The 72,089-nt window shown below is 34.9% G+C and overlaps 4 protein-coding genes and 1 pseudogene across 5 annotated transcripts; all 5 read left to right on the top strand.

The window, feature by feature from the left end:
* The first annotated feature begins 7,475 nt into the window (after positions 1–7,475).
* LOC100789930 (putative 3-ketoacyl-CoA thiolase 2) lies at positions 7,476–13,500 on the top strand. The gene is made up of 14 exons (NM_001255639.3): positions 7,476–7,662; positions 8,110–8,183; positions 9,251–9,335; positions 9,535–9,661; positions 9,830–9,928; positions 10,010–10,077; positions 10,156–10,263; positions 10,347–10,424; positions 10,499–10,631; positions 10,729–10,825; positions 11,458–11,581; positions 11,961–12,069; positions 12,332–12,415; positions 13,249–13,500. Exons 1-14 carry the CDS (start codon positions 7,558–7,560, stop codon positions 13,293–13,295), a joined length of 1,338 nt encoding a protein of 445 aa, NP_001242568.2. The 5' UTR covers positions 7,476–7,557; the 3' UTR covers positions 13,296–13,500.
* Positions 13,501–32,788: 19,288 nt separating this feature from the next.
* Positions 32,789–39,251, top strand: LOC100789403 (uncharacterized). The gene is made up of 9 exons (XM_003529206.5): positions 32,789–33,200; positions 33,968–34,159; positions 34,623–34,720; positions 36,411–36,498; positions 36,587–36,790; positions 37,306–37,562; positions 38,264–38,354; positions 38,454–38,667; positions 38,803–39,251. Exons 1-9 carry the CDS (start codon positions 33,027–33,029, stop codon positions 39,012–39,014), a joined length of 1,530 nt encoding a protein of 509 aa, XP_003529254.1. The 5' UTR covers positions 32,789–33,026; the 3' UTR covers positions 39,015–39,251.
* Positions 39,252–40,348: 1,097 nt separating this feature from the next.
* Positions 40,349–52,600, top strand: LOC100788874 (protein DMR6-LIKE OXYGENASE 2). 2 transcript variants are annotated; one of them, XM_014778095.3, is made up of 3 exons: positions 40,349–40,903; positions 41,681–42,008; positions 51,768–52,600. In XM_014778095.3, the coding sequence occupies exons 1-3, from the start codon at positions 40,461–40,463 to the stop codon at positions 51,804–51,806; spliced, it is 810 nt and encodes a 269-aa protein (XP_014633581.1). In that variant the 5' UTR covers positions 40,349–40,460; the 3' UTR covers positions 51,807–52,600. The 2 variants fall into 2 exon arrangements, with proteins under 2 accessions (XP_014633581.1, XP_003529253.1); XM_003529205.5 differs by having other exon boundaries at positions 40,351–40,903; positions 51,793–52,567.
* A 1,030-nt stretch (positions 52,601–53,630) lies between these two features.
* LOC100806540 (protein DMR6-LIKE OXYGENASE 2-like) lies at positions 53,631–57,524 on the top strand (annotated as a pseudogene).
* Positions 57,525–62,776: 5,252 nt separating this feature from the next.
* Positions 62,777–68,233, top strand: LOC100788347 (probable N-acetyl-gamma-glutamyl-phosphate reductase, chloroplastic). Its single transcript, XM_003529204.5, has 14 exons — positions 62,777–62,983; positions 63,095–63,165; positions 63,379–63,513; positions 63,962–64,069; positions 64,332–64,418; positions 64,546–64,596; positions 64,708–64,779; positions 65,110–65,229; positions 66,111–66,171; positions 66,282–66,362; positions 66,945–67,024; positions 67,121–67,210; positions 67,558–67,686; positions 67,790–68,233. Exons 2-14 carry the CDS (start codon positions 63,112–63,114, stop codon positions 67,895–67,897), a joined length of 1,176 nt encoding a protein of 391 aa, XP_003529252.1. The 5' UTR covers positions 62,777–62,983; positions 63,095–63,111; the 3' UTR covers positions 67,898–68,233.
* Positions 68,234–72,089: the final 3,856 nt, after the last annotated feature.

Below are 72,089 nucleotides of genomic sequence, written 5' to 3'. Positions count from 1 at the left end.
CTAAGTAATAATAGTATATATATTAATTATGAGATTTATCAATTACAAGTCTAAGGAGGAGTGGGAAGAGTTGCAGATTCTAAACTACTTGTGCCCAGACATGCAGCATGGAAATATCACACTCCAAGAACATATATTAATTCTCGACCTTCGCTCTCGTTGGGGCAACATGTATGGTATAAAAATATTCCTCTCTCTCTCTCTCTCTCTCTCTCTCTCTATATATATATATATATATATATATATATATATATATTTGTTTTATAAGGTTGGATGTACACATATATAACATGGTATGAATGAATGAATGAGTGTTTTTTGATAGGTGGTCAAAGATTGCTCAACAACTACTACGAAGAACAACCAACAAAATAAAGAACTATTGAAGGACCGAGTGATAAAACAAGCGAAGCAGCTAAAGTGTGATGTGAATAGCAAACAATTCACAGACATGTTGCATTACGTGTGGATGTCGCGCTTGTTGGAGCGGCTTTAGCCCACATCACAGACTGCACATGAGGTATGTTTGGTTGTGCATTTGTTCTGCTTTTAAATTTTTATTGTAGCATAAATTATTTGCTCTATAATTTATATAAATTTGTTTGACCCTATATTGTAGCTTGCTGAATTCTTTTTTATGTTGGAAATTATTTAATTTTTTACTTTCTAATTTCTTGTTTTCTTTTATTGTTTTGATTTGAAAGGAAATTGAATATGATATTCATAGATAACATATTATTTTTATTATTTTTATTTTTTTAAAAAACACATTATAAGACGGTTCTTTAAAAAATCATCTAAGAATGATACTATTCTAAGATGATTCTTTGTGAAACCGTCTTAGAAGGGTATTATTCTAAGACAGTTGTTATATAAGAACCGTCTTAGAAAGATACCATTTTAAGATGGTTCTTAAATAAGAATCATCTTAGAATGATATCCTTCTAAGACAATTCTTATATAACAATCATCTTAGAATAGTACCCTTCTAAGACAGTTCTTTGTAAAACCGTTTTAGAAGAGTATCATTCTAAGACGACTTTTAACTAAGAACCATCTTAGAATGATACCCTTCTAAGACGGTTCTTATATAACAACCGTCTTAGAATGATATTTTTCTAAGATGGTTTTTTAGATAACTGTTTAAGAAAGGTAGTCTTCTAAGACAAATTTTAACTAAAAATTATCTTAGAAAGATATTCTTTTCTAAGACAGTTTTTGTTGGAACCATCATCAAAAGTCTCAACTTTAAATGATGTTAGTTACAAAAATGGTTCAAAATTGTCTTTGAATGTCTTATACAACCGTCATTGTATGTGTCTTTTGTAGTAGCGGTAGTTGTTAGTTTCCTATTGCCTCTTATGTTCAATTGTGTTGTTTTAGCATGTTTTGTTCTTACCATTTTGTGGCTTTGTTGGATCATTATAACTTAGATTATGCGTTTTTCAATTATTGATTTGTTATTTTAGTCATTGTCTTTGTTATTTTCAAGTTTTCTCTCTATCACCTTTATGGTCCACTAAGAATTTTATGGTTGGGCGAGCATGTCTGAACCACTTCAATGTTATTTTGTTTGTCCCTGGCCTAGCCCCAACTTGTGCTCGTTGGGCTAGCCATAAAGCTACAACATTTGAAGTTTCTGCATAATTTCTAGCCTAACAAGAAAATTCTTGCCTGGGCATGAGGTCCCTTGAAACAAATTTTAGACTCTGTTTGTCTACGACCCAGTCATAAAATGTGCTAGTTGGGCGAGAACACCTTTGGAACCAACTTTGCTCTCTGTTTGTTTTTAGCCTGACTAGAGAAAATGCTAGTTGGGCTAGCACCTTTGCACCTTATAAGTCAAAACTCTTTGTTTTTCTTTTGCTCTAAAAGTAAAACTCTTTTTTTTAGTCTAGTGAGTGGTAAAAAAAACTAACAAAAAATAACTTCAAAAAAACAAAAAAAAATTGTGAGTGCTCTAGCTCAGCGAGCACACACTTGGCTTGTTGGGCTTGGTTTCAAATTTTAGTCACAGACTCACCCTCCTTAATTCTCATCGTCCCATTAATATTCCTTCTCCACCCTTCCACATAAACCCATACTTTACCAAATCTCAAAGTTCCATCTCTATAGTTTCCAAGCACAAAAAACCTTATCTCTTCTTTGATTCACTCTCACTTGGGCAAACCTAAGCCCTTCTTCTCTCTCGTGCTTCTATGATCTCAATCGCGTGTGTGGCTTGGGTGCTATTGTTGCATCTTTGTCCGCAACACAATGCCCAAAAAGGCTCCTCCAACCCTATAACCATGCCTCCTAAACCTCAAAACCTAAGAACTAGAGGCAAAGTTCCTTTTGCATATTTGAGCTCTAAATCCAAATTCAAAGCTTCAATCGCATAACCAAAATCGAAATCTCCAGCCACCAAAAAGAAGAAACAGGCCTCTCCTCCGCCTTCTAAATTTTTTTCTTATGAAGAGGAATGTTCCCCTTATGTTGTAGGTAAGCTCACCTCACCTTTTAACAGAGCAAGGTTCCATAGTCCAAGCCATCAAAAACAATTTCAAGTCATGTAAATGACTACATTGAATGCCGAGAGGAAAATGGAATTGGAAGCAGATGAATACCCCAATTTCCAAAAAATCACGAAGACAGAAAGTGGGACACTAAACTAGCCAACCTAAATCCCTTCATCATGTATTGGTGAAGGAGTTCTATGCCAATGCCTTTAAGGAGGATAAAGACCGCAAGATCCCAAGGAAATCTTTTGTCAAGACTAAGTTGGTTTCGTTTGATGGTGCCACTATCAATCAAATGTTGGGCACCTCTTTGGACCTACCAGAGGAAGTAATTTCTACCTATTTTGAATGGAAGAGCAGTGATATAGGCATTGATAACTTTGAGGTGGCTGCCAGGATTAGCATCCTCGGTGGTAAAGTTTCTTCAAATCATGCAAGGGTGGCCAAAAGGTTTATAGGGAGTGATTTGAACACTAAGGCTTAAATCTAGCATAGCTCCTAACACTCACCACTTCTCCATCACACTTGACTGAGAACACTTCATTTATGTTGTTTTGCAGAACATGAGTGTTGATATTGGTGAATATCTTTCTCATGAGATTTGTGTGATCACTTGAGGTGAGACAAATACGCAATTAGGTTTCCCCTCTCTTGTCACTTCTCTAATTGCAATTGTTGATGTAAATGTTAAAGGCTAGTAGTTGATTGATCTCAACACTCTTATTAATGTTGCATACATAGAGAAGAACTTCCTCAACCTTGCTAGTCAACCATGTCCACACCCCAGATCGCAACCTTGAGGTAGGGCTCCTATTTATGTTACATGGGTGGAGTTCAATGCTGCCATGGCGGAGAGAGCAAAGAGTGAGGATGCACTACACCATGGCCAGAGATTGCTGATGAAAGGGATGCACCATCTTTTTTGTTGCTTGCCTGGTGTTTTAGAAGGCATCCTTATGATTGTTGAGGATTTCTTTGTTGTTGTTGCATGGCCTAGGGACTAGGCCAAACCTTAAGGAGGGGTGGGACATTCTAGAAATGCTACTTTTGAGGCTAGTGGTCAAAATGACGAGGGTGATAACATGAAGGAATATAGTGGATATTTTGTGCATTTTGATGTTACCAAGACCATTTTATGTTTCAATTCTTTTTTTTTCCCAGTAGTTAGATTTAAATTTATGATTTCAGTTGTTTAGTTTTAGTTTATATCTTTGAATTTAGTACACTGCTGTTAGTATTGTGGGTTTTGTGGTTCTGGTACTGTGTTGTTGACTTAGTTATGTATGCTTATGGTGTTTGTTTCAATTTTGGTTAATTTGTGAAAATTTTGCACTGTTGCACTTCTCTAAGCTCATTTCCATGAATTGTGCGAAAAACCTTGTGAACTATGTGTTTTTGTTGTGATTTTTCACTTGTGGTTGTCTGCTTGGTCGTTTAGGTGGATGCAAGCAATGTCATTGTGATTAAAAAGTTTGGCATGTTTGTTGGTTGAAGACCTTTGAATGCCTTGCATTACCATGTAAGTTGGAGTGTAAAGTGTTGGGATATTCATGATGAGAGTTGCTACTGATTGTTGTGCACATGATTTTGCTTGATTATCATGATTCAGAATGAATTTTCTTTTCCCTTGTAGCCCCTTTGAGCTAAAATATTAAATTCTTTGTTGCTTTGAAACCTTGAGGCAAAAAGAAAAACAAAGTGTCTCCCACACCTTAGGGATAGGAGAACAACTAATTATGATAGGTTTCACATAAGTTTGGGGGAGTTTGTTATCAATAGAAAAAAATTATCAAGGGTGCAAATGTCGCTTGTAGTTGTAAGAGGGTTTTTGTGTTTGTTCACCAAACTTCATTGTGTTTGTTAACAAATGAAATGAAAGTGAAAAATAAATATGAAAATTGAAAAAGAACACAAAAATAAGTGTCGTTTATATTGTTCAGCCCTTTCACTGATGTTCTAAAGGAGTTGGGTTCTCCTTTGGTTTTGAATAGTTAAGAGAAAAAGGCAATGTGGAAAAGTTGTTTGATCTTTAAAGGTTGGTCTCTTATTTTCTTGGTGTGAATTTGTTTATCTAGAAAAACCAAGATCTTCTTGTAAGCCTGACCAAGTTACAACAAATAAAGTCCTTAGTGATTCTTGCATGTTTGTGTGGTTATGTGATTTGCATTGAGATGATGAGCAAAGTTAATGTGCATGCTTTCAATAGGTGACTTAGAGAGGAACTTCACTTTCACAGTGTTATATGAGTGATACACATTTCTCTTGAGGAGCAAGGTGTTCTCTGGTCTCTGAAGATTTTTGTGCCATCTTTTTCAATATCTTTTTGCTCATGTGTTTGGCTAAATTTTTTTTGTGGACACGATAGTGTGAAGTTAAGCATTAATTGCATGTTTTGTTTTGTTAGGAATGCACTATCATAAAAAAGTGAGGGTGTAAATTTTTTCATTTGTTAGTCAATGTGTTGTTAGTCTTTTTAGTTGTAGTTAGAATTATCTTTTGCTCGAGAACAAGCAAAGCTTTAAAATTGGGGAAGTTGATAATTACATTATTTGCTTACCTTTTTGGTACACATAATTGCATTTATCGTACCTTGTCCTTAATTAAAGTCTTGTTTCTCTCCTCTTGTAGTTAGAATTTAGCTTTTTAGGAATCCTTCAAGTATGTTTAGGTTTTAAAATAATTTTTTATGTTTTCTTATATTTTAAATGAAGGTTTGGAAGCTTTATGTTGAAGGAGGATGAATCAAAATCAAAAAGAAAATATTTTCAATTTTGGCCTAGCCAGGTCAAAGTGTTGCACGCCCGACCAAAAGAGTTAGTAGCCATCTAGATTCTGAGATGTTCCTAGCCCAGCGAGCTACTGTCTCGCCCAATCAGAATTCTTCTTGAGAGCAACTCATTTTGAAGACATTTCTAGCCCATCCAACACAAGGGTATCTTGTCCAGCCATGTAGTTCCAGTATTCATTATTGGAGCTTTAGCCAAACAAGAATATTGGCTCGCTATGCCAGAAATGTTGTGCTATCACTTAATGAGAAAAAGTCAAAGCCATTAAAGGGACTTTTTGGAAAGAGATCAAAACATTTTCTTCTTCGAAAAAGCTGGGTTCCGGATGTATGCAGTTGCATGAGACTTTCTTTTTCCTCCATTTTCCACCTTCTTATTATTCTCTTCACCATTTTTGAAGCTCTTCTCACCCATGAGTAACTGAGCTTCCCTTTGATTGGGGTTTGATGTAACTAAACCCAAATTCACGTATATCTTTTGAGTTATTAATAGATGTTTATTGTTCAACGTTAAGTGTTTTCTTCTTTGCTTAATACTTGCTTTGGCTTGATCACCCATTTCCTTGATTTTATGGTTTAAATGCGATTGAAAAATGTATTTGAACTACAAACTAGAGAAGAACATCTAATGGGTATTGTTTTCAGGAATAGAGTAAGACCCATTAGTTACCTTTGACTCATTTTCTTAAAGCAAGTAACTTGGCTAAGCTATGCAAGAGATTGGTAGTTTAGTCATGGTACTTAGGCTCTTCTTGTAAAAGGAATTAGGGATTAGGCATTTTTATAAGTTGGTGATATCAAAGGAAGGGTAAACATATATTAATAGCTTGCTTATGCATGAGAGAGTGGTTTAGTGAAATGGAACCCCAATCGTTTTCTTTTATTGTGTTTCGTGTAACTCTTGTTCGTAACCTAGATCTTGGAGCATCAAAAACCCCTTATATTAGTTTTATTTCAAGTCTTCGCCTTAAACTTCAAATCTTAATCATTGTTAAGTTAAATTCTCTATATTTGTCTAGTAAGTAAACAATGTATAAGTTGCCAAATATAGTGGAAGTCCTTTGGAAAAATGATACTTGGATTTTTCATTTTAAGCTACTTGTGATTGATATATCAAAGAAGTAATAGACGATCATAACAATTGTGGCAAAAATGAACATGACAGTGGTGGTGGATATGTTTGATATATTTTAGAATGTTATAAATTAAATCTTTAAGATATTTAATTTTTTGTTTGATAAATCTTGTAAAGATTTTATGGTTAAATGAGATTTTAATTGAATTTAAGATATTTTTATTTTTATCTTTCATTTTAATGGAACACTTAAGATTAATAATTTTCATTCTCACTCTCACACAGCTGACCATTTTCATTTGAATTTTTCATATTAAAAATCTTTATAAGCTAATTTTTAAATTTTTAAAAATTAAATAACAAAATTATATCATATATTTTGATACCCTAATACTTTGAAATATAATTTTCTTATATATATGTTTGATTTTTTCTTATTCAAATTTTTTATAATCTAATTCAATTAAATAATGCAATTACATCATATCATAAATTTTATTATACTACAATTTTTTCAATTTAAAATATTTTAATTTTAATCTCATTATTTATTTTCACTTTTATATTATATATATATATATATATATATATATATATATATATATATATATATATATATATATATATAGATGTGTTTGGTGGCCAACCCCCCAACTTTCGTCTTTTCTCGATCACTATTTATTCTGATTGGTGGGGTCATTAATCACGTTTTGGACGGAGGTCTCGTTTTTCACGTTCTTCGAGGAACTTTGCTGGTGCATTTTCTCAGTGACTGACGCATGTTTCCACCACAATATATTTATTTATTATTTATTATTCATTTATAATTTATAAATGAATAAATAAAACTAGCGTGCTTTGCATGGTCGTAGCAGACAAAGTGAAAACAAAACAAAGAAAAACCAACCCAAATTTTATTTTTATTCTCTTTTTAAGTGTTTATGAATAAATTAAGATAACATTTTTTAAAGATTAACAAGTTTATTCAAAGAAGACAGGACCCTTGAAGTCAATTTGAATTTGTCCCTTTCCTATGTTTATACATAGAAAAGAGTTTAACTTGTATAATTTCCTATGTTACTTCGTATACATAGAAAGAGTTTAATTACATAATAATAATAACAATGGTTTCTATTCGCTAAAACTCAGCGTCACATTCACCCGCACAACAAAGTACAACACAGTGCAGGGGCTCAATTATGGAGAAAGCAATTCAAAGACAGAGAGTTCTGCTTGAACATCTTCAACCCATTTCTTCAAGTTCAAATTTTTCCTCTCAAACCCATCAATCTACGGATCTCTCAGTAAGTGGGTGTTTCATTGTTTTACTTTTAAGTTTCTGTGTTTTCAAATTTGTGCTTTTCTGCCTCTGCCATGATTGATTTCTAGTCTTCAAGAGCTTGTGTTGTCAAGTTTATGTGAGTGCATAAATTTGATCCCTTGCTAACTAGTTTCATTAAATAACACATCGAACCTACAATTTTTTTGTTTTTTTTGTTATAAATTTCCTCAAAAGAGAGTGTATGCAAAGTATTGTAAATTTTGTGATTTGTAATAAATTTGAACAGATAAAAGAGAGAGTGTATTCAAAAGAGTATGTTCGAGTTTGAGAGTGTGTTACTAGCATTTCTCAATTTGATGATTATGTTTATTCATATTATTCTGAATCTGTTGAACCATCCTTCACTTTCTGAAAGCATATGTGGAAATGTTTTACCCCTTTTTTAAGGCCTTTTCCCACTTCTTGTTAGGCTTCATTATGTTTTGCTGGGAATTCTTCGCATGGTCAAACAGGTGGATCAGATGATGACGTGGTGATTGTAGCGTAAGTTTGCCTATATAAATGATCGTATTGTGTGATTTCTAATTCGTTGTTTTGCGGTAATAATCCAATTAGTCCTTGAAATATGCGTGTCGGTGTTGTTAGTCCTTAGAAGTAGGGATGCTCATAAAGTATTTTTTGACGTGTTTGAGTTAAAAAAGTTAAATCTTATGCATTTTGAAGACAAATTTTTGTATTTTGGGTTGAGATTATACTTCCGGTTGTCTCAACCTTCAATGTCATATACAACAACAACGCCTTATCCCACTAGGTGGGGTCGGCTACATCAACCTTCAATGTCATATATTCTTTAAAAAAGTGTATTTTTTAAATAATTATGTTTTACTAATATAATTTATTGACTTAATAGATAATATTTTGAATAACATAATATTATTATAGGTACTATGGTAAGTTTATTAACTTTTACAATAATTACCTTGAAAAAAGATAGCAATGATTTGGTTGACATGGTAGAAGTTTTTATACTTCTCATTAAACTCTATTTTATATTGATATTATCTATCTTGAGATATATATCTTATAATACACCTCAATTATACTTGTATATTTCTTCAATTTTATGATTTAACAATAAGTAATGTTAAGATTTGCATATTGTGTCAACAAATTGGGTTAACGATCATGTTTCATATATTGCGTGTCTTAATTGGGTCGAGTTTGGATTTAAATAATGATCCTATCAAAATTTTGGATCAGGTAAAGACATGTAAATCCATGCCGTGAACACCCTTACTTAGAAGATGAGAAATATTACATCCACGGTCCCTGAATATACATATGATCCTCATGTTACTGAATGTGTGTTTTGTCAAATTAGTCCCTAAGGTCAGAGATTAGTTTAACAGAGGAAATACACATTCATGGATAATTGGATATTCAAAGACTTGGTCTAGTTTGACTGACGCTATAATTTTTCTACTATCATTCAAAGACTTGGACTAGTTTGATGAATGCTATATCATTCAGGGACAAATTAGACTATTTACTCTATGATTTTGTTAATGACATTATTGAACCTATAGCTATAATTTCTCTTCAATAACCAGTGCATATCGTACTGCCATCTGCAAAGCAAAGCGTGGGGGCTTTAAGGATACCCTTCCAGATGACCTTCTTGCCACAGTTCTGAAGGTAATTCTTAATTAATTAGTTAATAAAAGAAGATTGGAAAGAAAGTTATCAAGTATAAAAAATATTTTAGTGAATATTTGTGATGGTTTATGCTTGGAACATGTCAGCCTTGAAATGTTTTGAGCTACTTTTGTTGATCAGTAGTTTATTTCTTTCTTCTTCTTTTTTTCTTTAGTTTCTAAACTGAGTTTTCCTATAGGCTGTAATAGAGAAAACAAATGTGGACCCTGCGGAAGTTGGAGATATTGTCGTGGGCACAGTACTGGCACCTGGATCAGATAGAGGAATTGAGTGCAGAATGGCTGCCTTTTATGCAGGTTTCCCAGGTACATTTTGTAGTCTTCATTGAGCATGATTTATAGGAAATTGCAGATTGTCTTTACTTTACTGAATGTAGAAGTACTCATGAGGTGACTTCATATGATTAAACGAGAAGTTAGTATGTATTTTAGCGCAATTTCTAATATGGTGGATCTTCTTCATTTTTCAACCAGAGACTGTGCCTCTTCGAACTGTCAATCGGCAGTGTTCATCTGGACTTCAGGCGGTTTCTGACGTAGCTGCCTATATAAAAGCCGGGTTCTATGACATTGGTCAGAATGAATCTAGATTGTATATTAAAATGCCATGGCATTGTTATTTCTTTGGCCTAATCTTCCTAATATTCAATGCAGGTATTGGGGCTGGACTGGAGTCTATGACAGTAGATCGTGTGAATAGGCTTCCCAACATTAACCCAAAGGTATGGTGAAGTTGTATATTTTGATGTCCACATTTTCCTTTGAGACATATTCGGCTTGACTTTTCATTATATTCACAGGTAGAGACCTTTGCAGAAGCCCGGGATTGTCTTCTTCCAATGGGAATCACTTCTGAGAATGTAGCACAACGTTATGGTGTGACAAGGCTAGAGCAAGATCAGGCTGCTGTGAGTATGACAAAAGTATTTAGTGTGCTAAGTATGTATGAAAAGATTATCAGGAAGCATGAACTTTTAATTTGTATGATTAGGTTGAGTCTCACAAGCGAGCTGCAGCTGCAACAGCAGCTGGCAAGTTCAAAGAAGAAATCATTCCAGTTTCTACAAAGGTAAGTGCCAACTACCAAAATGAATTTCCCTGTAGTATTAATAATGTTATCCTGCTAATGATTTGTTTACAAAGTTTGTGGACCCTAAAACTGGAGTGGAGAAGAAAATTATTGTTTCTGTCGATGATGGTATCCGGCCAAACACAAATTTAGCAGATTTGGCAAAGCTGAAGCCTGCATTCCAGAAAGATGGAACCACGACAGCAGGTACTAAAGAAATCTTTTTCATTAATTTTGTTACTCTGGGTGACAATCTTCTACCTTGTGAATATGTATGTTTTTTATCTTTCTTTTTTAATTTCAGGGAATGCTAGCCAAATTAGTGATGGTGCAGCAGCTGTGCTCCTCATGAAGAGAAGAGTGGCTGTGCAAAAGGGGCTTCCTATTCTTGGAATCTTCAGGTACACAATAACGATGCATCATCAAAGAAATTATTTTTAAATACAAGTCACATCAAATTTGAATCTAGACACAAACCTGCATCTATCCTATAATGTGCACACCACCTGCATTTAGCCCTGAAGTACATGTTTTCTTGTAGTCCAACTCAATGTATATAGAAGCTGCACTTTCAATTAGTAATTTGATTAATTTTACACCAAATTACAAGAAAGTTTTAGAAGTCAATTCAATTCCTGAAAGTATGTTTTAGATAAATATAACTAACAAAACAGGCATGCAGATATAGGGCTACTGTACAAAAAATACGTCCATTTGGGGAAAGTTATTTAAATCGAGAAATGTTCCTAGTTATATAAATGGGGTACTTATTAGCTAATTTGTCTGGAAAAAGTTGCTGTAATAAAGGATAATCAAAGCTTGAAGCCATGTGCTTCACATTTTCAATATTAGAATATTATATGCTGAAAGGATATTTGAAATCAGTAACTCATAAATATTACTTGGAAATCTATTCAAACATGGACCTAAATCAAATTTAAGCTTCTAATAGAACCTTATTCATTGTTTTTTTGTTTTTATATTTTTAATTTGAAAATTTGAATTAATCTCACAAGTGAATTCAATTTTTCAGGAGTTTTGCTGCTGTTGGAGTAGATCCTGCAGTCATGGGTGTTGGCCCTGCTGTTGCTATCCCAGCTGCAGTGAAATCTGCTGGTCTTGAACTTGGCAACATTGACTTATTTGAAATCAATGAGGTAAAGGTTTTAACAGCTGTCATTATAGGTCATATTTGGATAAACTTCTCCATAAACACTTATAGTTATAGGAGAAGAAATTAAGAAGGTAAAATGCGTTGAGCTTCTCTCATAAGCTAAAATCAACTTATTCACCTTAACTTTTAGAGAAGTTAAATGATAGAGCTTCTATAGAAGTTAAGTGCACAAGTTTATTTTAGCTTATAAAAGAAACTCAATTTATTTTACCTTCTTATTTTATTTTCCTACTATTGCTCAGGGAGAAGTTTATTCAAACAAGACTTTAAATAATAACTACTTTTTATTGCATATTTTCACAGCCAAGTCTAACTTCAAGTAATCTTGTACTGAGCATTTAGAATATAATGGTCTTGTGTAGGCATTTGCATCGCAGTATGTTTATTGCCTCAAGAAATTGGGACTTGATCCCAGAAAGGTCAATGTCAATGGTGGTGCCATTGCTCTTGGACATCCTTTGGGCGTTACAGGTGATGTTGAGATGTTTACAGTCAGAAAATTAACTTACTTTCGCCTTATTATTTTCTTATTAAATGGAAGAGGTAATGCTAAAATCTTCAGAGACACCTGCAACTGAAATCTTTATATTTCAGTGACATGTTTTACTTGTGTATATTTCATCTTACGATGGGGACAAGCCATCTTACACTTCCAAATTGACAGATTAATTCTGTTCATCTATCATGAACCTAATGCTGACTTTGTTGGTGAATTTACATGCTGCCATTTCAGGTGCACGTTGTGTTGCAACTTTGTTGAATGAGATGAAACGCGGTGGCAAGGATTGTCGCTTTGGTGTAATCTCAATGTGCATAGGTGATTTCTTCTTTTGGTCTCTCTCCATCTCACATATACCAGTAAAAAGTTGAATATTCGAGAAAAAGTAACACATAAAGTATATATAATCTATTTTTATATTTAAATTGAAGTCAAAATTAGTTTTGTAACAAATGCACATCACTCAAAAGCTGGATGATAAATTTTAAGAATACTTTCTAGGTTTGTAGGGCAAGATAGCAAATTTTATTACTGATGTTCTTGTAAGTTGACACTAGTAGCCTGGTAGATGTATAGCTAGCTTACACAGAAGATGGCTAGGCTAGGGCCTTGTTTGGGTAAACTTTTTCATAAGCACTTATAGTAGGGGGGGGGGGAAAGAAGGTAAAATGAAATAAACTTATTCCATAAGCCAAAGTTAACTTATGCAAAACTTAAAATCAGTTTTTGGAGAAGCTCAATAAAATAAGTTTCTTACATAAACTACAATTAACTTATGCATAAGTTAAAATTAGCTTATGAGAGAAATTTATTTCATTTTTTCTTCTTACTTTTTCTACTTTAAGTGCTTATAGAGAATTTTATCCAAATAGGACCCTGATAGTTAAAGTACCTCGCGGAATAAGTTAGTGTATTTATTTCCGGAGAATGTGTTGTCTCAGAATAGGAAAAAGAAAAGAAGCACAAGAAGAGAAGTTCTTACCTATAAAATTAAAAATGGAATGGAAATGAGAGTAGTGAGTAAAACTACTAGAAACATTAAAATTAGCGATGAAATTAAGGACAAAATAAACAGAGTAAGAGTTCATGCATGTGAGAGTTTAGAGTGTTATTCCCTTCCTTTAACATTATTGAAATGTGCATTATTTCAGGGTCAGGTATGGGAGCTGCTGCTGTATTTGAAAGGGGGGACTTTTAAAGATTTGTGCAAGTTTAGAATAGTTCATAAAAATAACGATCTTTTGTCACCGGATGCTTGATATTAGACATAATTTGAAGTGTTTCTATTTTGAATTCAGTTTTGGTTGAAATGTTACAAAAAATTGGAAGTGTAAACAAGATTTATTTTAACCATGATTATGACTCAGATGGAGAATAGAAACTATAGCACTGAGTTTGCTTACTCAATTTTGCCCTCGTTGTAAGATAATCTCTTTCAAACAAAAAAGATAAGAAAATGAAACAAGGAAGATACAAAAATGTTAGTGAACCCAAAATGCATTTCTCGCTACTTAAAGAGTTGATACTTTGGCCAAAACTTAGATAACCTTGGCTGCATAGCCTAAGTAATTTGTGGGTGAAGTAAGTATAAAAATTGTCTGATGTGGAAGTAGGTCAACATTTCTATTGGCAAATAGGAAATTTCTAAGTACATGCCCAAGTATTTGTTACTTCTTGGGTTGAAAACATATTTCTGGCTACTTAAGAGTTGATACTTTGGTCAAGACTTAGATTCTTAGACAAGTGGCCTCAATAACTTAAGAGGGGGGATGAATACAGTTTCACAATTTTTCTACTAATAAACTTTAACCTCCCTCTAAATATAGGCTCAAAATGCAGAAGAAGAAGTAATAATCAATTTAATCGATGTTCTTTAAACATGCAAGACAAAATTAATTGTAATAACATAAATGAGATAAGGGAAGAGAGAAATGCAAACTTGATTTATATTGGTTCGATCACTTCTCGTGCTTACGTCCAGTCCTCAAGCAACCCACTTGAGATTTTTCATTATCTCTGTAAATTATTTACAGACTTTGAACACACCTTGGGATCTCTCACCCTTGTGTTCAAGATTCTCCAAGAGACAACCCGTCTCTTGATTACAATTCTCACAATCCAAGAGACAAATAAGTCTCTTGATTACAACTGATTTTCTGAGATGAACAGAAAGATTTCTCTCCTTTAGAGTGGATGATACAAATTAAAGATCTTAGAGAAATTTCTCTCTTTTAGAGATGATAATACAATTTGAAGTTCATAGATGAATTCTCAATAGATTTGCAAGTGTTTGTCCAAGAGTTGTTGAGAGAGCATTTGACAATTAAGTTCTCTTAGAATATTTCTCTCTTGCTTTTTGAAGTCAGACACACACATATATAGGCCCATCATGCCTTTTCAAAATGGTTTGAAGAAATGTGTATTTTCAAAAAGCTTTTTCTGAAATTCTTCACTGGTAATTGATTACAGGTTTTTGGTAATCGATTACATAGTTATATTTTGAAGGGTCATGACTTTTCAAATTGAATTTCAGGAGTTTCGTTATTGATAATCAATTACACACCAATGGTAATCGATTACAGCCTTTAAATTCAAATTTCAAAACCCTTTTCAAAAGCTAATTAGTAAACTTGTCTTCTAGTAATCGATTACACTGCTTGGTAATCGATTACCAGAGCCTTTGATCTCTTGGAAATAATTTGTTTGAGGCCTTATCTTTTTCTTGATCTTTGTTTGCTTGACCTTGAATTAATCTTGAAGCAATGCTTAACCTTTGAATGTTTGTTGAAGTAACCTTGTAAGCAACCTTGTTTGATTCTACTTTGGCATCGTCAAAACCTTGTATTCATACTCAGAGAAGCTACAAAAGGAACGATTGGGGGATTTTCTCCGCCGCATCCTTGAGGAGGATTCTGAGGATTACGCTCCAATTACAACGTTCTTCTTGGTGTGGAGGTTCGGCGGCAAGCAACGACAGCTCGTGGTGGCCACCAGAGGTTGTGGGTGGTGGAAAAGGAGGTGTTAGGGTTTAGGTGGCGTTTGGAGAGGAGGAGAGGGGGAAAATCGTGTTTTTCACGCTGAGGAATGTATTTATAATCTATAGATCTCACTTAGAGAGCTCATCTCGCTAAGAGGGAGTCCACTTTTTGCGTTTTGTGCAACTTCCTCTGCACTAAGTCTCGCTCAGCGCAATTTCCTCTCGGGTTGGAATTGCGCTTAGCGCACTCTTCGCGCTTAGCGAGACATAAAAAGTTGTAATTTTCAAAATCCCAAAGGTCAGACTGTGTAGAATTGTCTTAGGAAGCTTCAGCCAAAATTTGAATATGATCCAACGGTTAACCAATCCGGGATGACGATTTTACTGAAATAGGTTTAGGTAAAATTTGAAATCTCATAATTTTAACTTAGTTCAACAAAACTGCACATAACTCAACATCCACATCAAGAAATTCACACATGACTAATTCAAGCCATACCTCAACTCATTCAAGTCAACCATATAGTCAAATAACACGATAAATACAATTAAGCATCAATTTATAATTAGTAATATTTCAAGGTGTTACAATCAATGTATCAACTTTGCTTCAAGGAGTCCATCATTCATATAATCATATTTTGATATTGGTATCCAAATTTACTTGGGTCCTTGGATGTTAGTTTTGAGTAAGGATCCTTTTGGAACCCATACCCTTTTTCCAATGGTACTACCATTCTTTCTAATATAACAAGTTGATGCACTATGATCATTCTTACCACACTAAAAGCATGTTAACAAGGGAGAACTAGCCTTTTGAGTGGAGGCAAAAAAAATTTTATGCATCTTTTGTTGATTTTCAAGATTATATCCTAATCCTAGCTTTATCAAAAACACATCTTTGTTTGCCAAATATAATATCTAAATTATTTTTACCAACAATAAATTTGGCAAGAACAATTTTAAAATCTTCAATTTCTTCTTTGAATTTATCACAACATTCACATGAATGAGATGCTTTATTGTTTTCTTGTATTAAACATTTTGTAGAAGATTGATTTTTTTTATCTAGTGATTTTAAAATTTTAACTTCAGATTTAAGATTTTCTAACTCTATTTAATTTCAAAATTTCCTTTTCTAAACTTGAAATAGTTTTCTTAGAATATGAAACTAATTTGGCAAGTTTGACAGATTCTTTATGCAAATCATTGAATGCATCTTGGAGTTTATCAAAAGAAATAGATAAGTCATAGTTAGAAGACATTACCTCTTCTCCACTTTCATAGTCTTTGGCCATGGGAGCTAGATTTATGATTTCATTTTCTGAATCATTTGAAGAATCCATGTCATTATCTTCCCAAGTGATGTATGTTTTCTTTTCTTTGAAATTTCTCTTGTCAGATTTTTCCATTCTTCTTTTAAAGATAGGACAAACGAATCTCAAGTGCCCAGGTTGATCGCATTCATATCATTTTGGGGCTAAGGAGGAATTTTCTCTTCTTTGGATTGATATTTGATCTCCTTTGATTTCCTTTTTCTCATAAATTTATTGAATCTCTTCACAAAAAATTTGAAATCATCATCTTCTTCTATTTCATTCAAGTATTTTTTGTCACTTTCTTCTTGAATAGAAGATGATGAGGCTCTGAGTGCAATTCCTTTATTCTTGTTGTCATTCTCTTCATGTTGATGGAGTCTCATAAGTTCCATTTCATGTTCCTGAAGCTTTCCAAAAAGAGTTGTAAGGGACATGTTAGTAAGATCTTTTTTGCATATCTTATATGATCTCATTTTGATTCATTCTAAACAGTTCATATTCATGTGTGAGAGTGTTTATTCTAGATCTCTTGACATCAGTTGTGCCTTCATGGGTTACTTGTAATGTATCCCACATTTCTTTTGCATTTTTACAATTTGAGACTCTAAAATATTCATCCATGCCTAATGCAAAAGTGATTATATTTTTGGCCTTTAAATTGTATTGAACCATTCTTCTTTCATCATCATCCCATTCTTTTCTATGTTTTTCTATAGTTGCATTTCCCACTACCATTGTAGGAATGAAGAGACCAATTTCAATGGCTTCCCATATATTTAAATCTATGACTTCTATAAAGATTTGCATTCAGGTTTTCCAATAGTGATAACCCTCGCCATTGAAAACAAGAGGCTTATTAATAGAATTTCCCTCAGGAAATGGAAAGTTAGATGAGGCCATAATTATTCTTGAAGTTTTTAAACTTTAGACAAAAATCCTGCTCTGAACCACTTGTTGGACAAATGGTCTCAATAACTTAAGAGGGGGGGGGTGAATTAAGTTTCACAATTTTTCCACTAACAAACTTTAACCCCCTTTTAAAGATAGGCTCAGAATGTAGAAGAAGAAGCAACAATTAATTTAATCGATGTTCTTTAAATGTGCAAGACAAAATTAATTACAATAACATAAATGAGATAAGAGAAGAGTAAAATGCAAACTTGATTTATACTGATTCGACCACTTCTCGTGCCTACGTCCAGTCTTCAAGCAACCCACTTGAGATTTCCTACTATCTTTGTAAATCCTTCACAGACTTTGAACACACCTTGGGATCCCTCACCCTTGTGTTCAAGATTCTTCAAGAGACAACCCGTCTCTTGATTACAATTCTCACAATCCAAAAGACAACTAGTCTCATGATTACAACTGACTTTCTGAGATGAACAGAAAGATTTCTCTCCTTTAGAGTGGATGATACAAATTAAAGATCTTAGAGGAATTTCTCTCTTTTAGAGATGATAATACAATTTGAAGTTTCTAGATGAATTCTCAATAGATTTGCAAGTGTTTGCCCAAGAGTTGTTGAGAGAGCATTTGACAATTAAGTTCTCTTAGAATATCTCTCTCTTGCTTTTTGAAGTCAGACACACATATATATAGGCTCATCGTGCCTTTTCAAAATGGTTTGAAGAGATGTGTCTTTTCAAAAAGCTTTTTTCTGAAATTCTTCACTGGTAATTGATTACAGGTTTCTGGTAATCGATTACACAGTTATATTTTGAAGGGTCATAACTTTTTAAATTGAATTTAAGGAGTTCCGTTATTGGTAATCAATTACACACCAATGGTAATCGATTACAACCTTTAAATTCAAATTTCAAAACCCTTTTTAAAAGCTGATTTGTAAACTTGTCTTCTCATAATCGATTACACTGCTTGGTAATCAATTACCAGAGCCTTTGATCTCTTGAAAACAATTTTGTTTGAGGCCTTATCTTTTTCTTGATCTTTGTTTGCTTGACCTTGAATTAATCTTGAAGCAATGCTTAACATTTGAATGTTTGTTGAAGTAACCTTGTAAGCGACCTTATTTGATTCTACTTTGCCATCATCAAAATCCTATATTCATACATTCACATAGATAACCTTGGTCGTTTAGCCTAAGTAATTTGTGGGTGAACTAAGTATAAAAATTGTTTGTTGTGGAAGTAGGTTAACATTTCTATTAACAAATAGGGAATTTCTAAGTAAATGCCCAAGTATTTGTTACTTCTTGGGTTGAAAATATATTTCTTGCTACTTAAGAGTTGATACTTTGGCCACGACTTAGATAACCTTGGCCACATAGCCTAAGTAATTTGTGGGTAAACTAAGTATAAAAATTGTTTACTGTGGAAATAGTAGGTCAACATTTCTATTGGCAGATAGGGAATTTCTAAGTACATGCCCAAGCACTTGTTACTTCTTGGGTTGAAAATATATTTCTCACTACTTAAGAGTTGATACTTTGGTCACGAGTTAGATAACCTTGGCTGCATAGCCTAAGTAATTTGTGGATAAACTAAGCATAAAAATTGTCTACTATGGAAGTAGTAGGTCAACATTTCTATTGGCAAATAAGGAATTTCCAAGTACATGCCCAAGTACTTATTACTGGGTTGAAAATACATTTTTGGCTACTTAAGAATTGATACTTTGGCCACCACTTAGATAACCTTGGGCACATAGCCTACAAAATTTGTGGGTAAACTAAGTATAAAAATTGTCTGTGCAATATCCTATCTCCTTTTCCTTTTAAATTTTGTCATTGTTTTTTGATTTTTTATAGGTTCTGGACTATGGTTTTAAATTTGATCATTTTACAAGAAAACCAAGTTTAGATCTTTGAAACAAATTTTATTCAAGTTGATTATTCAAATTGGAAGGTTTCATTTCAAAAAATATAGGTTTCCACATTCAGAAACAACTTTAGAGTTATATGAATCAAGGAATTGGCTTCGAATAGTTTCCAGAAACACCATTTAAAATACAAATTTGAAAAATAAGCTTTTGAACATGTGTACAACATTTGTTTAACTTAAGATTATTCAAGCGAATGAAACATTGAGCAAATAATATCAAATAAGTTTTAGTAAATATGCTACATATTATCTGAAGTAATAATAATAATACTAACAATAACAATAATAAATACTTGAAAACACAATTAATTTTGGTTGTTTGTAAATTGTAATATATCTAGTTTGTATGTTGTTAATCATTGTTTTGATCCTCCATGAATTCCTCATTCGAAGCGACATCGGTGGCAGGCTGCATATTTGTAGTGGTTGGATCTGATAAAGTTTCTGCAAAAGTTGAATCCTGAACTTGGTTTTTTATCCTTGAAATCAATGATGTTGTAGGTTCAGGTTGTTTAAACATGGAAACAACATTTTCTTTCAGGGCAAATTCAGCAGTTATCTTTTCTTGCCTCTAATAAGTGAAATGAAATATTATTTATTAAAATGATGCATCCATAAGATTTCTTTGTTATGGCATATTTCAATGACATTAAAGAAACCTTGACAATCAAGAATAGTTGATAGTGAACCTCTTTCTACTCCAAACAACAATTCCTTCCCAATAAGAGATTTCAGCAGTATAGGAGGATCCTGTACCCAAAAAAGTAATTTTAACATATATAAACACACACTAGAAGTATCTTTTTGGTTGTTTAGAATTTAATTTAATTTAAAACTTAAATTTATTTTTGACACCTGAATTTTAGAAACAACTTCTGCACATTGGAGTCAGTTAGCTTGAAGGCAACATTAGCAGATCCATCTACACTTGAACCTTAATGCAACAACTCAAGATAGTCTAATAATGCCCAAATTATTTGCAAGGAATACAATGTATTTTTCAAATAGTCGCAAATAAATATGACTTACTAAATGCATGGTTTTTATTCTTCCATTCTTGTTGAGTGTAGGAATGCTTTAAATGTTTTTTTTCCTTGTTTTGATGAGGATATACAAATTAGTTATGTTTAAGTGAGTCAACTATACTTAACTCATCATGGTTTGGTAGGTTTAATAGGTCGACTAACAAGTTGACTCACTTAATTTTAAAAAAATAAAAAATACACAATGTATAAGAAAAATACAAAAAAATAGAAAAACATAAATAAAATAAGATCAACAATATAATTATTCATAACAACAAATTCAATGAAATGAGTAGACAAAATTTTTACTTCACATCATTGTTTGGTGTGTTAAATTAAACTAATCAAATTTTGAAGTATGCCATATTTAAGTTAGATAACTTTTGGGGTTGAGGAACGTAACAAATGGTCCATGGATCCAATAAATTTACAAGATATAAAAATAATTAGTGGTTTTTTTAATCAGAAACTGTAGAGTTTCAAGTTAAAAGATAAGATGCATGCACATTGGAAATTAAATTTTTATCACTAAGGTTTAGGTGACTTAAATGCAAAGTAGAAGATTACTTTTTACTAGATAAACCTTAGTTGAATGAATGCATTGAAAGTTGTTTTTATTTCAACTTCCAAGAGAACTTATTTATTATAGTTGGTTACAATCTTCACTATAAATAGAGAAGAGAATTAGTGGATAAACACAACATATGTAGAGAGAGTGCGACAGAAAAGAAATTGTGATACAAAGTCACTTTGTTGAGAGAAAGATGTTTTTGTATAAGAGTGTTATCATTTCTTGTAATCATTGAGTGGGGTATTCGGGTTTGTGGAGTGATATACTATTTGAGGTGGGTTACAATCTTGTAATCATTTTTGTGATAGTGAAATACTTTTTGAGACGATTCCGTGGACGTAATCAAGAGGTATCAGACCATGTTTAATTCTTGTGTTTGTTATTATTTTTCTACGGTGTAATCTTTGTTGTGTTCTCACGATCCTTTGTGGGTGTGAGTAATTTATTTGAGGGAGTATTGATTACCCAACACTAACGGGTGGTTTTAATAGGTCATCTTAATTATTATTTTTTAAAATGAAATGTGCGCTACTAGAGTCAACCTAATTCACTTTTTTACACGAAAAATTCTAGAATACAGATTAGGAATCCATAAACCAAATAGAGAAAGACAATATGAGAATTACATATATTATGTTGGATATACCAGTAAACGAATGGTGCCTGTAGGAACTCCCTTCATCTAAGGGAAATGCTAGGTGCACCCAGCAATATTGTTGGTGCACCCAGCAATTTATTGAAAGGACCATTTTGCCCTTCATTTAAAAACTTAAAAAGATTTTTTTTCCCCTCTTTCGGAAGCATTCTAACTTCTTCACTTCTCTCTTCCGCAAAAGCATTCTAACTTCTTCTCTTCTCTCTTCCGCGATGAGCCTCGGTGGTGGTGGTCTTCTTCTCCGCGAGCCTTCTCCGCGAGCCCGCTGCTTGTTTTTCCCTTGGACCCATTTGCATTCGAGGTAGGTGCCTGTAACCTTCCTTTGGTTTTGTTATGCACTATAGTTGTACCATTTAGGGTAGGTTAGTGGAACCTTAGTGGAACCTTAGGGTAGAAGACGCCGGAAAAAATGGGAAAAAGGTGGTTACGGTGGCACCTTCCGAAAGATCCGTTTCAGGTTCTTCCGGAACTTCCGGAAGAACGTGTTCCGGAAGATTTCCAGAAGAAGGGTTCTTCCGGAAGTAATGAAACGTCTTTCGGAAAGCTTCCGGAACACCTCTTCCAGAAGAAGTAGTTCTTCCGGAAAATTTCCGGAAGAAGGGTTCTTCCGGATGACCTTTCAGTGCTTCCGAAAGCACTTTCCAGAAGACCCCTTCTTCCGGAAAGTTTCCGGAAGAACTAATTTTTCCGGAAGTTAGTTTTTTTTTTTAACAGAAAAAGTTAATGTATTTTATTTATAAATAAAGTTGGTTATTTGTATAAATTATGTTGGTTATTTTTGTTAATTGTTTTTGTTTATTTTTTATATCATTTTAGTTGAGTATTTTACTAATTATTTAATTTTAAATTAGTTATGTATTTTTTTATAAATGAAGTAATTTATTTTTGTAAATAAAGTTGTGTGATTTGAATTTTTTTTTAAATACTAATTATTTTTTATATATGATATAAATTAAGTTGTGTATGTTTTGAAATTTTTTTCCCATTTTTGTTTTATTTTTATATATAATTTTAGTTGTGTATGTTTACTAATTTTAGTTGTATTTTTTTTTCTATAAATAAACTTTTTTATTTTATTATAAATAAAGTTGTTTATTTTATTATAAATGAAGTATTTTTTTTATAAATGAAGTTGTTTATTTTTTTTTTTAAATTAAGTTGTGGATGTTTAATAATTAATTATTTGTACATTAGTTGTGGTTTTTTATAAATGAAGTTTTTTTTGTTTTTTATAAATGAAGTTTTTTTTTAAATTAAGTTGTGGATGTTTAGTAATTAATTGTTTTTATATTAGTTGTGTTTTTTTATAAATGAAGTTGTTTATTTTTTTTAAATTAAGTTGTGGATGTGTACTAAATAATTTAGTTGTGTTTTTTTTATAAATGAAGTTTTTTAATTTTTTTTTTAAATTAAGTTGTGAATGTTTAGTAATTAATTATTTTTATATTAGTTGTGTTTTTTTATAAATGAAGTTGTTTATTTTTTTTAAAATTAAGTTGTGGATGTTTACTAAATAATTTAGTTGTGTTTTTTTTATAAATGAAGTTTTTTAAATTTTTTTTTAAATTAAGTTGTGGATGTTTACTAATTAATTTTTATTACATTAGTTGTGTTTTTTTTATAAATGAAGTTGTTTTATTTTAGTCTTATTTGATTTATATTAGTCTTATTTGTTTATAAATAAACTTGTTTTATTTTTATAAAGAAAGTTGTGTATATTTTGACCGAAAAAAATATGTGTTTGACTTGATTTGCAAATCATGACTAGAACACGAGGTTTAGGTCGTGCCATAGGTAGACTTGTAGACAGAGATAGACATGATGACCATGATGCAGCTGATGTTCCCGAGAGGCGTAGGCCTACTGCCTCAGCCCGTAGGCAACAGGTTCATCAGATGACTGCTGATGCACGTGATATGGCTGAGGACGTTGTTGACATGACTGACGATGTCCCTGATCTGGTTGAGGAGGCACCTGAGATGTGTGCGGACGTACAGGGTGCTGATGGTGCTGAGGGGTCAGATGCTGATGATGATACTAAGGGATTCCCTGGTGGGCCACGTGACCCATCAGTACTGGCATCATTTGTGGACCATGTTGCACATGCTATTTGGAGTGGACAGGTATTTTAATTTGTTAATTATTTATCATTGTTGATTTGTTTGTCATTATTTTTTTTTAATAATTGTATAATTTGTACTTCAAATCAGGAACGTCCTGATTTGAAGTTGGTGTCACATGGGAGGAAGGTGACATTGATTGGGAGGTCAGTGCCTGAGATTGAAGGACTGGTTGCTGCCACAGGATTAAGTCCACTGATCGATTATTTAGTTGTTACTGGCGATCCTGGACTAATATCCGCATTTGTGGAGAGGTGGCACGGCGAGACCAGCACCTTCCACCTTTCGGTAGGAGAGTTGACGATCACATTGGATGATGTGTCATCACTCCTTCATTTGCCCATCACTGGCACGTTGCACAGTTTTCATGCTCTTTCTACGAAGGAGGCGAGATTTTTGCTGACAGAGTTGCTTGAGGTATCTGTCGAGGAGGCTAGAGCCGAGACAACACTGACATGTGGGGCATATGTACGGCTAGGATGGGTTCGAGACATTTGTGAGATGAGATGTCAGGCCCGGCGGTGGATTGTAGCAGCTCGTGCTTATTTGCTGCACCTAGTCGATTGCACTCTTTTTGCTAATAAGAGTGCAACATACGTGCATGTGGTTCACCTAGATGCTTTTCTTGACCTCGCTCAGAGTGGTGGTTATGCTTGGGGAGTTGCCGCGCTGATTCATATGTATGACCAGTTAGATGAGGCTTCTAGGACCACCACACGATAGCTTGCGGGGTACCTGACTCTATTACAGGTAAATTTTGTGTTTTTTAATATGTTATGTTCGATTATGATTTAAACATGTTTTTATGTTATGTTAACCTCATTTTTTGTGTAGTGCTGGATCTATGAGCACTTCCCTAGTGTGCACCAATGCGTGACAGATGATACATACTAGGAGACGTCCCCACGTGCTTCCCGGTGGTTGACGTCGAAGGCGCACATGAAGGGAATCACAGGAGCACCTTATAGGGCACGTTGTGATGCTTTGACCGTCACAGATGTGTCCTGGTTGTCGTACACAGAGCATCGGGGGGTTAGGGCCTTTAAGTTGATTTCATCATTCCAGGGTCAGTTGAGATGGGATCCTATGGTGGTCACAACTCGACCAGAGAGGGTGGTACGGCAATTTGGTTACATCCAGAGCATCCCTCCGCCGCCTATTAGTGCTCGATTGTCACACGATGATATAGATGACAGGTGGATGCATTTTGCGGAGCACGTACTACCTGCGGGTGAGCTTTGTCTAGTGCCTGGGCAGGTATCTGCGGATTACATGGAGTGGTTTTTCCGCATATCTCACCCATTCATGATACTGACCCAGGCAGGTGACCAGCAGAGAGATGCACCAGCTGCAGACCCTGAGGAGTACATACAGCCGCCCAGCCCCCAGGTTCCAGTGGCATTTGACCCCCCTCCACATGTGGTAAGATTTTTTGCGCGTTTAATGTTTGATGAGTTGTTATTTATTTTAAATTTTATAATAAATATTTTTAATGGTTGTCACAGGATGATTACGACGGATATGAGGCGAATGCACAGAGGTTGGAGTGTGTGCTCAACCTTAGGATGGTCACTGCAGGCACAGAGTATGCAGGACTGTCTGACGATCGCCAGAGGGGGAGCCAGTGCTGATGAAAGTGTTAGGGCTCGTCAGAGACGCCGCACGGAGCATTGATTATTGTATTTATTTTTTGTCTTGTAGTTGACATGAATTTTTGTAATTATTACAGTTTTTTGTTTAATATAGTTGACTTGTTTTGCACAGTTTATTATTTTATGATATTAACTGACGTATGGATTCTGATTCCGATCATGGTCCTTAAGCGAAGTTTTGGAGTGTTTTAAATTTATTTTTAAAAAAAGTGAACCTAAAATCATGAGTTTTGTTTGTAAGAATTACATTAAAAATAACATGTTTGAGATTTTTTTCCGTGGGTGTGCGAGTGCCGTAAGACAATGGAGGGCCGCTATTTGTCATGTTTGGACGTCAAAGAACCCAAAAAAATTATTTCTGTTCCCCGGTTCCATCAAATAACACCTAAAAACAAAGCCAAAAAAATAGGAAAGAGACCCTTTTTCATGTTCAAGTACCCATGTTTGGGATTTTTTCCGTGGGTGTGCGAGTGCCGTAAGACAATGGAGGGCCGCTATTTGTCATGTTTGGACGTCAAAGAACCCAAAAAAATTATTTCCGTTCCCCGATTCCATTAAATAACACCTTAAAACAAAGCCAGAAAATCCAAAAAAATAGGAAAGAGACCCTTTTTCATGTTCAAGGACCCATGTTTGGGATTTTTTTCCGTGGGTGTGCGAGTGCCGTAAGACAATGGAGGGCCGCTATTTCTCATGTTTGGACGTCAAAGAACCCAAAAAAATTATTCCCGTTCCCCAGTTCCATCAAATAGCACCTAAAAACAAAGCCAGAAAATCCAAAAAAATAGGAAAGAGACCCTTTTTCATATTCAAGTACCCATGTTTGAGATTTTTTTTCGTGGGTGTGCGAGTGCCGTAAGACAATGGAGGGCCTCTATTTCTCATGTTTGGACGTCAAAAAACCCAAAAAAATTATTCCCGTTCCCTGTTTCCGTCAAATAAAACCTAAAAACAAAGCCAGAAAATCCAAAAAAAAAAAGGAATCCGACCCTTCTAACAATTAAAATAAATTATCCTTGGACCATTGAAACAACACATTCAACTTTATTATGGTATTTAAACACGCTGTAAACAGATAAAGGTTACATCAACGAAAAAGAAAAAAAATAAACATTGCATTCAGTTGTTTAGCGATGTCCCAGTGACCTCGTCTTCGATTTTCACAACATATTTAGTAAAGACAGCTAAAATTTCTATTGGTTCATATTTTTTCCAGTAGTTAGATTGTACTAACACCTTCAGCAGTTCTTCATTGGTCCTCAGCTCATTTATTTCATATTTTATAAGCGTATCTGAATACTCAAAGCGAGCTGGTTGGCGGAAAAACAATCGTCTTACCATTTGTGATTCGTGAATTCCAAGAGGGGGAATCCCTTTAGGTGCAACTTGCTTTATTAAATTCTTCAGTTCATCGATGGTACATGTTGAAGGAATTTGAAATTTCTTAGGATTTTTTCCTGTGAACGCGCATCCAACAAATTTGTTCTGCGGTGGCATGTTCCATTTCCCGTTGTAATACAGGATCGCGTCATGAGTACGGGGCATAGTGCGTTGAAGTAAGTTTATTATTCCATCTGGTGTTCTTCCAATGGTGCATAATAACTCAATCGGACCAACACAAGAAAATTGATCATTACACATTAACATTGTGTTGACATCGTCATCATTTATCAATTTCATACACTGAAAGCGAATTTGGTTACCTGTATCGGTGATTGGCTTCCGGTAGTGACTTTCATCCAAAAATTGTTTGTCGGATAGCTGAAGGGTATTGTGTATTCTGGTTTTTAGGCTTGCAAAATCACAACTGTTTGGTACTCGAATGGGCACCGGAGTTGAAGTTTGGAAGTAAACGCCAGTATCATTGTGAATAATTGATCCATTTGGAAAAATGAAATTCAACCTTAAGTTGACAATCGTTTGACTGCTAGTTTCTCCTAAAAATGTCATACTTTGTGTATCAATTGGGAGACTATTTGAAAGCAAGATAATGTGTGATTTATTAGCCGTGTCTGCTATATATATAGATGGTTGTGACCGAGCGATTGCTTCACTTTGTTTACAAAAAAATAGACACGCATGAACATGTTTCGTGTTTACGTTTCCTTCAGAATGTGTAGTCAAGTCAGTCAATGTGTTGTCGCGCTCAAACTTTAATACGCATGCATGCCATTATGTGTTGTCAATTATGACAATGATGTATGCTACACGCATTAATGATTTTTGTTTGACCAACAATTTTTTTTGCTTAACCAAACGAGTACTTAATAATATTAATTGGTTAGTAATGGGTTACAACAAATTATATCGTATAATGAATACAATTACATAAACAATGCATGTTTAGTCTTCATTTAGGTCGACATATTGTCTTTTGAATGACATCAAGCTTGTGTATTGCTACATTCTACTAATATATGGAGTTGTCCACTGCTTTGCTTGAGAATAACAATTGCATGACCACAAAAACGCTGGAGGCGGTAAGGGACAATGGTCTTTCAAATAAACCTGTTGTACATGAACCAAGATTATATCATGCGGTGACTGGTCAAATGAACCAGCGAAGTCATTGCATAATTGTTATACTAACTATATTCAATGTACCTGAACAAAATGATTTCCAAACACGTGACCGACACATTTCATGCGGTGCCCAGAAGAATCAGGTGGTGGTTGACTTCTAAGAGGGAAAAATGTCATGTTTTGTTGTCGGGACAACGATACAAGGATTACGTTATACCGTGATGCAATCACATATCTCATCTTCGTTATATCCATCCACTTGTCCACACTAACCTGAATTAACCAAACATACACATGTAAGTAATTTAAAGTTTGTTATTAAAAAAATTAACCTAAAAACATACCTTCAAAAACCCATCAACAAGTAAGGACAACTTTAATTGTTCAAATCTCTCTATGCCACTAAAGAGGTTCATGTACTCATGCGACCACCTGCCAAGTTCTTTAATCAATTCATTATGCACTAGCGGCCACGAATCTTCCCCCATACCTAATAAAAGCGGCAATGGACCGATATCCACATTACCGTCCCTTTCACATCCACAACGTCACGAATGAAACCTTGAATGAATGGCGCAAATTGATCCAACATCGGGATGATCCTTGTTGGCTGAGGCGGTTCAGAACATGATGCACTACGTTTGACTGGAGAGTTGCTGCTTTGAACAGACTGAAAAGCATCAACATACTCCCAGTAAGACGGATCACGCTTTGTGGATCTTTGACTTCTTTTCATCGGTTTCTTCGGTGCACCTTTAGTGTTGACCTTTGACAGAGGAGGGCACATAGAGTTATGATCAGGATATGCAATTTCTTGGAGTTTACTCTTCATAGTTACTTTGCCAGATACATCAAGTTCATCAAACCTTTTAGATATGGTCTCTATCTCTTCCTTGATGCTAACTTCCGTCTCACATAACCCTTGGTCTGAAAAGCAAAGTCTCCTCCAGAAAATATGGACTGACTCCAATGGGATGCTGCCAGCAGTATACCTAGAAAGCTCACATGCACAAGGAAGACCGTGCGTGCTTCTCATCACACAACCACAAGAAGAGGGATTGTTGCCGAGATAACGTAGACGGTCAACCTCAGAAGCAATTGATTTAAAGCGTCCCTTGAAACCATCCAAGAAGCCTCTTGTATAAGGTTTTTTTAAATACATGTCCAACCACATGCGTACTGGTTTCAAAGGATGCTTTAATTTCAACGTGTTACAGCGTGATCATGTTGTTCATGGCATCCCAAACACTACATAGGTCTCCAAGGCTATTTTGTAGTACTCTTTTAGAGCCCAATGAGTTGATTCAACCCTACATTTAAAATACACAACAAACATAAAAATATAAACAATTAAATACCATTTATTAATAATCCTTACTAACAAATAAAATCAGTTCTTAATACCTGTTTGTTGTTGTGTTGCCTAGGTGCATGACCTTATTCGTCCATGCTGTAATAAATTTTTCCTTGTGGGAGATAATCCATGTGTCGTTAACATAGTCAATGAACATCGGCCAAGGCAACAAGCAACTTGAAACTTCTGAAGTGACTCATGGAACTGGTGTTCGGACGGACAATCAACCAAAGTACCCCAGTTATCCATTACATAGTCCCACGCATTTTTTTCACTGATTAAAGATTTGCACTTCGCCTTCACATTCTTATCGATATGAAACCTGCACAACAAATTTGTACACTTGGGAACACAGTTTTCACTGCATTCATCAGTGCTAGGTCTCTGTCAGTGACAATAACAACAGGGAGGCGATCGTTTCTTAAAAATAGGCCTCGAAATCGTTCCAAAGCCCATACAATATTATTAACACGCTCAGCCTCCAGATATGCAAACCCAGCAGAGAATGTCATCACCATTGGTGTCACTCCAACAAAGTCAAGTAGTGGGAGTCTGTACCTGTTTGTTTTGTAGGTACTGTCTATAAAAAACATCAGATGACATGCATTGCATAACTTTACTGCATCTGGGTGACACCAAAACAGATTATGCACCACAACTTCATCCTTAATCTATGCCAATGAATGTATTGATCACGTTCGAGAAGCTTCATCAGATGTTGCATTTCGGTATAGCTCATCTTATTGAAGAACGATATGCACTTCTTGCATTGTAAATTTGCTTTATCTGGTGCAACTGTTGGCATTGTGTTCCTTCAACGTTAGCAAGATGTTTTTTGGTTTCACCATCGACTTTGTCATATCAGCAATAATTTTTTTTCATCCTTAGTCAATCGCCCACGTATGGATGTCCAACTAAGGACTTGGCCAATTCATGATTGTGATCCCACAGATCAACTTCACCATCCAACCTTCCCCTTCATGCACTGGTTTCCCACGAAGCCTGAAGGACAACCACATTTCCTACTCCCAGTGTCTTTTCTAACGAATTCTTTATTCCTACACTTGTATATACCACTCCTTTCACACCCAATTAAGACAAATGAACTTCTTCCTCTGCTACCGGTATCTGTGTAGACCTCATAATCACTGCAACAAATTCATTTTCATGGGCAACTGTTCGAGCCCATTGCAAAACATCATCTCGAGTACCAAATACCTACAACGCAACCCAACATATTAATTTTTATACGAAACATCAATTCAACCAAATGACTCAAATAATCCATGATTACTGAGACGTATTAAAAGCATTTGAACAATTCACATGTGGTTCATTCACACCACATTCTTCTTCATTATCATAATCATAATCCATATGAACTTCTTGTGACATCGCATAGTCATACTCCATTGATCTTCGTCCATCTTAAGGACATGCATCATACACAAGTACATTCAAATTATCATATAACCACATCCAAAAATTTACTACACATTAAATAACAAACATATTAACAGGACATATGCATCATACAAAGTATATTCAAATTATCATATAACCACATCCACAAATTGACTACATATTAACTAACAAACATATTAACAACTAATACAAATAATTCTAAATTTATAACTACATTATTTACTTAAACAAACTTAAACTATAATAAACAACTAATAAAACATTTTCTACTACAACAAAATACAATTATGTTACCTAAATCATTTAATATTATACCAAAATCATTATACCTAATTAAACCAATTATCCACAATTGAATATATATATATATATATATATATATATATATATATATATATATATATATATATATATATATATATTAAAACAAAAATAAAAAAATCTGTTAATAATTAACATTCCGGAAGAACTTCTTCGAAGTACTAAGCTCAATTCCGAAAGAAGTAGTTCCGGAATGTTTTCGGAACAACTTCTTCTGGAATGGCTTAGTACTTCGAAGAAGTTCTTCCGGAATGCTAAGCAATTCCGGAAAGTTCTAAGTTCTACATTCCGGAACTTAAACTTCCTCTTCTGAGTTAAGCCATTCCGAAAAGTTGAAAACTTCCGGAATTAGCTTAATTTGAAGTTCTTCCGGAATCAACATTCTCATTCCGAACTTCTTCCTCCTTAGTTAAAATTTCTTCCAGAAATAGCTTTTTACTGTTTTCTTCTCTAAAAACTATCCAGAAAACGCAAAAAAAAACATAAATGCGTACCTCCGACGAAATAGGAAGACAATGACTAACAAACTTCAAATACGGAACACCTGCTTCACGGGACCACCAAATCTTCGAATACGGAACACCTACTTCATGGGACCACCAAATCTTCAAAGCTTTTTACGGAAGGATAGCAAAGTAAGAAGACAGGAATGAAGGTGAAATGGAAGGGTGTAAACAGAAAAGGAAGCGCAGTAAATTTAAAGAAAACTACACAGGGCAAAATCGTCATTACATATGTATTAAATATTATTTTATTTTTACTTATTATTATAAAATGAAATTTATTTTTACTTGACATTGTTATAAAATTATAATTATTTTTTTATTATATATTAATTTTGTAATACAAATTAAATGTTATCATAATAAATATTTTATATTTTTATAAAATATACAAATTAATTAATTTTTATGATTTAAATTATACTAAATTGTCACACAAATTATATTTACATTTACATGCGCGTAAAAAAAATTATAAATATTAGTCATAATTATGTTCACTAATAATTTATGTATAATAATATTATTTATTTTATAACTTAATTTATTCATTAAAATTAAATAATTACAAAAATACCATTTAAAGAAAAACAATTTCCGGAAGACCCTTCTTTTTGAAGAAGAAGGTTGTCTTACGGAAGAACCTTCTTCCGGAAACATTCCGGAACATGTACTTCTGGAACGTATTCCTGAATTCTTCCGGAATCACACCATCTTCTTCTGGAAGAAGGGTCTTCCGGAAATTTTCCGGAAAAAAGTGTCTTCCAGGATGATTCCAGAAGATGATTCTTCCGGAAAGAGTGTTCGTGAAAGGGCATTTTTGCCTATTCACTATTTGCTGGATGCCCCAACAATATTGTTGGGTGCACGTAGCAACTCCCTTTATCTAATATCAAAATTCTATATCAACAAGGAGGAGGAGGCCCACCCGATAATGTGTATCCTGGATCAAATACTTTTCATTGTGATCAAAAGCCAAATTAATTAAAGCATAACAATTCAGTTTCTCTTTAAACATTATAAACTTTTTTTTTTACTTGTGATTTTTTTTTTTATGTACAACAATGATAATGAGAACCGAATGTAAATTTTAATTATGTATCTATTTTAACTTTCACAATTAGATCGACTCTAATAAAGTTTGGATTTTGACCAGGGACTTATTTAAAATCCCATTTTTTTTAAAAGAATTAAAATAACCTATTAAAACGCCAATTACCCTCTATACCCGGTAAACTTATTGGATTCATGTGGCATTTATTGGTTTCTCAACCCTATAAGTCGCCTAAATTAAATAGGGCATATTTTAAAGTTGATTAGTTTAATTTAATTTAACTTAACACGCCGAACAACAATGTGATGTTCACTTAAACACACACATAAATGTGACGCAAAAACGACGTCGACTTATTCCGTCGTTCGTATGCTTAAAACCTCGAAAAACGACGTTTGGCATAGCATCGCATTGCTTTTGCCAGCACACAGTTGCATCCTTCATCCAACTCCAAAATAAAATCGACACAAACACAACACAACAGATCGAATGTATAATGTTGCGTAAGGAACTATAAAATCTCTCATTTCTGTTCTCTTCACGCACACCAACAAAACCTCTCTCTCTCATCGGAATCTCCCAAAAGAATGGACGACAAAACGCAGCAGTCCGAGAGTAAGCAAAACGACAACGACGAGGAAGTTGCGCCAAAACGACAAGACCCTAACCCGTCGTCTGGCGGGTGGGGCTTTTCGCCGCTCTCGTTTCTCTCCGATCTTCAGAAGGCCGCCGCTGTTGCCGCCGAAGAGATCTCTCGCAATGTGGGTTTCCAAACTACACAAAAATGCGCCGTTTAACATGAAATTGGGCTTATCTGAATTATTTTTTGATTTGTGTGTTAAATGTGTTTTCCCCTTTTTATTATTGCTTTCATTGTTTTGCAATAATTTTATCATGAAATTGGGCTTATCGGATTTCCGAAATATGTTGCATTAGGTGTTTTCGGTCAATGTTTTTTTTTTAAAATGTTACTAATTTAGCGGATTGTCCAGTTCGTCAGTGTGAGATTATCTAGTTCTACAAAGCATGTAGATTTTATTGTTTTATAATTTTATTTTAATTTGTTTTTGTTGGAGATTATATAAGGGTTATGCTTGGTTGGAGTGAAAATGGATTTGTGGGAAAAAGATTAATGCTTTATTTTTCCAATAAATTCTATCTTGATTGCTTAAAATAGATAATATTGAATGAAAAAGTAGAGGCATTAGTTATTTAGTTGTGGAGGATTATTAGGAAGAATGATTGAAAGACTAGAATCTAGATAAGGGTTATGTTTGGTTGGGGTCAAAATGGGTATGTGGGAAAGAGATTGATGTTTTTTTTTTTCTTGATACATGGGAAAATATTGGTGCTTTATTTCTTCTAATAGATCATATATTAATTGCTTAAAATGGATAATATTGAATGAAAAAGTGGAGGCATTAATATCTTGAAAATTATTTTGATTTGGAGGGCTGTGAGGAAGAATCATTAGGTGGGCATCAAATTATTTGTTGTGATTGTGAATTAATGGTGTTTTGAAATGCAGGCTGCTGTAGTTGCAGAGACTGCATCAAAGAGCATTGCAGAGTTGCAAAACGAAGATGAAGATTCAGAAAAAGAGTATGAAGGAGATGAAGGATCTGCAGCTGAGAAGGAAAGTGACGATGAGGGTTCCAAACTGCGTAAATCTGCTCTGGAAAGATTGGAGAAAGCTAGTGAAGAGTCACTTCTTAGCCAGGCAAGCATAAAAGGATACTTTCCCTTGGGGGGTTGGGGTGGGTTAATTTGCAATTTAGATGTTAGATTATTAGTGAAGTTAAGCATCTAACTCTGCACATATTATGCAGATTTATTCTCATGACTTTGCTATGAATTAGCAAATATGCCGATTTTCTAGTCACCATCTCTTTTGCTCATCTTTTATTGTTTTACACTGATATTTTTTCTGCTGAGTGATTGTTGAAACCTATACTATCTAGCTTCTTGAATATGCTCCTATAGGTATTGGCTCTTATAAGTTTGGTTTTTTCTCATGATTGTCGTGAGTTGTGATTTGTTAGTGACATTGATGGTGTAATTCTGTCACACTGTTCTATCAGGGAAAAATAATAATTCTTTATTTGTGAATGCAAATTGTATTCTTTTAGGTAGACTGTACTCATCCATTAAGCACTTATACCTGATCTCCTTAATGTGTGTAGGGTTTGAAGGTTTTTGATAACTCTGTGGAGACTTTTGCTTCGGGGGCATGGAGTGCTTTAGGAAATGCATGGAGAGGGGGCACTGATTTTGTTCAGCGGTATAATTCATTGCTTTATTTATTTATTTACTTTTACACTGACCCACATGGGGGTTCTTCTGTATGTCTAGTCACTGATCATTGTTCTGATGGTGATATGTTGATATTTTGAAGGAGATAAACATCTATGCTACTTGAAAATATGTAACTAGTGTCAGTATTGTATTATGCTATTTTTTAAAAGTGAACTAAGTAATGGGCCAACATGTGCTTCACTTTAGACAAAAGGACCTGCAAACTACTACTGTAGTTAATCCTTGTATGGAGTAGTTAATAAATTGTATTTTACCATCTTTTCCTCAATAGATTCCACGTCTACTTTGTATTTATTCTTGTTCCCATCTTATATGTTTACTCATCCATCATGTTACCTCATCTACAACACTGAGCTTATGCTCTTGTTGTCTCTTTACTGCCCGACATTCAGGATTAGAGTGCTATGGATAGATGAATTTAGCATATTATTTCATGCTGTTATATGATTATGGGATAAATTGATGTCTGTGTTTTGGTTGAGGATGGAGTGTGGTATCTTGTGATTTGATGTGGATGGATTTACTCAGTGTAGTTCGGGTTATTTCACCCTGCAGTTTCCTTCAAAATTATCTTTCTAAGTCAACAACATTTTAGCATTGGTTGGTATGGGTTTTTTGTTTTTTCTATTTTTATAAAGGAGGAAATTTTATCAGAGAAGAGAGAGAAAAATATAAATGGCAGAGGATAAGATATCATCTCAGAAGTAGCTGAAAACTAAAAAGTTGTTTGGTTGTGTTAAACATTGATTAGTGTTAGTTGCACTTGATTATAGAAAGTAGAATTTGTTGGAATTGAACTATACATGTGACCTGCAGTTGTACTCTGGACATTAACCCTGTCCCTTCTCTGTCCTTATGTGCTTGTTCTTTGTACTTAATATACAATACACAATTAGAAAGGAATGGCTTCTGTAGGCAGTCTGTTCACTGGTTAAGTATTGGCTGTACTGCATATGTAAAGCAATAGGGACATACTCAAAGGAGAATTTAGAATGGTGCATCTGTTGTACCTAATATTATGCATGTACAACAGCATGGAAATCTAGGATACATGTTAAGATATATGTTGAATTAATTTTAAAAATACTTCAAATATAGTAATAGGAAAATGCTACAAGTTATTTTGGTTATTGTTGGCAGAGAAATAGTTTTCTCTGAGGAGCATAGGCTCTGGTGGTTCCTTGTAAGAGCTCCTTTCTACTTTCATTAATAATATTCGCTTATTTTCTGGTGTTCTGCCAATACTTTTTTTAGGTCATTCAGCGTTCCTCAAATTTCTGGTATAGATATATCTGTATTATAGTTGCATTAAACTACTCCTCTCTCTTTGTTTGCTTCAAATATGCTATATTTTCTTTTTTCTTTTCTTGCTGTCTTGTTTTTAATTTATAGATCTGACTACTGTTGACTGAGAAAAATGTTTCATTTTTTAATTAAAACCATGACCTTTCTATAATTTCCTGCATTTTGTTCTTGGTATTCGTTGATATTCAATGGAAGCCTTGTGCTGCCTTTAGTATTCCATCCAAGTCACTGTGCAAGGTTTAATTTTAGAATGCTTCACTAGTATCATAAAAGATGCGATTGTTTCTTATTATTCAACAAACTTTGTGTTTAAAGGCCATGAACCTGAATGATGTCCTTGTGTTCTGTAGGCTCGAGAATTCTGCAACAAATCTTTCAGGATCTCCAAAGCATGATGGGCCAGGAGCTGCAGGTGCTAATGCATCTTCTCTATTAGAGGTTTGGAAAAATTGTCATTCTTCATTTGATATTCATTATCAGTAATTACAAATATACATGCATATTTCTTCTATTCATTGTGCTACAGACAGGAAAAGCTTTTACTGCAAAGGGAATGCAAGTGCTTGAATATGTTGGTAAGGAGACAATGGACTTATTAATCAGTGAAACTGGAATTGAAGTTGAGAAAGATAAAAAAGAAGGTGAAGAAGAAAATGATGAGGATCAATTATCAGAGGAAGTGACTTTTGATCGATGCTTTTACATTTATGGAGGTCCAGAACAATTGGAGGTATTCTTATTGTCAAAAGATATATAAAAATTCTCATAATATCATTTCTGTATCTTATAGAATATTTTAGAGTATCTTAAGTGATTTTCTTGAACCAACACGTATTAATCCAAGTGACAAGAAGCTTGGTCCCCCTTAAGCAAGGTCTCTAGTTTGAGTTTCAACTCATGTGAATGAATAAAATAGGTGCTAGGAGAGATTTGCTTCCTTAAGTGAGTCCATCCAGCTCAACTTGGATTAGCTAGGGGTTCAAAGTGGCTTCTAGATACTTAGGGTCCTAAGACCAAAAAGTTCTCTTATAAGTGGTTTCCTTATTTTGTTTAGAATTAGAATTTAGAAGTCTATTATTAGTATGAATAGGGTTGTGCATTGCATTATATTCTATTATTCAAGAATTTGTTCTCTTTTTTCCTCCATCTCCACCTAAATCCCTATAAATTTAACACTTTTTTTATGCTTTAAATTGTGCTATTTTAGATTTTGGTTTGACAAATTATTTCATATGCATTACTCAGGAACTGGAGGCTTTGTCTAGTCATTATGCATTGTTATTTAACCGAAGAAAAGCAAAGCTATCAGCTGAGCAAAAGTCTGTATATGATGGGAAGCTTAAAGAGGTCCAACAAGTATTTAATTTGAGTACTGATATTGGTAGAAGCAATGCTGATTCAAACAAGGGAAAGACAATAAAGAAAGGAAATGAGGGAAGCAGTGATGAGATGAAGAATTTACACGATTCTAGTGTTGGCAAGGCTGCTGAAATGGCCGCAGGGTAATTTAACTGGCCTCATAATTATTGATGTTTTATTCAACTACCATTGCTGCCAAAAATTTGAGTTTAAAGTGGTCCATTTCTAATATGGTAAAATATTACAATTCTATGAACCAAAAGAATGGTTGCAGTTCTATCGGCAAGGATGTAAAAGTATGGGTTTAGAAAATCTACATGTAGATAATTTAGATGTTTGTATGCAGGATAAGATAGATAACATGTAATTACGGGCACATGATTAGTAAAAGCAACCAAGTTTGAAATGTTTGTTTATCACTTTACTACGAGTGTCATGAGCCAACTATCCCAAAAGCCATTAGGTGAAGAGAAGACCCATGAATGGTTTTACTTTATATCCAAAACATGCCCTCACATGCTAGAGCCCTTGGATGATAATGTGCAGCTACGCTTGGTCTATAATTCTACTTATTATTAGAATGGAGGGTGGTAGGCAAGGATCGAATCTAAACTACTTGACCGCAGAGGCTCTGATTTGTCACGTGCAAGCTATCCCAAAAGCTTAAATGATTTCATATAATATTACATTTAATTTCTTACCCCCTCTCACTTTATGATCCCCGGTCTTTCTGAGTGGTTCTGATCATTATGCAAGCTCACCATTTACATATATAGATTAAGGAAGCTCTCTTTTCACTTCACTATATTATATGCTATATGTGATGCCTTTTTACCTGTTGCAGTTTCACTAATGCCTTGGCTGGACTGGCTGCTAATGATATACATCAGAGAACTACTGCAAGATTGGAATCGCTTCATTCTGAGGGAGTTCATGTACGAGAAAATATTATAGAATCTGTTGGCAAAATTTATTCTTCTTATCACATGAGTTTGTTGTAAAAGTGAATAAATGGTGCTACTTTTTCTTTGCAGAGACTATCTGAAATGTGCTGTTTTGTGGTGTCTCAACTGCTAGTGCTTGGCAAATCCATCATTTCTCGTGCCAACAACACTGAGGATGAAGCTGATGATGATAAGGCAAACATCGAGTGGCCTGAAGACGTTTCTGCAAAAGCTAATATCATAAGAATAAATGCCCAAAAAATGATAGGATATGTGGAAGCCGTTTCCAACAGTTTTATTACAGGTTGGTTGTCTACTATTCCTCCCTTTATTATCATAACACATATTGAAGTATGTCCATTGTATTTGTATGCCACAAATTTCGATCATTCTATGCTCACTTATGTTCATCATTTGGCGCTTGGAATGTATTTATCAGGCATATCTGATGTAACTGAGGCCTATCAAGCTGCCATTAAAGCTGTTACTGCTGAGTCTCATTCAGTTGTTACCCAGAAATCAGTTCAGGAAAAAGCCACTGCCTTCTCTGAGCACCTTCGAGCTGAACAAACCACAGCGGTTTGTAAAATCCAGGACGGGATGCAATTTTTAGCTCACGTTCTCATTTCAACCTCTATGAATGCTGCTTGAACACCAATATTCCTATTTGTAAATAGTCACACAGTTTAATTAGAAAAGTGATACCACTCAACTTTGCTTAGTTTATTTCGACCGTGCAGTGATGATTGAACGTTACTCGGTCTTAGTAGTGTCTGAACTGGGGCAAATTTGTCCTGTTAAATTGATTCATGCAGCTTGTTTTATTCTTTTATTCCTCAAACTGTAGAAACTGTCACATTTTCGTCAAATCAAATATCACTTAACGTACCATATGGACTTTTCTCATTTCATAGTATGTATAACACCATAACCTTTTTCAAATCATCCACGTTATTAATTTAATGCAACCTAGAGGTTGATATTAGTACATATTGAATATACCACCACACTTAAGTCGAGCTAGTCCTTAGGTATTGATCGCTGGACTGTTCTATTCTGGCGGTTATATATATTTTCGAGGGTCAGTTTCCACATATTCATACTATTCAGTTAGTGATCATTCTAATTAATGGAAACTTACTCCACAAAATAAACATAGCATACATCAACTATTTGCGAACCAGTTGCACTCAACGCAACTGGCGTTGAAAAAAAAAAAAAAAACTGTTACCCTCACATTGCTTTAGCTTTTGTACCTTAAAATGCATGTTTTTTCCGTTGAACGTGAGTTTTAACACATAATCAAAACACTAAGACATTCATATGGTAGTGATTAGAATACATGTGATGGTGGTGATGTGAATTACAATTAAATTCATGTAGTAGTGTCAAGTTGGATTATTTTCAAATTATTTATAAGAATAAAAAATTTATTTAACTTTATTTTGTACCACATTTTAAGTTTGACTTATAAAAATCAATAAACTTATTATATATAATATTATATTAATTAAATAATAATACACCAATATTTTTATTATTTTTTATATTAAAAAGTTTAGATAAATTGAATCTCAAGATTCAAAGTGTGTTTATAGAAATATTTATAAATTACTCACCAACAAGATTTTCACTTTAATAGCAAAAATCGAATTCACATCTTGTGGTATGAGTTCATTCCTTACCAAGGTTGGTCCAATATTTCAACTATTAATTAATACATTCTGATTAATATGTTTTTCTTAACAGCTCTAATTTATATACGCTCACGAGTCTTTTTTGTACTTGGGGGCAATGCAGTAAAAATCCTTACTAAGTCATATGTTGGTCACAAGAAATTGTGAAGTTGCTGCGGTCCACTTCAAATATGTTACACATTTGTCTTTCGTGCAATTACAATTCAGGTTGGCAACCCCTAACTTTTGTCCACATTCACCCTTTAATTACAAAGTACTACAAAACATGTCCAGATTCTATGTTTTTCAGGATTAAACCAACCCGATAAGAAACAACAATAATAAGCAAAATTAAACTTGTGTTCTTCCCACAACTAAACTAAGACTATAGTTATTTGCAAGCATAAGGAAAATCATAGATATGGGAGACATTGATCCTGCTTTTATACAATCCACAGAACACCGTCCCAAAGCAAAAGTGGTGGAAGTTTGTGAGATTCCAGTGATAGACCTTTCAGAAGGTAGAAAAGAATTACTCATTTCACAAATTGGCAAGGCATGTGAGGAGTGGGGATTTTTCCAAGTAATAAATCATGGGGTACCCTTTGAGATTAGTAGAGAGGTTGAGATTGAGGCCAAGAAGTTCTTTGAGATGAGCTTAGAGGAGAAGAAGAAATTGAAAAGAGATGAATTTAATGCAATGGGTTACCATGATGGGGAGCACACCAAGAACGTGAGAGACTGGAAAGAGGTGTTTGATTACCTTGTTGAAAACACTGCAGAAGTTCCATCTTCTCATGAACCAAATGATATGGATTTGAGGATTCTCACCAACCAGTGGCCCCAAAACTCTCCTCGCTTTAGGTAATCTTAATGAGTTCAAAGTCAATTTGAGAATTGAGATTTCTTATGTTATCAATTGGTTTGTGATAGTATGAAAAAGTAAATTTAGTCTTTGTTTTTGTTTGGTAATAATCAATCAATTTATTTGCTAACTCTGAAATTGGTATAAATTTTAGATTCAGTTCTTCAGTGTTGTAAAAAAGTATATTTAGTGGCATTGGTCAATGAATTTGGTCCTCAACACATAGTAACATTAGTGTAGGGTCAAAATGATTTATTTAGCCATCAGCCCTTGACTCCCTGATGAGACCCTGAGAAATTTCTGCATGTTTCAATATTTTAGGACGGTTATAAGACTAATTCCCAGTTTGGAATTTAGCAACAAAAAACTTCTTGCCCCTCTTCAAGGAAGTGTTCAGCAAAACTCAGGTCATCCCCACTAAGGATCAATTTGATCGAAGATTACTATAGTGAGAAATTAAATGTTTTTTTGTTAAATGTAAAGGACTAAATTACTTGTTCTCGTAATGTTAAGGACCGAGTTCATTGATGGCACCAATTTCATGACAAAATTGGTGTTTACTCTAGTGTTAATCTTGCAAATGATCAAAAAGAACAAAACAATATAATTTATTTTTGACACACAATAGAGATTGTTCTACACCAGCATAACTCATATATGATCATATATATGCCAGTCTGACTTTGACAATAGTTATTTAAAATCAAGAAGAAACTTGCATATTTCAAAATTAAATTCGGAAGAGAAATATTCATGGGTTGATTATGTTTCGTTAGGGAAACATTGCAGGAGTATGCTCGAGAAGTGGAAAAGCTAGCTTACAAGTTGTTGGAGCTGATTTCACTGAGCTTGGGTTTGGATGCTGAAAAATTCCATGGCTGTTTCATGAACCAACTCAGCATGGTGAGGCTCAATTACTATCCCACATGCCCTTTCCCTGATTTGGCACTTGGTGTTGGTCGCCACAAGGACTCCAGTGCTTTAACTGTGCTTGCCCAAGATGATGTTGGAGGATTACAAGTTAAAAGAAAATCAGATGGAGAATGGATTCCAGTTAAACCCACCCCAAATGCATTTATTATCAATGTGGGGGATATAGTTCAGGTATGTTGTTATTCTTTCCCCTGAATTGTCCTTAAAGTAAAAAAAAAAAAAAATACTTAAGTAGTGTTGGAAGTATTAAAAATAGTTCTAAATAGTCTTCCAAATATATAAGAATCCTTCAAATTGGTACACTTTACTCAAATACGTCAACTTAAGGACTAAAGTGATAGATGTTCAATAATCAATACTTTAAAGACTATTTAAAATAGGTTTATTACTTTAGGGACAACTTAGGAGAGAGAATAATTGATGGGCCACAGATTACGGGCTTGGGAGACACGAGGAGTAGACCCATAAGAAGAACCAATCCTCCCAAGTATATGAAAGATTACGCCTGAAGCAAGCTACGATTTCGGTTAAGAGAATAATGTGCTGGCTCGCTAGGATTAGTTAGCACCAATTAAAGAGAATATCTTGTCTGATATTCTGTTATAGTCATTGTAGTGTTGTCTGCTATTAATTTTGTAATGTTGTCTGCTAGTAATAGTTAATTGTAGTGTTGTCCATAGTGGTGTATTTCCGTTATTCTCTGCTTGATCATTGCCATTCAATACCTAGGAACACTATATATATATGTAGCTGCAGAATGTGAAAGGAGGAAAAAAAGAATTATCAGTTTTCTTTCATCTAATTTTGGAGGCCCTTAGTCCTCGAAATCCAAGGCCCATTCTACAGGCATAACAGTTTGGTGCTTTAATTGAGCTTATGGCGGATTTCACTCGGTTTAAGTCCAATATGGACCGCATTGAAGAAGCCATTGCCAAACTCACCTCCACTCAACTTCATCTTACCGCTACCCAGAATTCCCTGTCCGTCAAGCTGGACGATCTACTTCAGAAATTCGCACAGATGGAAACAAACCCCTACTCTCCAATGTCGTCCACTGCAAACCAGCATATTGCAACACAGTCCTCAACCCTACATCGCATGAAGTTAGAGGTCCCGCGTTTTGATGGATTGGATCCTATGGGGTGGATCTTCAAGATCACTCAGTTTTTCGAGTATCATTCCACACCAGACTCTGAACGATTGATGATAACCTCCTTCTACATGGATGGCTCTGCACTTGCATGGTACCAATGGATGACACGTAACAGTCAAATCACCTCTTGGTCCGGCCTCGTTCAAGCTCACGCAATGCGGCTCCGTTAACGAGTACTTGGCCGAGTTTGAAACTCTAGCCAATCGGATTGTTGACTTACCACCCCTTTTCCTGCTCAGCTGTTTCGTTTCAGGATTAGCTCCTGAGATCTGTCGCGAAGTGCAAGCATTCTAACCTCTGACGTTGATTCAGGCAGTTTCACTCGCTCACCTCCTGGAGGAGAAGTTTTCGGACTCTTGCCGGATGTTTCGCGGTAAAACCAACACCAATGTTCCCATTGGATCTTTTCCCATTTGTCCCTTACCACCTATATCATCCCCACCCTTGCTGCCCCTCCCACCCAAGCCTTCCCCAGTACCCTTCAAACGCTTTTCCTCGAAGGAGATAGCAATCCGGTGTGAGAAAGGCCTTTGCTTCAAATGTGATGAAAAGTTTAGTCGAGGCCACAAATGTCCTTCAAAGATGTTCTTTTGACTGCCGACGAGGATGCTATTTCGGTGGGCGAATTCCTTCTTGTCGATTGGGTCCAGGAAGAAGACACAACAGAGACACAATCGCAGGCCCAAATAAGCTTGCATGCACTCTCGAGCCATATGGCCCCAAAAACCTTACGCGTATTGGGTCGTGTTGCCAATCAGCAGGTGTTAACATTAATTGATGGAGGTAGCATCCACAATTTCATCCAAGAGCTACTGGCCACAACCTTGGGCCTTCCAACGCAGCCCACTCCACCGTTGTGGGTCTTGGTTGGCAACGAACACGAAATCTAATGTCACCTTCTCTATATGAAGGTCCTTGTCTGTGTTCAAGGGCAAGAATTCATGGTGGATCTTCATGTTCTTCGATTATGCGACGAAGATCATGTATTGTGAGTTTAGTGGTTGAAATCGCTAGGACCTTTCGTCATAGACTATAACAACCTAACAATGAAGTTCATGCACATCGACATAGCTTGAAGGCAGGGAGACACGAGGAGTAGGCCCATAAGAAGAACCAATTCTCCCAAGTATATGAAAGATTACGTCTGAAGGAAGCTATGAATTTCGTTAAGAGAATAATGTGCTGGCTCGGTAGGATTGGTTAGCACCAATTAAAGAGAATATCTTGTCTGATATTTTGTTATGGCCATTGTAGTGTTGTCTGCTAGTAATTCTGTAGTGTTGTCTGCTAGTAATAGCTAATTGTAGTGTTGTCTGTAGTGGTGTATTTCCGTTATTCTCTGCTTGATCCTTGTCATTTAGTACCTAGGAACACTATATGTATGTAGTTGTTGTAAAACCTTAAGGGGTTTCCTAGATTATCAATTACATGATCTTGAAACCTATGATTCTCACAAACAATAGATAAACAAATAATGCGTACCTTTCTCCATAGGAAGACTTCTCTCCGGTGTACTTTGATTTCCTTGGAAGAGGAGAGAAATAAGATTTCACTTCCTTAGACCTTTCTTTATGCCTCTCTCTACGTTCGTGATGGCTATGGGTGAGAGAAAACACTTTTCTGTCAGGAAGGGGACCTTATTTCACGTTAGTGGGTGTTAACCCCCTTTTATAACCACTACTCTCATCAAGTAGTAGTTAACCCTAGAAACTTCTCCTATTAAGCCCAATTACAATTTAGCTCTTAATTATTAATTATTTATTTATTAGTCCCTACATAAGTCACATGTCTCTCACATGAGACATTAATTCTAACATTCTCTCACTTGGCTCATGTGATATTAATAAACATTATGAACTAAATAAATAAATAGATTAACTAACATAATGCACATTAAAAAATGACTAAATTGTTTTATACATTGGATACATCATAATTTCATGATTAAGAATAACAACCAATTCGAGTCATGGCGGTTGTACATCACCTAATCGAGATAGTCCTTTCCATGTACTACAAATTAGTCTTCTCCTTAATATGATCATTAGTTAGGAGTACATAATTGGTTCAACATAATATCTTTATTCAAGACAAACCTGTTAACTTTACTCTAACACAAACATGCATGTAAATATAAAGAATAGGTAATCAGAAACATATCATAAATGAGCTCAGAGTGTCAGCAAAAATACATAAGGTAAATTACACTTAATGATCATCAATAACAATAATGCCCATATTTTCAACATGTTCTATAAATGTCTTAGGTGGTAATCCCTTTATCAAAGGATCAGTTATCATAAGGTTTGTGCTAATATGTTCTATTGACACTCTTTGTTTCTGAACTTCTTCTTTCACGACAAAGTACTTCAATTCCATATGCTTAGCACCCTTAGAGTACTTGTCGTTCTTAGAAAAAAAAATACTGCTGCGGAGTTATCACAATACATTTTCAGCGGCCTAGCAATACTGTCAATAATTCCAAGCCCTGAAATAAAGTTTCACAGCCAATAGCCTGAATTGTAGCCTCAAAACATGTTACAAATTCAACTTCCATGGCGGATGCAACAACAACTAATTGTTTTGCACTCTTCCACGATATTGCTCCTCTGGCTAAGAGAAATACAAAGCCAAGAGTGGATTTTCTTGTATCCACACATCCAGCAAAGTCTGAGTCTGAATATCCAATCACCTCAAGGTGATCAAACCTCCTATATGTAAGCATGTGATCTTTTGTTCCCTCTAAGTATCTCAGAACTTTCTTTGCAGCTTTCCAATGTTCCATTCCTGGATTACTTTGATATCTTCCTAACATTTCAGTTGCAAAGCTTATGTCTGGTCGAGTACATATTTGAGCAAACATAATACTCCCAACAACTGATGCATACGAAATTGCTTCCATTTGCTTCTGTTCTTGATCATTTTTAGGATATTGTGCGAGACTAAATTTGTCTCCTTTCTGAATTGGAATGGGAGATGTTGAGCACTTTTCCATCCTAAATCTCTCTAGTATTTTATTGATATATGCTTTCTGAGACAAGCCTAACAATCCTTGTGATCTATTTCAGAATATTTCTATCCCTATCACATAGCTTGCCTCACCCATATCCTTCATTTCAAAGTTACTAGAAAGAAACTTCTTAGTCTCATGAAGAAGACCAAGATCATTAGTTGCAAGCAATACATCATCAACATACAGGATTAGAAACATAACCTTACTCCCACTGACCTTCAGATATATACACCGATCAACAATATTTTCCTTAAATCCAAAGGAAACAATGGTATCATTAAATTTCAAATACCATAGGTGGGAAGCTTGCTTAAGACCATATATTGATTTCTTTAATTTGCACACCCTATGTTCCTTTCCTTCAACTGAGAACCCCATTGGTTGGTCCATATAAACATTCTCCTTTCGTGAGACAGGTGAAAACGTCTCTTTATAATCAATGCCATCTTGAGTAAATCCCTTAGCAACAAGTCTAGCCTTGTAACGTTCAAGGTTGTCATGAGAGTCACGTTTAGTCTTGAAGACCCACTTATAACCAACTCTCTTACAATCCTTTGGTAATTCTACAAGGTCCCAAACACCATTATGTTCCATGGAATTTATCTCTTCTTTCATGACATTTAACCACTTCTCAAAATTATCACAACTTACAGCTTGTGAAAACGAAACTGGATCATTATCATTAGTGCTTAAGTTTGTTTCTGTTTCATGTAGGTATACCACATAGTCATTCGAAATAGCTAGTCTCCTTTCTCTTTGAGACCTCCTGAATGCTACTTCTTGCGGTTCGTCCACAATGAGTTCATTGTGTATCATGGGCTCATTATTGTGTTGTGCTTCTTCATTATTGTTTGTAACAATAACTGAAGGAGCAATCACCTTACTGCTAGAGGCACAAGCTAAAGGGACTTGCACTCTAACTTCTTTAATTTTCACTTCTCGTGGAACTGTACTTCCACTGATTTCACCATTTTCAATGAACATTGCATTTCCAATTTCGACAATTCTCATACTATGATTAGGACAATAAAACATATTACCCTTTGACTTTTCTGGATAATCAATGAAATATCCACTGATTGTTCTTGCATCCAATTTTCTTTCTGGCGGATTATAAATCCTTATTTCTGCCTGGCAACCCCAAACATGCAGATGCCTTATACTATGTGTCTTATTTGTCCATAGTTCAAAAGGTGTATTTGGAACTGCCTTACTAGGAACCCTATTCAACAAATACATGGTAGTTTTCAAAGTATATATCCACAAAGATACGGGTAAAGTTGAATTGATTAACATACTCCTAACCATATCCATTAAAGTTCTGTTATGCCTTTCTGATACACCATTTTGTTGTGGTGTACCAGGCATTGTGTATTGCACACAAATGCCTCGTTTCTAAAGAAGCTTAGCAAATGGACTTGAGTAATGCCCAGTTTCATCATATTTTCCGTAATACTCACCACCTCTATCAGATCTAATAATTTTCACCTTTCTATCTAATTGTCTTTCTACTTCATTCAAGTAAATTTCCAAGGCATTCACTGCCTGAGATTTCTCATGCAATAAGTAGACATAACCATAACGTGAATAATCATCAATAAAGGTGATAAAGTATCTTTCCCTTCTAAAAGAACTAACATCAAAAGGTCCACAAATATTAGTATGCACAATTTCAAGAAGTTGAGTGCTCCTTGTAGCTCCTTTCTTTGCATGTTTTGTTTGTTTTCCCTTGATATAATCCACACAAATATTTAGATCCATAAAATCTAGATCAGGAAGAATTTCATTCTTTATTAATTTTTCCATCCTTTCTCTAGAAATGTGACCTAAATGTTTATGCCACAAGAAAGCAGATCGTTCATTCACTAAACTACGTTTAGTGCCAACATTATGATGCATAGTTAAAACAATTTCAGCATACAAACCATCTAATTTCAATTTATATAAACCATCACAAAGAACACCAGTACCAATGAAATGATTATGCTTAAATAAACCGAAACATCCATTACCAAAATTAAAAGAGTATCCAGTAACATAAAGTTTAGATAATGAAACTAAATTCCTAGATAAACTAGGTACATAAAGAGTTTCCAGTAAATCTAAATGATTTCCAGTGTCGAGTTTTAAATGATAAGTTCTGATCGCTTCCACTGGAGCTTTCACTTTATTTCCCATGAAGACAAACTTATCATTTGGGCTTATGGTCTAGATTGTAAGGAATCCCTGTATAGTGTTAGAAACATGAGTTGTACATCCAGGATCAATCTACCATGTATTATAGGGAACTTCAATTAAGTTTGATTCAAAATATACAAGAGCATTAAGCTCACCTTTCTTTTTGAACCAAGACTTACGCTTTGGGCAATCCTTCTCGAAGTGTCCAGATTTTCCACAAAAATGACAATTATTGCTCTTTGATGTTTTTTTTCTGGATTTGCACAGGACCGTCATTGATCTTTAATGGCCCTTTGCCTTTATCATGCTTCTTCACAAATCTTTTTTCAGCTCCTTGATTCCCTCGGTGGCTTACATAATGGACTGAGTGACTTCCTTGATTCTTAAGCCTCATTTCTTCCTGAACTAACATACTGTGCAATTTATGCACATTCCATTTATCTTTCATGGTATTATAGCTCATTTGGAACATGCCATATTTAGACGGTAATGAGTTTAGAATAAACTGAACAAAAAAGTTCACATTCACAGTCATTCCCAAGGTCTTAAGTCTTGCTGCAATGTTTGTCATCTCAATGGCATGTTCATGCATAGTACGCGAACCATCAAACTTCATGATGGTTAGTGTACTCATTAATGTCCCAGTAAGAGACTTATCAGCTGTTTGAGAGCGCTTTCCCACTAATCCCATAAACTCTTTAGCAGTATCGTTCTTAGGGAGAACTTTCTTAATATTGTCTGCAATAGTCATTCTCATGAACATTAGGCTGTGTCTGTTAGATCTTTTCCAAGCTTTATAATGGGCTTTCTCTGCATTGCTACTAGCATCAGTAATAGTAGCAGGCTTTTCTTCCAATATAGCAAGATCATGATCCAAAACACCGAGATGAAATTTGACTTGCTCATTCCAGTCAGAGAAGTTAAGCCCATTAAAAATTGGTACAGATGATACATGAGAATTCAATGAGTTGGGAACAGACACTGCATAATAAAACTTCACATAAGCATTTTGGTACATAAAACACAAGTCGTACATATAATTTACTCAGATAACAATCAATGTATATTGATGTTCTCCTTTGGGTGATACACCAACACACAACATACAAACATGATGATGCTAATAAAATTCTTAACATTATTTGACAATTAAATATGCACCAATTAGTAGTATCTATTTCATTTGGGTATATAAATAAAACTAATGATACACACAAATCGCCTACAATTATATTCATTTAATATAAGAACAACTAATCAACCTTTGGGCGATCCATAAATGCCTTATAACAATGAATTTCAATTACCCATAAACCAATAATCATATAATTTAGCATCCATTATTCTATGAGTAATTGAAATAATCATTAATTTGGAATTAAATAACCTTATAAATTTGGCCACTTTGGTGACTAACAAATTCAAGATACATTTAATTCCAATCAAATATATATGGCCTGCACATACTTATTGCTATTAACAATTCATAGCCATTCTATTAATTTCATTCTAGGCCATAAAATAATATTCACATTTATTTGTGTTTTGCATTCAAACACGTTCAAAGAAATATGCAGCATATAGATATACTTACTGTTACCAATAATTTCAAAGCATTCACGTTAATTTAATTCTAAGACATAAGCTTTCAGTCCTTTAATGACATTCAATAATAATTTTTGAAAAAAAAAACAACTGGGACTGAAAATAGCAAAATTGGGTTGCAAATAGCAATTTCAAAATTCCTTCACCCCTATCAACAACGTACGTGCAGGGCTGCGGATGTTTTCTCCGTTAGAAACAGAAGGGTGTTGCTAGGTGCACCTAGCATTATTGCTGGTGCACCCAACACTTAACATGAAATGACAAAAATACCCCTATGTATTTTTAAAAATATTTTTGTGCACCCAGCTCATTCAGGTTGATCCGCATATGCAATGAGTTGATCCGCATAGGTATTAGTTGATCCGCAATTGATATAGATGATCCGCAAGCTTCTTACGATCAAGTTGATCCGCAAGTAGATTTTTAAGACTTACGGATCAAGTTGATCCATAAGTCTTTTACGGATCAAGTTGATCTACAAGTTGATTTTTAAGACTTACGGATCAACTTGATCCGTAAGTCTTTTACAAATCAACTTGATCCGTAAGCTTCTTACAGATCAAGTTGATCCGCTAGTTGATTTTTAAGACTTATGGATGCACCAGCAATAATGCTGGGTGCACCTAGCAACACTCGAAACAGAAATAGCGTTAATGACTTTCTTTCTCCATTCAATATATGTATCAACTTGATCCGTAAAAGACTTACGAATCAACTTGATCTGTAAAAGTCTTACGAATCAACTTGATCTGTAAGTCTTAAAAATCAACTTGCGGATCAACTTGATCCGTAGAGGGAGAAAGAAGGCAAGGATAATTTTGCCATTTTTAAAGAATGTTGGGTGCACCAGCAATAATGCTGGGTGCACCTAGCAACACTCGAAACAGAAATAGCGTTAATGACTTTCTTTCTCCATTCAATATATGTTAAAGGAAAAGTCTTTCTCTAGACATTATCATCAAATTAAATTACATAGTACAAAACGATAAATATGAAATATTTTCCCAAATTTAATATATACAATTCAAAGTACTACAAACATAATAAGTTTTTCTTAATTGAACGCAATCATAATAATATAATTTTACGCATTCATACCCTCTTCAATATAAGATTTCATACTAGCAGCGGAAAGTAAAAATAAAATCCCTAAATTTCATAATTAGGGTTCATGCATAATTGGGAGAAATTAAATCATTCTTGAAGAATCATAAATTTCATAACAGATGCTCTGATATCATATGTAAAACCTTAAGGGGTTTCCTAGATTATCAATTACAGGAAAATAACAGGATTTTGAAATTTATGATTCTCACAAACAATAAATAAACAGATAATGTGTACCTTTCTTCATAGGAAGACTTCTCTCTCCGGTGTACTTTGATTTCCTTAGAAGAAGAGAGAAATAAGATTTCACTTCCTTAGACCTTTCTTTTTGTCTCTCTCTACGTTTGTGATGACTATAAGGGAGAGAAAACACTTTTCTGTCAGAAAGGGGATCTTATTTCACATTAGTGGGTGTTAATCCCCTTTTATAACCACTACTCCCATCAAGTAGTTAACCCTAAGAACTTCTCCTATTAAGTCTAATTACAATTTAACCCTTAATTTTTATTTATTTATTTATTAGTCCCTACATAAGTCACATGTCTCTCACATGAGACATTAATTTTAACAGTTGTAAAATGTGAAAGGAGGAAAAAAAGAATTATCAGCTTTCTTTCATCTAATTATAGAGGCCCTTTGTCCTCGAAATCCAAGGCCATTCTGCAGGCATAACAATAATACTTTGAGGACAAATTGGTGTTAAAATGTAAAAAATCATTCGTTTTTGTTTTTCATAAAAATATTCTATGTAATGTTATTTAAAATTAGTCCTTCGTAGGCTGATGCGAACAATTGTTATATAATATGCTTTAGCTTTAGTCATCAATTGAGGAGACAATATAGTTGGTTGAATTGGTTTAATATAAATGTTTAGGACAATGTTGGGGGTACTTTTGCAGGTTTGGAGCAATGACAAGTATGAGAGCGTGGAGCACAGGGTGGTGGTGAATACAGAGAGGGAAAGGTTTTCAATTCCATTCTTCTTTTCCCCAGCTCACTATGTTATAGTAAAGCCTGCCGAGGAGCTGGTAAATGAGCAAAATCCTGCAAGATATAGAGAGTACAACTATGGCAAGTTCTTTGCCAACAGAAACCGGAGTGATTTCAAGAAGCGTGATGTGGAGAATATCCAAATTTATCACTTCAGGATCTTGGATTAGCCATTTGGGTTGGCATTCTCAATATCAATATCTGAGCATAACTAGTTCTGCTAGTTCCATTATTTCAAAACCAAACAAAATTGCGTTGGTTCGATTCTGTCAGTAAATAATAAAACATTAAGTCTAGTTCTAGTATGTTTTGAAACCCAAGCTGAATAGGATCATTAACAGATCTCTGATTGAGATGTGTTGTTCTTTAAATTTTTCTTATATATATTAAGAGTTCAAGACATGGACTAGTGTAAGTTGTAGTGAGTATCTGGTAATACCTTAGAAATCCAGGTTCAGCGTAAAACCACGGTGAAATCAATATAAAAGCAACTATTTGTTGCTCCAGGAAGCCACATTGAGTGCAAATCAAGTGTTACCAAACACACCATATATTTAATGACAAAAAAGAAGACATTTTATCCATTTTCTACCCTTAATTTGCTATCCTGTTCCAAGTGGGAAAATTGTAGGAACTCTGTTAATCTCTTATTCATATACATACACAGGGTAAAATTCTCCTAACAAAGCTGTACTTACAAATGAAAGCATAGGTATTAGTTTGACTCAATCCTCTTTTCCCTAAAGTTAATCACTGGTCACAAATAGCAATATTTGTCCATGTTTATGTGACTCTTCCTTCCTTAGTCCTTACACAAAAATATTCTTTACTAGCATTGAGTAATTGACTCAAAATGGGAGACTGAATATCCCTGCACAAAATATTCATTACTAGCATGGAATCAAATGATGACTAATTTCTTTATTAATTTACCCACTTCAACTTCAACTACTTCTTTATGCAAGCTCATTTGAAAGTAAACATCCATTTTTTTTGTTGGACTGACACTGGTTTGAAATTGCTGAGTATAATTATGCTTATTCAATCTGCACAACTCACATAAGAAGGCACAATTTTCGCGTGGTTTGAGACTAGAACCGTCACAAATAGAACAATGAACGAACACTACGGAAATTTTCCTTTACCACTATGATTCAATAATCATAGACCTATTTGCCGTCTTATTGGATAAGCCTAGGCACATTCAGGTGTGATTATCTGCTGAAATAACCAAGTTCTTACATTATCTTAAAAAAAAAATAACCAAGCTCTTACATCGGGATTTAAATGCAAATCAGGGTTTTTATCTTATTTTTCAAGGTTCAAATACCAAATCCGATTTTTCCAAATTCATTACGTAAAGTATTACATATATTTATCAAATTATTATGATAAACTTAAATATTTTTTATGTAAAGGTGGTAGTAAGAAAAATTCACAAATAGGACAACTATGCATATTACATGCGAAAATAGTTACAAACTCCTCTTTTAAGAAATACCGCTCAAGCCAACCCCCTCAATTTAATAAATAAAATATTTATTTATTTATTTCATTCAACCCTATAATTCTACCAATGTTTAACCTTGTTAATTAATTATCGCATACTGGTAATCTCATTCACCAAATACCAACAAAACATGTGTCCAATTTCAATGTGTGTATAAAGTTGGACACCAACACCATTATGATATATATGCCCATACTGCCATACTACTCTTCCATACCACTATATATATTACAATAACCGATTTTGCTTCTTAACAAAAGAAGCCAAAAAACCATGGGAGAAATAGATGCAGCTTTCATTCAATCACCAGAGCACAGGCCAAAGCTCTCCATCATTGAAGCTGAGGGCATTCCTGTGATAGACCTCTCCCCTTTATTATCAAACACTACTTCTTCCATCACAAACCATTCTTCCCTTGAAGAGCTTGTGAAGGAAATAGGCAATGCATGCAGAGAGAGGGGGTTCTTCCAAGTGATAAACCATGGAGCCTCTACTGAGAGCAGGGAGTAGATTGAAGCAGCTGCAAGGAAGTTCTTTGGCCAGAGCAAGGAGGAGAAGAGTAAGGTGAGAAGGGATAATGATGGTGTAAAGGTGATGGGGTACTATGACTCAGAGCACACCAAGAATGTTAGGGACTGGAAGGAGGTGTTTGATTACACTGTGGAGGAACCTACCATGATGCCGGCTTCACTTGACCCTAATTATCATAAAGAACTCACTCATTGGTATAACCAGTGGCCTCAATACCCACCAGAGTTCAGGTACTACAGCTTCAAATATTTTTGCATATTCATCCTCATGATATACCTAATTGTAACAAGATAAGTAGTTTTTATGGTAGCTCGAGAAATTTAAAGGTTTTGGTACAATTGTTTTCTGAACTAACAGCTGAATGAGTTTGATACACCAAAAGAGAAATTATTACATCATAACTACTAAGTTTCAACTTCCGACCATAGTGTTATTAATTGTTTTTCATAAATTAAAAATCTTGCTTATATACTATGTGAAGATTGATCTAGATCATGATCGAATACCTGATAATTTGAGACTATATAATAAATTCACTCAATATGCGTGTTCTAATTAATTACACGTGTAATAAATTAAGATTATTTAGAGATGTCATTCGTAGTTTTTCTTAATACTATTTGTTATGGGTATTGTTGTGTGTGTGATGAAAGACTTGAAAGAAAGATTTAGAATTGACATGTGCCACACGCGGATATATTAATCAATGAAAGACTGAATCTGATTTATGATTATCTAATTAATTATACATGTAAAGATTATCTATACATTTTTTTCAGTGAAATGATTATCACTACTAAAAAAAAGTTAATTTTAGGACGCATATTCTAAGGCAGTTTTTAGGAATCGTCTTAGAATGTTCCTCCGTAGCATTAAAGTTTAATATTTGGGGGTACACCATTGATGATTGACTTAGGGTCATTAAGGTTAAATCAATAGGTGAAATGGTTAAACCTATATATGAAGACTTATATTTTTCATACATTATTTTCTCTTACAAATTTTTGTACAACTTAATTTTTCTTTTATCTTTTTCTAGATTACCCATCATGTCTTACATATTTCTCTCTTCTTTTCTTATCGCTCTTTTGTGAGTGAAAACTATTATATAAAAATTGTATAAATACAATTAAAATAACTAATTATATATACAATAGTAAAGATTTTTTTACAATATATAATCCAATCATGAATGATTATGTATAATAAGTTTTTTTACCTTTATAATATTCCTACTTTGAAAGTCATGCAAAAAATATTTCTAATAATTAATTGATTGTCTAAAAACTTAGACTAACAATACATGTCTATTATACTCATACAATTGTTTATATTAAAATTAGCAAGTAAAAGTAATGATTTTACTTAACCCCATTTATAGGAGTTGAAATATGTGAAAAGAAGAAAGAAATAAAAGATGTGATGGGGGAGAAAATTGAAAAATATAATCAATGATGTGATTCAAGAAAAAACAAAGTGAAAATGTGGAAAGAAAAAAATTTGGAAAAAAAATCCAATCCGATATGATATACCATTATAATTAACTTATAGGATTGTGACAATTTTGTTGTATAGAGAGGCATTCCAAGAGTATGCTCAGCACATGGAAGAACTAGCACTCAAGTTAATGGAGCTTATTGCTTTGAGCTTAGGGTTGCCACCAAAACGGTTTCATGGCTTCTTCAAAGACCAAACCCTAACCTTGTTTTGGGATTAGGTCGTCACAAAGACAGTGGTGCTTTAACTGTTCTTGCTCAAGATGATGTTAGTGGGTTAGAAGTGAAGCGAAAATCTGATGGCGAATGGATTCGGGTCAAGCCAACAACACCTGATTTTATATTATCAATGTTGGAGACATAATTCAGGTACTTTTATTTATTTATTTAACATTAGTAAAAATTAACGAATTAGTGACTAAATTAAATGATAAAAAGTTGTTTTTCTCTCACTGATTTTGGTGTCACTAAATTTTAATGACAGATTTTTTAGAAATTATATATAAATTGTTTTGCTACTAATTTTAGTAATATTGTTAATAAATAAGTAAGCCCCAGAGTTTGTGAAGCATTGTCATAGTAATCCCTAAAATTAGAAGAATGACAAGCGTAAATCCTGAAAATTGAAATCTATTAATCATGTTAGTCTTTGTTGTTAGTTTCATCAGAGTCATAAGATGGTTTGGTATAGACATGATGAAGGCGGAGTGAAAATGAGTATGTGGTTCCCAATCTTCATTCTTGTTTTTCCAAACCCATTCTCGTCTTTGTCTCTTGTGGACATGATTTTTTTTTCTCATCCTTGTTCCCGTTGGAGATTAAGTATATCTATCCCATACCCGTCCTGCCCAATAATTTAAAAATATATATATATTTAACAAATAAAAATTTAAAAATAAACAAAGTTAAATATATTTTTATTTAAGGAGTCAAGTTTAGACACTTAACTTATTATAATCCAATATAAAATCCTATTACAATAAAAAATTTTCTATAAAAATCATATACATATCACCTAAAAATTATCCTAAAATATAAGATTTGAGAGAGATCATAATCCATTATGACTTATGTTTGTCTTAGAGTTTTAGTTTCAGTCTTAAAAAAATAAAATAAAAATTATAATAGACAATGATTAGTGAGTATAAAAGTTTAATAAAAGTAATTATGTAATAGACATAATATAAATTAAGGATAATTTAGTAATAAGTTATTTGGTACGAGGATAGGTGTGGATATGGAATGAGCATATACATACTCATATCTATCCATGTTCCCATTTAAAAAAATTAAATATTACCTATGCATATACTAGTGCCCTATCGAAGTAGGGATTTTTCGTCAAAATCGGAACAACTATAAGTTTGATTATCATGTCTAATTTGGTGGTTGAAGGAGAGACATAAGAACTAAAATGATAAAGAGGTCATGGGTTTCTGAATCATTTCCATGATATAACATACTAATTGATATAAAAAAAAAGAGCTATACATTTCATAGGCTAAAATGGTGGTAATTTTAATTTCAAAGATTTATATGACATTTTTCTTATTTTAAGGACTTATATGATGATACCTTACAAATTCAGAGACTAAAAGGGGAGTTTACTTGCTTATTAACTAAGTAAATTTTGATTATGTATTTTCGTTGAGAAATAATTTTTTTTATTTTTTACAATTTCTTTTTAGAAAACTAGAAAATAAATGATTAATTTTCAAAATAAGTTAAACCAAATTAAGAAATCTGAAGCTCAAGCCTCTAATTAGTAACTAGAGATGGTTGTGATGCAGGTTTGGAGCAATGATGCATATGAGAGTGTTGAGCAGAGTTATGGTGAACCCAGAGAAGGAAAGACTTTCATATCCCTTCTTTCTCAAGCCTTCACACTACACCATGGTGCAGCCTCTAGAAGATCTGGCAAATGAGCAAAACCCTGCCAAATACAAGCCTTACAATTGGGGCAATTAAGTTCTGTGTTACGAGAAAGCGCAGTAATTTCATGAAACTTAATGTTTATAACATCCAAATACATCATTTCAGGATTAATTAGATACATCGTTTTGCAATAATGTTGTAATCAAGACCCCCAAGGAACATGATAAGTACGTAGTATAGAGGAATAAGTTTGTAACTTTTATTGATGAATTTGATATTAGTTTACAATGATATATATACAAGTGAACAGCCCTAATATGTAGTGAATCAAGCTACCAATCTCCTAATAATTCTCAACAAATCAGAATTGGAAATAACAGATTTGCACGGCTAAATAATTAAAGGAATTGAAAACTAATTATTATGATTGATATCCTCCCGCAAGTTGTATAATCTGGATGAGAGATGCAACTTGGACAGTAGCGATTCGAACCGAGGGCGAAGCAGAGGCTTTGTTAGAATATCAACAAGTTGATCATCGGTAGACACAAAAGACACTCGAAACTTGCCATGTTGAACATGTTCTCGGACAAAGTGGTAGGCTAAGGCTATATGTTTCATCCGAGAGTGGAAGACAGGATTAGCACTGAGATTTGTGGCACCAAGATTGTCACAGTATATGACTGGATTGGCAATGGGCATGTGACCAAGTTCTGTGAACAAGGAAAGAACCCATAATAGTTCACTAGCCGTGTCAGCCAAGGCTTTGTATTCTGCTTCAGTTGATGATCGAGCAACAGAACGTTGTTTGCGGGAGCTCCAGGAGATGGGAGTGTTACCGAGATACAACAAGTAACCAGTGGTTGAAACATAATCATCCTTGTCACCAGCCCAATCAGCATCCGAGTAGGCATGAAAGGTCAAAGGAGCAGTCGCTGAGATGAAGACTCCTTTGTCACAAGAGCCCGCCAAATATCGGAGCACTCGTTTGAGTGCAGACCAATGCGCCGTTCTTGGATTTTGCATGAACTGTGCGAGTTTGTTAGTGCTGAAGGCGATATCTGGACGTGTAAGACTCAAGTATTGAAGGCTTCCAACCAGTGTGCGGTACTCCTTTGGAGAGGGTAGGAGATCACCAGAATCCTTAAGTAATTGAACACTCGCTGACAAAGGAGTGGATGCTGGTTTTGTATTTTTCATGCCTGATTTATGTAGCAGATCAATGATATATTTCCTTTGTGAAAGAAACATTCTTGCAGCGGAAGGAATTACTTCGACACCCAAGAAATAACTGAGACATCCAAGATCTTTTAACGAAAACCGAGCAGCAAGTGTGGCAATGAGTTTGGACAGCTCTGCAGATGAATTTCTAGTGATAATTATATCATCAACATATACTAATAAGTAAAGTGTAACCTCTGGTTTTTGGTAGAAGAAAAGAGATGCATCTGCAGTGGAATTGACAAAACCAAGGGAGAGCAGGAATACGCGAAGCTCCGTATACCAGGCGCGGGGTGCTTGCTTCAGCCCATAGAGTGCCTTTTTGAGGCGACAAACATGATCAGGAAAGTTTTTGTTGACAAAACCAGGTGGTTGTATCATGAAGACTTCCTCCTTAAGTGTCCCTTGAAGAAATGCATTGTTGACATCAAGCTGACGTATGGGCCACCCTTGACGAACTGCAAGAGTTAGGACAATGCGAATGGTCACCGGTTTAACAATGGGGCTAAAAGTTTCTGTATAGTCCCAACCAGAGCGTTGGTGAAACCCTTTGGCGACTAACCGAGCCTTGTAACGATCAATTGATCCGTCTGGATTTCGTTTGATTCGAAATAACCATTTCCAGCCAACCAAATTTTGATCAGAGGACCGACTGACAAGATCCCAAGTGTTGTTGTGGTGTAAGGCATCAAATTCGGCTTGCATGGCTGAGCGCCAATCAGGGTCGCGAAGGGCCTGGGTGATGGTGTTGGGTTCAATGGGAGAGGAGGCTTGGACATGGAGATTAAGCTTTTGGATGGGTTTGATAATGTTGTTTTTAGACCGAGTGATGATCCCACCTCCATTTGGGTTGACAATGGTTTGGGGTGGTGGAGCAGAGAGTTGCGGGGATGATTGTGAGGTTGGAGGAGGAGATTGAGTGGGGTTTGTGGGTTCGGTGGAGGACTGGGCCATATATGGGGAGTTGGTGAGGGATGGGGAGGAAGGGGCAGGAGATGAATCTTCCGGTGGGTTCATGTGTTGTAAGATGGAGAGTTGAAGTGGGCCTGTTTGTTGCTCCGGACTTGGACTAGCGTGAGTTACTAGGGAGTTGAACGGGAATTCAGATTCAACGAACTTCACATGCCGAGAGGTGTAGATCCTTCCTGTTGTGGGATCGAGACACAAATATGCATGTTGATCAGCCGAGTAACCTACAAAAACACACATAGCAGACTTTGGTGCAAGTTTATGGTTAGCATATGGTTTAGTCCAGGGAAAACACAAACATCCAAAACACTTTAACTTATGATAATCCGGACTAATGTTGAGCAATTTAGAATAGGGTGATTGGTACCCAAGAATTGGAGTTGGGAGGCGATTTATGAGATAAGTGGCGGTGGTCATGGCGTGAGGCCAATAGGTGAGGGGCAAGCCCGAGTGATGGAGAAGAGAGAGACCGGTTTCAGCAATGTGACGATTCCGGCGTTCTGAAATTCCATTATGTTCAGGTGTATGAGGTGGCGTTGTATGATGACTTATACCATGATTTAGTAAAAAAGGGCGAAGACCAATATATTCGCCACCATTGTCTGTGTAAAGAATTTTTATTTTGTGATGATAGAAATTTTCAACTAGCGATTTAAATTTGGGAAATATAGTTTGCACATCAGATTTTCGTTTCATTGGATATAGCCAAATATAACGAGTAAAATGATCAACAAACATGCAATAATAGCGAAGACCATCAATTGATAAAAGAGGAGAAGTCCAGACATCAGAGAAAATTATTTCTAATGGATAACAAGATTGAAGAGTGGATTCATGGAATGGAAGTTTATGAATTTTGTTAATTTGACACGAGTGACAATCGGATTGCGGAAATTTATTTGAGCCTAAGGAAAAATGTTTCTGAAAAAATTTGAAAATAGAAGATGAAGGGTGCCCAAGCCTATGATGCCATGATGCAGAGGATTCTGTTCGAACCGTGTGGACGGAGGGTGAGGTGGCGGGCCAGAGATAGAGTCCATCCACACATGAGCCTTTATGGGTTGTGTGACCCGTCTGCAAGTCCTTCACATAAAAAGAGTTTGGCAGGAAAACAACAGCAGAGTTGGTTTGTTGGGTAAGTTTAGAGACAGAGATTATTTTTTGTTTCATGGAAGGAACACACAGAGCATTAGACAAGGATAAATCATTAAGTAAAAGTGTTCCAGAATGAGTGATGTTTAAACCTGAACCATTACCCATAAACAGTGAGTCAGGACCAGTGTACAGATGATGAAGCGCCAGATTATCGAGATCATTGGTTACGTGATGTGTCGCTCCACTGTCAAACAGAAAATCATGTTGCGATGGGCCGGCAGTTGCAGTATTGACCTGAACCTGTCCAGTGTGAGCCGGAGAGTTACGAGGTGGCGGTGGGACACTAGGATGCTGCTGCTGGAAGGTTTTGCACTGAGAGAGAACATGACCTTTGATGTTGCACCACTGACAGCGGCCGAGAAAAGGTTTGCAAGATGCTTTGGCATAGGTGTTTTTGAGAAGGATCCAGAGATCATGCGAGGTCTTGGTGTGAGACACCAGGGAGGCCACTTCATTAGAGAGAGTGGTGAGGAGAGCACCATATATAAGGCAGTCCTGTCGACGCCAGGTTTGGTAAGCAGGATTCTGAGTTGTTACCGGAAGTGATGCAGTGGTGGGGGTCGTTTCCGACGGCGCAGGAAAAGATCCATCTGGATTTTGGAGGAGATCATAGCCATCAAGGAGAGCTTCAACTTGTTGTTTCCAATTAGGATAATTGTTGGGAAGAAGTTTGGTGACATTGGTGAAAGTGATGCAAGCAAGGGGTTTGGATGACTCATGGGGGTTGGGAATGAAGGAGTTGTTGTCGGCCATGGGAGGCAAGGGTGGGGAACGACGTCCTTAATTAAAGAAATAGGGAATGGGTGGATCGTTTAGGCTGATACCATATAGAGAAATAAGTTTGTAACTTTTATTGATGAATTTGATATTAGTTTACAGTGATATATATACAAGTGAACAACCCTAATATGTAGTGAATCAAGCTACCAATCTCCTAATAATTCTCAACAAATCAGAATTGGAAATAACAGATTTACACGGCTAAATAATTAAAGGAATTGAAAACTAATTATTATGATTGATACGTAGAATCTTCTTAATCATGCTAGGATTATAAATAAGGTCGGTCTTGATCGATGATAGTGTATTATCTTGGATAAAGAGGTTTAGTTTGGCTCATAAATAATTTCAATTTCTGAAGCCAATGTTCATCTACTCTTTTAATACGAAATAACTTAGTTATTTGGGCAGGAAGCTGTTCCTCAATAAAGCAGATTTGCAATTTATGCCTTTTTAATCACTTTTGCTTTATGTAGGATATGCAACATTCTGTGATCCTTTTTTGTAGTAATTAATTATTTGTTTCTTTGTTTCAGGCACCACTTGTGCTTGAACTGTTCTAATAATCGTATCACTTTTTGCCTTGGAAAAAAAAACTTACATGTTTTTTAAGTCCCCCAATGATCCAAATCTGTGTTTTAATTTTTCGAAATTCAGATTATTTGTTTTGTGAGAGGTTTCGAAATTCTGAATAGAGCACACAAATAATATATCTCTTTCAACTTAATATTATCTCCATTGAGATATCCCGATGAAATCGCCACTAAACTTTATTTAATTTAAGAAAATAATAGAAAACTATTTTCCACAGTGAATGAATAAATTGACGGCGATTAGATGACTCGTTTACAAGTTATTGAAGATCCTTAATCTCCCAATTTCTACCAGATAAATACATTTAATTTTCATGATTCTCGTCCTTATATACACAGGTCTATAACGAATTTTAAAATGAGAAAATTTTAAATCAAATTATTAAAATGATTATGATTATTATTTAAAATTTATCTTCAAATTTTTAGGATAAAAAATATTTATCAAATTATCATAGGTAATTTATATAATTTCTTAAATTGATGATAAAACTAATCTAATTAATTTTTGTTAAAACACGGTTAATTTTAGGTACTACTTTATTAATTTTAATTTTGAAAAAGATTTTTTTATTGAAGCAAAGATTACTTAAACGGGTGATATTCTTATTGTATAAGTAGTAAAAGAATCAAATAGTTTAGGTCATTGAGTATGTGAATTAATTGAGTAAAAGAATCAATATTTTTAAGCTATTAAAATCGTTTTAAATTGTAGTGTAGTGAGTACAAATTAAAGAAATAAATAATAAAAAAATGGCAAAAAAAAAGGTGGATGAAATGAGTTTTAAAAAGTTAAACCCGACCCAAATAGAAGAATCGGAAGAAGAAGAAGAATCAGTTCCGTCGTGAGACACTGTCATAACATAAGAGTCGTGGACGCGGTTGGCTGTTGCTGTCTACGGTTCCAACTTCCAAGTTACAAGCTTCACCCATTTTATAAAAGTTACGGTTCGGTTCCGCTGCATTCGTGGTTGGTGCCATATACGGTTCCGCAGCTGTTTACCTTCTTGTTTTTCTTCATGCAATGCTTCCCATTTTCATACTTTGTTAACACTTAATTTTCTGATCCCAATCTCGTTAGCTTTCTAGCAACACAAAATGAGCGCCATCTCTTTCAGTTCCACCCATTTGCACAGTTGGAAAAATCCCAAGGTACTTTATATATATATATATATATATATATGTAATTTTAATTTTGTTTTGTAAAATGTTGTTTTTGTTGCCATACAATGTTTCGTTAGTAATTATTAGCATGCAGGACACGATTTTGTTTTGATTCTGTTACTTTTTCTTATTCTTTTTTTGGTGGGTAAATGTGTTTGATTCTCAAAGTTTATGTTGTTATTGGACGTTGGTATTGTTCAGGGGTTTGGAAAGGTGAGAAAGCAACGAGATGGGAAGCTACTTGTCAAGTGTTCCAGCAAGAGTGGGAACCCAACTTCATTGCAAAATGGGGTTCGTGTTGGTGTTCTTGGAGCTAGTGGCTACACTGGTTCTGAGGTAAGCTACATGGCACAATCGTTCTAAGTGTGCTTGCTTGGTTTAATGTGTAGAAGTAGAATGATTGGAAGATGGAAAATAGTTATGCCTTACAGTGGGAATGAGTTTTAAAAAACAATTTCGGCCCCAATGTCAAGGTTTCTGGATCTCTGCGACCATAATTGCAGCTGCATCGACTGCATTTATCTGCAATTTCCCATAACATCAAGGATCGTGATGAAACTGTGACTGACATCACAATTTTAAAACCTTGGTTATGATTAATTTATTTTGTTTTTGGCTTGTTGTGCTTTTTGGCATCTACAACTCAAGTGTAAACTGTGAAGTGTCTTTTGTTCTAAATTGTTTGCATTGCCACTTTCCATGTACTCACCCAAGCAAGTAGATGTCACTGTCAGTTTTGATCTGGTGTTTCTGTGTTGTGAGATTGTGATACTTTTTTGGGTAGGTTATGCGACTCTTGGCTAATCATCCACAGTTTGGGATTGCACTGATGACTGCTGATAGGAAAGCTGGGCAGCCAATCTCTTCTGTATTCCCACATTTGAGCACTCGGGTATGGCTGGTTTTAGATATGATGTGTATTTAAAAAGATATTTTCATTCATTTTTAGTTTGTTTTTTATCGAGGGTATGGTGTGCTATCTTGTATTGCTTCTTCTAAGTGAAATTCCCATACCTTTTGGTTGATGATCATGGAGGTTGTTGCTATCCTCAATCATCATTTTCTTGAGCAATCCTCATGGCATGATTATGAAATATGCACGTCGATGCATTGTTATGTAAATTACATAATTTGAGCTTAACCCATGTTTGCAGGACTTGCCAGATTTGATTGCAATAAAGGATGCAAACTTTTCTGATGTGGATGCTGTATTCTGTTGTTTGCCTCATGGAACTACTCAGGTTCTTTCTTATGTCTTTTGAGTTTTGTATTTCCCTGAGTTTGCCAAGAGAGCACTGGTTAAAGTATACCAAATATCAATGCTTAAAAGTTACAAGACTATTCCTTAGATTTTCATCTTGTTTCCAGGAAATTATTAAAGGCCTACCAAAGCACTTGAAGATTGTTGATCTTTCTGCAGTATGTTTTAAATAACTTTTGTCTCTTTTAACTTTTTTTCAAAAACAAATCATTATACAGTATGAACAAAGTTTTGCTTCGTATCAGAATTGTAAATGAGGGATTTTGTAGGATTTTCGTCTAAAAGATCTTTCTGAGTATGAAGAGTGGTATGGTCAGCCGCATAGAGCACCAGATTTGCAGGTGGGACCTCTTGTCCTCTTCAATTACACAAGGGTCTAGTTTATCTAGGTCCACCTTAAATCAGTATTGCACGTTATCAACTTATACTATAGACTTTGATGTTGTCATTCATTTCATCAAATCTTACGTAACAAGTTGAACCTCTTCTAAGTTAGAATTTCTAAAGGTGTGTATATTTGAGGAAGCATAATGCAGTCACTTTTTATGAATTTGACTTATCAGCTTTTATTTCTGTTCATATATGAAAATCTTGAATCTCAAGTTGAAACCACCTTTCTTGTTGTATAATTTTATTTTTAATGCTGAGTTAATCTAGCTAACTGTATCCAGAAAGAAGCTATATATGGATTAACAGAGGTTTTAAGGGAGGAAATAAAGAATGCACGTCTAGTTGCTAATCCTGGTTGTTATCCAACTTCTGTTCAACTTCCTCTTGTCCCATTGATAAAGGTAAGCATGTTTTCTTTGCACTATACAGTATGTAGAATAAGTGAATTTTCCTTTTAAGAAAATGGCGTGTGATTAAAATTCTAAAATTAGTATAAAATTGTGTTCTAAATTTCTAATGATTCTGTTGTGACTGTGACTTGTATCTACTAGCCTTTGCCTAGGCTTATAATTTATGGTCTAGGGTGTTAAGCTTGATGTATCCTAACTTTAACCAGATTTCTTTGGTGTTCAGTTCATGGCCTGTTTAAGGGAATCAGTGTTTCAGATATATGAAAAGCTCTGCTACAATGATTAGTTTTTAGATCGCCCTTTTTTTGTCTTGTTTTTTCTCCTTTTGTTTTTCCTTGTTGATTATTTGATTTCTTATCCTCCAACCTTTTGTATTTCTATCATTTTCTCTAAACAAATTTCTTCTTTCATCAATTAAAAAAACTATGCATATTTGCATTTATTCGATAACATGAATGATTGAACATTTATAGCTCAAAAGGGAGGAGTATTGAAGATATGTTGTGTTCCATATAGTTTGCATTAAAAGGCATTACATGGCTATAGTGATATTACTGCTATCATGCTATGCATTTACATCTATCTGGTGGATTGGTGAAATATATCCAGGATTCTGGATAACATATGAATTCGGATTTTTGGACGTGTATCTGTACTAAACGCATTTATCAAGTCTGTCTACCTTGACTAAAGTGCTCAAGATGCTAGATCAGAGTTGTTTTCAGGGATGGAAGCAATGTCCTAGGACTTAGGCTCAACTTTATGCTTCTTATTTTAAAAACTGATTTTTCTGTATTTATTGATTTTATGATGCTTGAAGAGTTTCAAATCCCCTTTAAGGTTCTTCTTTCTGAGTTTTCTTTGTTTTGCAGGCTAGTCTTATTGAGCTTAAAAATATTATCATTGATGCTAAATCTGGTGTGAGTGGAGCAGGTTAGAATTTTGATGCACCTCTTTTGTATTTTATTGCAAGTATTCCACAAAATATTCTCATCCCAAGCTTCTGATTTCCTTGTGGTTCTGTTACTTGGTTCTTGTTGCAGGGCGCAGTGCCAAAGAAAATTTATTGTTCACTGAAGTAACTGAAGGTCTCAATTCTTATGGTGTTACCCTACATCGCCATGGTAAGTCTAATTTTCTTCTTATTGGATTTATTTATTTCGAGTCTTACAACTCCAGCCTAACTAATGCACAGAACATATTTTATCTTCCTGTTATACTTTTGTGTGTGATGACAAAGTGTCTAGGGATTAGTTTTATTGTAAGAGCTATGCAATCTTACAATAACCACTCAAGGCAGAGCCAATAATACTTGTTACACTAGTTTTCTGGTATTTTAACCGGTATAGCCTTAGGAGCCCCCTCCTGTTAGTACACTAGTGTCAAGAAGGGCCAAGAGTTATTTCCGCTGATCAGCCTGGTTCTCCTCCATTAGGAAAAAAGAGGTGTGGGGATTGGCTAATTGGGCCTGCTGGGGCCACATAATTTAACTGTAACTTGATCATGGACTGTGATTGTGTTGTGCTTCTCTTCATTAACTTATATTGGTGATCTCTTTCCCAATTGAACTACATTGGATTGAGCATTTTACCATTAAGCTCTTATCCTATTTGTTATATATTGCTAGTGATTTGATTTTAGCTATTGGGGACATATTGGCATCTTAATTTGAATAGATCTAATTATCTTATTTTTGTTGTATGCAGTTCCTGAAATTGAGCAGGGACTTGCTGATGCTTCAGGTTCAAAAGTAACTGTTAGTTTTACACCACATCTAATTCCAATGGTAAGAGTAGCACCTAGAGTTCTAATGTTCTATCTTCTGTATTCTTTTCTTCTTGCTGGTCAAGTAAATTAACAAATGCTTCTTTGCCATTTTTAGAGCCGTGGTATGCAATCAACTATTTATGTGGAAATGGCTCCAGGAGTGAGAATTGAGGACCTGTACCAGCAACTGAAGCTCTCATATGAGGTTTGTCTTTTTATGTCACTACTTGTCACCTACACTAGTTTACAAAAATGTAATGTATGAATTGCATATATGCCAACAAATACAAAGAATGCAGGTTGAAAATGGTACTTAATGGTTATTCTTCATTGTTGAGAAGAACTTTTTCATCATTGAACTCTCTGCATCATATTATTTGAGATCTCAGAGTCTCTTTAACCTTTAAGGATTTATCCTGCCTGTTTCATGGGGCTGTGGAATGTGCTATCATGATTCATGGTTTATTTCTTTGTTAGTCTACTTTTCGGTTCATTTTTGAATTTCTTGGTTTGACCCTTTATTAATTTCTCTTTTCTTTCTGGTGATTTCAGAATGAAGAATTTGTTTTTGTGTTGGAAAATGGAGTCATTCCTCGAACTCACAGCGTTAAAGGGACTAATTACTGTTTAATCAATGTTTTTCCAGACCGAATTCCTGGAAGAGCAATCATTATATCTGTTGTATGTTAAGTTTTTTTTTCCTCCTATATATCCAGCTGAAATTGTGTATTTAATGATATTATGATACTATTGTTGACATCACTATGTTGATGTGTTGTTGCAGATTGATAATCTAGTGAAGGGAGCTTCAGGTCAAGCTTTACAAAACCTTAATTTGTTAATGGGATTTCCAGAAAATTTGGGACTTCATTACCTGCCTCTTTTTCCATAGAGTAGTTGTCTTGTCCAACTAGAGCTCCAATTCTGCAGTCACAGTTCCACCAAAATACTTGATGGAGCAGAGGAAATATTTTCAAGTTATGTATTTTCGTTCTCTAGATTGTAATGTGAGATTCTTCAAGAATTTAGAAGGGAATTGATTATGGCATTGGCAGGGATACTATAGCAATTTCTGTCTTTTTTGTCCTTTGTTTTGATCTGTAATGTTAGAAATCACTGAAGGTGGTGGCGTGTAGTTTTCCAAGTTTGGGTTTTGGTTTATTTGTAATGCCAATATTTTAGTGGACTATGAAATCACCATCTCAAGTTTTTGAGATTTTTGTTTCAATTTGACTTACTGCCTGTTTGATTTTCTCTAAAATCGCAGGTTGAGGATTGGTTTTTTTTCTTATTAGGTAAGAACAGTAAACATCAAAGCTGCAATCTAGCATTAGAAATGCCTTAAGAGTCCCATAAAAGACACCAACAAACAGCTGAAGGGCAGTCTGTATATTGTAACAAATTGATCAGACTGGGCTCTGAATTTTGCTAAAGCATCAGCACTAATATTTTCAACTTTTTTTAATTGTTGAAATAATACAATTTTTCAATTTTGGTGTTGATAAAACTACGCTTATGCAGTACAACAACAACAACAACAACAACAACGCCTTATCCCACTAGGTGGGGTCGACTACATGGATCAACTTCCGCCATAATGTTCTATCAAGTACCATACTTCTATCCAAACCATTAATTTCGAGATCCTTTTTGATAACCTCTCTTATAGTCTTTTTGGGTCTTCCTCTGCCTCGAATTGTTTGTCTTCTCTCCATCTGGTCTACTCTCCTCACTACAGAGTCTACCGGTCTTCTCTCTACATGCCCAAACCACCTAAGTCTATTTTCCACCATCTTCTCTACAATAGGCGCTACTCCAACCCTCTCTCTAATAGCTTCGTTTCTAATTTTATCCTGTCGAGTCTTACCACACATCCACCGCAACATCCTCATCTCCGCTACACCTACTTTATTCTCATGTTGGCTCTTGACCGCCCAACATTCTGTTCCGTACAAAATCGCCGGTCTTGCCGCAGTCCGATAAAACTTTCCCTTTAGCTTGATCGGTACCTTTGCATCACATAACACCCCCGATGCTTTTCTCCATTTCATCCATCCTGCTTGAATGCGATGATTCACATCCCCTTCAATTTCCCCATCATCCTGTATTACAGACCCAAGATATTTAAACCATGTGACTTGAGGGATAATATGGTCTCCTATTTTCACCTCTGAGTTAGAAACCCTCCTTCTTTTGTTGAACTTACATTCCATATACTCCGATTTGCTTCTGCTTAGGCGAAAGCCATGTGTTTCTAGAGCTCGTCTCCAAGTTTCCAACCTCTCATTCAACTCCTCCCTCGACTCTCCAAGGAGGACTATGTCATCTGCAAAAAGCATGCATCTCGGCGCTATCTCTTGGATTTGTTCCGTGAGGACATCCAGAATTAAGGTAAAAAGGTAGGGGCTAAGGGTTGACCCTTGATGTAAACCAATTGTGATGGGAAAATCGTCTGACTCTCCACCCTGTGTCCTAACACTAGTCGATACCCTATCATACATATCTTGGATAGCTCGAATATATGCAACCCTAACCCCTTTCTTCTCTAGAGCTTTCCACAAAATCTCTCTAGGCACTCTATCATACGCTTTCTCCAAGTCAATAAAAATCAAGTGCAAGTCTTGTTGGGCCATGCGATATTGCTCCATCACCCGCCGTAATAAATAAATCGCTTCCATGATCGACCTTCCCGGCATGAAACCAAATTGATTCTCAGTAACTTGAGTTTCCTTTCTTAATCTCCGTTCGATCACTCTTTCCCATAATTTCCCATAACTACGCTTATGCAGTAATGAAAATTATTTTGTGGTGATGAAAATACAATTAATTTTCGTTTGCTGTAGTGGGATAATTTTCTTTAGATTTAAATTTTGAATGTAAACTCACCTTGAAAGTAACATAATTTTACAAACAAGTTTACAAGAAACTGATTATAAATTAATAACTCACTTAGAGCCACACTTAACAATTTTACATAATGAAACTAACATCATAAAGTTTTTAACAATAAAAAATCATCTAATTTGAATACTTGTGGCAAAAAATATATCACACTCATGTTATTGCCCAAACAGGGTATTTTATCCAAACCACCCACTTTAGTAAAAAAACTGGGAATAATTCAAGCGTACGCTAAATTTTAAATTCTATCAACACATAGTACACATCTCCAAATTTTCAACAAGCGAAGAAACAGAATATAAAACTAACTAGTCAAGTTTATCATTTTTTTTGGAAGGCAAATTAGTATATTTTGTATTACTAGAAGGATATGCAAGTACAAGGAGTACGGCAAAGTATGTACAAGTGGAATAGATCTATTTATATGTAAAGCATATCCAAATGCAAAAAATAGTATGAATCTACTCATGAATTCAAACAGAGTAACGGGGTAAGCATCCACGAAGAGAAGATCTTATTAGTATTCTGTTTCTTATAAAGAAACCATTCCCATGAGTTGATCTTAATTTCTTCAAGAAGCTTACCACCATCAAAAGTGTGACTCTTAAAAATGATTCCATTTCTATGCTTCCACATACACCAGCAGGTGCAATGCCATATTAAATATTTTCATTTCTTCACCTTTTCCCCCAATATTAGTGAACCAAAGAGATTGTATATGGCTTGCAAATCGTTTGGAATAACAACAATTATATCCAACCACTCAAAAACTCTTTGCCAAATTAAAGAATTGTAGTTGCATTGCCGAAATAGATGTTCAGTAGTCTCCAAACTTGCTCTGCAGAATGAACATGATTGCTAGACATTCAAAATGGGAAGTCTTCTCTTGTTAAGTTGTTCATAAGTTGGCAATTGATCCAAAAATAATCGCAAAGAAAAAACAAGTACTTTCATCGGGGCAACACTGTTCCAAAATTTACCAAGAATAGGATTTGAATCCTGAATATTCTGAATTTGAGAGGCATAAAGGTAACTAGGTGATTGTAAGTTACACTTACAGAAAACAAACCGTCAGGAGACAAGATATATCTCTAGGTATCATTCTGATTCTGAACTAAAAAGTCCCCGGCCAGCAATGCTTCCAGTTCTGCAATGAGTTCCAACTCCCATTGAAAAGGTTGTCTACTCCAACACCAATTCCAGGAATCAGATTGTTCTACATCCCAAGCTGACATACCTTGGACTGATATGTCTTTATCCATTGCTAGGCTAAAGAGTCTTGCATGTGATTGCATTAAGGGAGTCTCGTTAAGGCATCTGTGTCTCCAAAACAAAGTATCCTTCCTATCACCAATCTTTCTGCAGAAGGTGCTAGTTAGCCAGCCTGGTTGATATTGGCAGTTGCCAATTCTTAAAATATCCCTCCACCATTGGGATGTGCGGCTGGCTGAGCCTGTGTTTGACAAGTCTAATGAGCCATAATGAAATTTCAAAATAGGAGCCCAAATAGCTTTAGTCTCAACCAGAAAATGCTAACGCCGTTTTACCAATAAGCTGATGTTGAAGATGCTTAGATTCTTGATTCCGAGACCACCCATTTGTTTAGGTGTACAAACTCTAGTCCACTTTAGCCAATTGATTTTCGCCTGGTCCGAAACTCCATTCCACAAAATGTGCCGCTGTATACCTTCCAACTCCCTTATCACCTTCATCAGTGCCTTAAACATAGAAAGGTAGTACAATTGAATACTCGACAGTACAAAATTAATGAGTAAGGCGACCTCCCATAGAGACAAGCTTGCTCTTCCATATTGTGAGTCTTTTCTGAAACTTGATAATAACTGGTTCCCAAGTTGATCAGAGAGTTGGACTAACCCCGACTGGCAGTCCCAAAAAGTGAAAAGGTGGAGAAGCAACCCTGCATGAAAGGAAATTTGCAGCTGGCTCATTAAATCTTTGGTTTGTGCCAATCCCATAAAAGACACTCTTAAGGAAGTTAACTAACAATCCAGAGACCAATTCGAAGCCTCGGAATATTGCTTTTATTGCCCAAAGACTATCATGAGTCACCTGTCCCACCATAACTGAATCATCAGTGTATTGGAGAATTGAGTATTGGAACTCTTCTCCAACTTTCATACCTTTGAATAGTCTTTTCTCCACCGTGCTATGAACCGCCCCGT

Source organism: Glycine max, chromosome 7 (genome assembly GCF_000004515.6).
Source record: "Glycine max cultivar Williams 82 chromosome 7, Glycine_max_v4.0, whole genome shotgun sequence".
Classification (NCBI taxonomy): domain Eukaryota; kingdom Viridiplantae; phylum Streptophyta; class Magnoliopsida; order Fabales; family Fabaceae; genus Glycine; species Glycine max.
This window is presented reverse-complemented; position numbering and strand designations above follow the sequence as displayed.

Bases quoted from the DNA above. Each gene is read 5' to 3' on its own strand.
- LOC100789930 (NM_001255639.3), top strand. From the start codon at position 7,558: ATGGAGAAAGCAATTCAAAGACAGAGAGTTCTGCTTGAACATCTTCAA. The intron at 10,632-10,728 runs GTACTAAAGAAA...TTTTAATTTCAG, and splicing joins AGATGGAACCACGACAGCAG to GGAATGCTAGCCAAATTAGT. The intron at 12,070-12,331 runs GTGATGTTGAGA...CTGCCATTTCAG, and splicing joins ACATCCTTTGGGCGTTACAG to GTGCACGTTGTGTTGCAACT.
- LOC100789403 (XM_003529206.5), top strand. From the start codon at position 33,027: ATGGACGACAAAACGCAGCAGTCCGAGAGTAAGCAAAACGACAACGAC. The intron at 34,160-34,622 runs GCAAGCATAAAA...TAATGTGTGTAG, and splicing joins AAGAGTCACTTCTTAGCCAG to GGTTTGAAGGTTTTTGATAA. The intron at 36,791-37,305 runs GTATTCTTATTG...TGCATTACTCAG, and splicing joins GAGGTCCAGAACAATTGGAG to GAACTGGAGGCTTTGTCTAG.
- LOC100788874 (XM_003529205.5), top strand. From the start codon at position 40,461: ATGGGAGACATTGATCCTGCTTTTATACAATCCACAGAACACCGTCCC. The intron at 40,904-41,680 runs GTAATCTTAATG...ATGTTTCGTTAG, and splicing joins CAAAACTCTCCTCGCTTTAG to GGAAACATTGCAGGAGTATG. The intron at 42,009-51,792 runs GTATGTTGTTAT...GTACTTTTGCAG, and splicing joins ATGTGGGGGATATAGTTCAG to GTTTGGAGCAATGACAAGTA.
- LOC100788347 (XM_003529204.5), top strand. From the start codon at position 63,112: ATGAGCGCCATCTCTTTCAGTTCCACCCATTTGCACAGTTGGAAAAAT. The intron at 64,597-64,707 runs GTATGTTTTAAA...GGGATTTTGTAG, and splicing joins AGATTGTTGATCTTTCTGCA to GATTTTCGTCTAAAAGATCT. The intron at 66,363-66,944 runs GTAAGTCTAATT...TGTTGTATGCAG, and splicing joins TGTTACCCTACATCGCCATG to TTCCTGAAATTGAGCAGGGA.